This window comes from Diprion similis, chromosome 5 (assembly GCF_021155765.1).
Source record: "Diprion similis isolate iyDipSimi1 chromosome 5, iyDipSimi1.1, whole genome shotgun sequence".
Lineage (NCBI taxonomy): Eukaryota > Metazoa > Arthropoda > Insecta > Hymenoptera > Diprionidae > Diprion > Diprion similis.
In genome coordinates, this window is record NC_060109.1 from 2492972 (window position 1) to 2564621 (window position 71650).

At 35.1% G+C, this 71650-nt stretch overlaps 3 protein-coding genes across 3 annotated transcripts; 2 read left to right on the forward strand and 1 right to left on the reverse strand.

The window, feature by feature from the left end:
- Positions 1-10448: 10448 nt before the first annotated feature.
- Positions 10449-13790, forward strand: LOC124406301 (zinc finger protein 277). The gene is made up of 9 exons (XM_046881670.1): positions 10449-10607; positions 10751-10973; positions 11144-11321; positions 11838-12040; positions 12116-12278; positions 12494-12709; positions 12921-13066; positions 13480-13581; positions 13688-13790. Exons 1-9 carry the CDS (start codon positions 10583-10585, stop codon positions 13698-13700), a joined length of 1269 nt encoding a protein of 422 aa, XP_046737626.1. The 5' UTR covers positions 10449-10582; the 3' UTR covers positions 13701-13790.
- Positions 13791-14892: 1102 nt separating this feature from the next.
- On the reverse strand, positions 14893-37067 carry LOC124406288. Its single transcript, XM_046881651.1, has 6 exons — positions 36889-37067; positions 35440-35614; positions 16240-16424; positions 15931-16125; positions 15283-15525; positions 14893-15156 (listed from the first exon to the last, which is right to left on the reverse strand). Exons 1-6 carry the CDS (start codon positions 36892-36894, stop codon positions 14995-14997), a joined length of 966 nt encoding a protein of 321 aa, XP_046737607.1. The 5' UTR covers positions 36895-37067; the 3' UTR covers positions 14893-14994.
- A 1866-nt stretch (positions 37068-38933) lies between these two features.
- Positions 38934-44412, forward strand: LOC124406296 (eukaryotic translation initiation factor 4E type 3-like). The gene is made up of 6 exons (XM_046881666.1): positions 38934-39122; positions 41036-41156; positions 42064-42171; positions 43049-43171; positions 43758-43857; positions 43960-44412. Exons 1-6 carry the CDS (start codon positions 38974-38976, stop codon positions 43992-43994), a joined length of 636 nt encoding a protein of 211 aa, XP_046737622.1. The 5' UTR covers positions 38934-38973; the 3' UTR covers positions 43995-44412.
- Positions 44413-71650: the final 27238 nt, after the last annotated feature.

Here is a 71650-nt window from a genome sequence, read left to right on the forward strand (position 1 = left end):
CTTATTCTGGCAAAAAGTGAAGCGTGTTATTACTTTTTCAAAATTTGGAAAAAAAATCTACAGATTGGTTACCATTTACAGAAATTAGCCAAATTTTCACAGGTGCACTGAATGGATCGAACTGTCCAGTATAATGCCACTCGACGGTGATGAAACACACATTTTTAGCCCAGTCCCATGAGATTTGATGGTGAAATGACGAAATGGCAGCTGATCTGGTTTTCGATTACGAAGTACACCGAAATCTCATTTTGGCGACATTTGTTACCGACATTACGCGCATGCCGGTAATGTATGCGTGTAATGTCGGTAAAAAATTACCGGCAGGCATGAAAGGTCGGTAACAAATGTCGCCAAAATGAGATTCCGGTGTACTTCGTAATCGAAAACCAGATCAGCTGCCATTTCACCATCAAATCTCATGGGACTGGGCTCAAAATGAGTGTTTCATCACCGCCAAGTGGCATCATAACGGATAGTTCGATTCATTCAGTGTAACTGTGAAAATTTGGCCAATTTCTGTGGGTGGTAACCAATCTGTAAAATTTTTTTACAAATTTTGAAAAAGTAAAAAGACGCTCCACTTTCTGCCAAAATAAGGCATTAACTGCCCGAGTTTCACTCTGATCGCTTGAGCGGTATAGGAGTTTTGCATCCCCGCGTTTTCGAGGTGTACAACGCATCTTCAGAACCACTTTAAGTAAAAACAAAAAATACAAAATAGTTAGGTATTTCAGGTGAATTAAATAGGGAAAAGTCCATATCAAAAAAGAATATTGTATGGTACTTTTTGCGGTAAAATTATCTGAAAGAAATTTCTCACCCTTGAATGAGAAAAGTTTAAAGTATTTAACTCTACATTAACAGCGAAAGCTCCTCGAAGCGAATAAAATTCATATTAAAATGGTGTAATCCAATGAGAAGAAGGAATACCGGGATTTTCTTTGAATCGAAACTCGAGTAACGATGCCGCGGATTGTACTTAGCAACGGTGTTCCAAATCTAAATGCGGATATCATCATCTATCAGTTACCGCGGAACGAAGGGTAAAATCTCGAGGGAGACCGAGATCGAGGCATTTCTAAAAACGCAGATTGCAATATCGCAGGGACGGTGGAATCCCCGTAATGGATTCAGGAAACATCTATCATCTACCCCCATCAGCGTCAAAATCCCGCAGACCAGCAAGTACCAACAGCGGGCAGCGATCTTTTCTACACATGTACGTACTCGTACGTGCATCGATGTAAGAGGGATGCCAAAGGCGAAGAGTAAAGACACGTGCGTGTGAATAGCTGATCATAGTGACTGGCATCTCCGTCGGCAGGTTTTCGCGGCCCCATCCCGACTTCCCGAAGATCAAACTCGCTGGTTATTTACGATGAGATTTCAAGGAAGTGTTTTTTAAGCCCCCCGACGAGATACCCTTGATTTGAACCCCACGATCCGGGGCGAGGGAGAAGAAAAGAAGCCGAAAATTTTCATGAACTTTAGAAATTTCCAAGATTATTACCGAAGAATCACCCTCACCGGAAGTTCCCCAATCGTCTCATCGGGTATATGTTGATACAGAATTAAGTTATCTACTTTTTGTGCTAATTTCTGTTACCTTATGTACATACGTCTTTCAGTTTATATACAAACACATTGTATACTTTCTCGAGGTAATAATTTTGCCGCACGTAGTTCTCTTGAATTTAAAACACCTTAACATCTCGGAAATTGAAATATTTCCACTCTTGGGAATAATATTTTTGTTACCCTGTTATGAGGTGGAATTGGAAGTTCTTATATTGGAAATAAGAATTTAATCACAAAACAAACCTTTAAATTGTGGTTTTTATGATTATGATTTTCTGGTATGCACTTAATCTTTAGCAAAAGAGAATGTTTATATTCAGGTTAAAGAAATAAGCAATACCTCTTTACTTGTCGGCTCTTTACACGAGGACACGCCAAAGAAGTTTTTATTTTCTTTTTTTCTTTGAGAGAAATATCACTACAGTAGTACCAACTCATGAACATAAAACCACCAGAATACAATTAGGTTGATGTTACATTGCTACCAACTTATCAACAGTCGCCAGGTCGCCAGTTATCACCGGGAAATACACAACATTCATATCTGCTTACAGCAAAACTTTCGATTTGGTTCTCTTAGTGGCAAAATCGTTTGAAAAAACGATGGAAAAGTGTGCAATGGAATCGGCGCTGCAAACTCGTGAGAATAATTGGTATACTGTAGTATTCTTCAGAGTTTGATATGAATATTCGACGGAAGTTTTCGAGATTAAGAAAAATTGTTTTTTTTTTTTGAAAGACTTTGACCATGCCAAACGCTCTCATAAAAAAGAAAAGATTTTCTAACATCCGAAAATCATTTTTGGTATACTCATAGTACTCCTAATTGTTTATGCGGAAAGAATATTTTTGTCAACATATCGAAATACGATTTGTAGATAACTGTGTCAATCGAACAAATCAGAATTCCAAACAAATATGTAACTGACTGCGTTTAATCGCTTTCTCTGGCGGAATTACGTCGTAATAGTGCCTTGAGGATTTATACGCAACAACGAACCTTTCTGGAATAATTGGACACCCAGGAACTCAGAAAACACAGCAAAAATAGCGTAGGACCAACGGCAAAGAAATTACGACGCAAAGACCAGCAGCAAAAAAATTGAGAAAATACGTCTTTCGTTTTTTGACTGTAACTTTTGATCCGTTGCTCGCAGTGCATTTGGATTGGGTAACTTCACAAATATATTTATTTCAAGGAATGAATCATTGTTGTAATCTGTTTACCCAGGTTACTGTAATCTCTGTTATTTATAATTATTTGCATTCTCTTTTTGCAATATCTACGTAAGCTTTCCGTATTCCCTGCAATCTTTCGTGATCGTTTTAACATAACTCTTCGTATAATTCTGGCAAACTCTGTAATCTTTTGTAATCTTGCTGAAATCCTTATAATATTTGTGCAATGTTTTCAATCTTCCTATAATCCCTGTAATTATTGTAATCAGTTAGTGACCTTTTCAATTGCAATAAGTTATAAAACCTACATAACAAGAAAGATCCTGGAAAGTTTGTGTCAGCTTGGCCAATGAAAGAATTCCCTAGCATCTAACCGTTAAAACTTTGTCAAGAAGTTAAGGTGGTGTGAGCAGCTGGTCTTTGTAGCGCGATAGCTTTATCCGTCGAGAAAGTTAATTTTAGGTTGTACCACTGCCGAGCCCTCAAGTGTTTATAATCTAAGAAACCGTATCTTATAAAGCTGAACAGCTTAATTTGCAATCGCCGGCCCCGTTGAAGATAATAAGAATAATGCCTTGTGATTATGGGCTAGGTAGTCTTATCAAGGTATTGTTGTGCTCTCCCTATCTGCACCCTCAAACATGAAAACGCTTCAAGGTTTTTTAACCTCTCAGTTTTCGCCATATTCCAAAGCTTAAGCCAAAAGCGTTCAAATTCGAGAGAATCTCATTATACACACACCTTTATTGTTATACCATTGTTTACGGAATCCTGTCCCTCCAAACAACCCAAATCTCACTGAGAGAAGGTAATGAAACAAGAATAACGGTAATGATCGTGTTAATCTACAGATGTTGAATGGTCTTTTTGAAAAGAAATTTTCGTCTCGAGATCTCGCTGCTACTTTCATTTCAATGCTGGCCAGTTAAGGATGGGTGGGGTCTTATATACGACGTCAATTCAAAAGAGCATGCAATATCGATGACAATCCACGCTTATCAGCACACCGAGGGTAAGTGAAGTAACCCAAAGTCGATGGGATCCCGGTTCTCCCCGAAAGAAGCCAAGGAGACACTTTTGGGTTCCTTTTTCGCGGGGGAAAAGGCAATTCTTTTAATGGGTTGCGTGATGGCCCGATCAGTACGTATCCGGAACACGCAAGTCGAGAGAAAGCCCCACTCGCCATCCTGTGCTCGAAACTCCGGCGTCTGTATGGCGGCAGGTTTGGCTGACCCTTGGACGACGTCGACGTCGAGGGTATCGTCAGATAACGCGGACGGCGACGATGAGATAACCGAATCAGTCGAACGTGCTCATAACCCATTAAATTGGGAAATTATCTACGATTTGTTTGCGTGGTCTTCGCGACGACGAAGAATTCGTCTATCGAACCCAAGCGATAGTCTATAGTGATGAGATACGAGGCTAACTGCTTAAAAAAATTGGGTTAAGCGAAAGGAACTGTTTTAAAAAAACTTCTTGTTTTTCTTTTCCTAGCATTTGATGTAGAGAGTCAGACCCGTTCATTCATAAAACGGTGTAACATTTCCATGTACATACGTGGAAATAGTGTTTGTGTTCAGAAAACCATCATTCCATGAAAATATGGTGTTTACATGGACAACACTCGTATATTACTAATAGTACTAATAGCAGTTACTTGGATCCGACCGACCACAACCGTGGGAAACTACCGAACCGTCATTCGACTGAGCTAATTGCAAGACCATACTATACACCAATGATCAGAGGTTGAAGTTTAGATTAAAACCATCCGAAGAAAGTTGAGGGCTTTACGTCGAATCTGTGTTGACCTTTACGAAGTTTCACAAACTGACCACAGAATCGGAAACAGAGCTTCGCTGCCAGTTTCTCAATACTGTAACCCCCCTGTCCTGTCCTGAAACTAAGGGCTGCTTGATCACAAATTGCAATCAAATTCACCCATTAAAGCAATCACGAAACAAGAAAATCGTGAAAATTTTGTCAGTTCGTTCAAACCAGTTCCAAAAGATTTTCATAATTTTTATTTCCTTAAATTTCATGTTAAATCGAAATATTTCGTTAGTATAGGTATATACCTGTTTAAAATTAAGCCACTTGTTATATTTCTGAAAAGAGAACAGATGTAGATATAATACTTTTTAACATCAGTATCAAATAGGCGGCACTGCTTTGTCAGAGCCAATTGTAACGGATCAAAACTTTTCAAGTGTGGCATACAATGGAACATTGTAAAAATGCGAGCATTCTGCTACCTGTGAAACAGTTGGATCGAGGGTGAAGCGCCTGGTACAGAACACAATCATGTTGGTGATTTGCTCAAATGAACTAACGAATAAGCTGGTACAGCATTGTTAAAACTTTATCTTCAAGCTTTTCACTTTGGTACTACGAACTGCAAGATGCAGCGGCTCGAAAGTTATGATCAGTAGTTAGAATTCATACTCTCCGAGGAATATCTACAACAGAACCACATAAAATGGTTCACTATTCTCATTGAAGGCCCTTAAAAGTTTAATACAGAAATTACAGAACAGAACGAGGGGTTGTTACCGCTTCAGAATTATCTACAGACAATATCGAGGACGGGATAAAACTGCAGCAACATCGTAGATGCACGAAATAATTTAATCCTTAAATGGTAACGGTGGGTCACTAGTGTCTCGCCCAAACCGTCTCTCCTTGCTAGCTTCTTCACGTTTTCCTTCATGTATATGATTATGTTGTTCAAACAAGTGATCAAATCATCGATATTGTGATTGGTCCTTATTCTAGGATAGCTGATGAGATTTCACGAATTTTGCGGAATTTTTTTGAACACTTTTGGGTACTTTTTAAAGCGCCAGGCACTAGTGACCCACCGTTACCATTTAAGGGTGCCGAAAAACACGCTACCATTTAAAGGTTAAGTTTACAGTGTGCCGGGGGAACTGGGATCCCGATTAATATGGCAGCTGATCGAATCACATCAACTTCTGATAACGTCACCGTCACTATATTGCCATTGTTTTTCATTTTTAGTCCCATTATCATACGACGACATCAGTTTGTGAAACTGATCAGAACTGGTGACCCTCGACGAGTGGAATTATACTAAACCCACGACAATTGTAAAGTAGGTAATTTCCATTCAGGAGAATGAGATCAAATGAGTATTGTGACGTAACGTCCATGATCGGGGGACAACCTGCCTTGTTTCTGCCTCGCTGCCTACCGCCCATTTCTAATTGTGACCCCTATTTATCATGGGCTACAAGCTGCTTTCGTGTTGATCCTGCCCCGTTCGCCGTTATCGTCCAGTTTATACACTCCTATTCAAACATCATCTATGGCTCTACTACGATCAATATTTGATAATTATTACCTGTCAACCGAAAATAGTGATACATACTGGCAACAGCGTTGGGTTACACTTGTACCTTTCGTTACGAATACCAAATAGTCGGATAATACCATGTGTAGACGTTAAATTCTTGCTTTATTTAACAAATCTTGAAAACCATCTTGAATTAGAGTTTTACTGATCCTTTTGTTGGCAAAAAAAAAATTTGAAGTGATCATAAAATCTAATGTTATGCTTATGGCGAAACACAAAACCCTCGTGGAAAAGCATAAGAAATTGAAATAAAAATTTGGAACAAATCATGGAATTCTTTTTGAATTATTTGAACTCAATTTGGGGTGCGGTATGAAAAAAATTCGTTAACACCCCAAATAAAGACCACTTTTATGGTGTATGTTCGGAAGGTTATGTTGCCCGCTCCATTAGTTCATAGAGTGTGTTGAAAGCGTAGATGACGGCATTTCACAATCGCAGGATGATCGGTATTACACGTTGAGGACTAGGGACTTTTATAGAAACATAGTTGGTAAGCGTGAGCCGTCTCAATCAGTAGTGCAGTCTTGTTCAGAAGTGATGTGACTAATTAGACTGCCAAGTATACTTGTAACTACCTAATAAATACTCATTATAAATTTTGATTATGTGTCTTCGCTAACAATACAACATTATAGCTGTGTTCCAATTAAACATGGTCTTCAAGATAGACGAAAAAGTAAGAAATTATATTCATTGTGTACCAAGTATTTGGCGATGAAAGGAGAACGGATTCGGTCAAACTCGAATTCTGTATCATTTTTAAATTGTTTTCTTCTCGTAAGATGTGTCGTCTGGTCGTTATATCTGACATCATCTAGACTCCAAGCGCAGATCATTCCGTAGTAAGTAGCAGACCTAAGTAGGAATCAAGACGGTTTTTCATATCTCAAAAACGCACAAAGTTTAGGCAGCAGGTTTTGGAGGGACGAAAAGGTCGGTGTGTGCAAGGTATAAAAAATAATAGTAACCCCTGCAGATGCCATAAATTTCTTTGGCCGACGGGAGACGAAACCGACTGTAAGCTCAGCAGGATACGAAAGAGCGGATATAAGGAAAGAAGAAAATGACAAATTTTTGGTGAAGGATGGTAAATTGATGTTTGCAAAAGACAAGCGAGAGGAAGTCTACGGACGACGTTGTTGGGGGGAAAAGTTGAGGAATCCCGGGGTTTCGATGCCGCCGTGTCACTCGGGCATTTTTGAAGGATTCGATTAAGGCTCGACCTCCGACTGCGATGGACCAGGAGTTGCGGGCGGGACTGCGAAATAACCAGCGAATACCGTTCGGCGGCATATCGCTTCTGGGGAATTGAATACCGCACGCTTTTCCTAACCTCTATTTTTAGCCTTTATCTTTCGGTCCCGCTTCGCCCCTCCGCGAAAATTACATTCCGTCAGTGCGAAACGAAGATTTCGATCGCTGATATTTGTTTACGCTTCACGCCTCGCCCCTCATCTCATAACCTAAAACGCGTCGGTGTCGCTTCCGCATAGGAAATCATATTTTCCACGTAATGAACGATGATATCACATAAAAGTTTTCGATACATTAATATTAATACTGAACTGTTCAAGCGTTCAACACCGATGTATATTTCGGAAGAATTTTCCATCGGATGTAGGTCAAAATTCAGCTTTACATAACCTATAATCATGCCCGCAAGCTATCATTTCAGTGACTCAAAACTTCAAATTGTTCGAATAAATTGGACACCTTCTGACCAATCTCAATTTTAATCGGCTTGGATTTTTACCCCTGTTACCTCTTTGCGTACAAGAAATAATGATTAGTCGTCATGACGAGTTCTGGTGATTAATAACAGGCTTAAGACATCACAGTTGAAAAACGATGGTAATATTATCGGAAATATTACCTCATTCGATTAATCAGTAAACATAATATCCCGTTCTAAATCGCTCATATAAAAGCGTGGAAGAAAGTTAGCTGTTATCAGATCAACACGAAATGTGATAAATATCTCAATTTAATGGGAACAAAGTCACCCGTTTTTTGATCATCGGATTTCAAGATCCAAGAATGACCATGGTTCAAAAGATTTTGTATTGTTTAAGACAACAAACTTTCCAATCGCCTCCCTTAGTACTTTAAAATGAAAAATAATTATCTGTCTAAACAAATCGTTTATAAATCAAAAACACTTAAATATTAAGAAGGTACTTGCGTTAGCTAATACTTGAATAGTCCGTGATTAAAACTTGCCTAGTAAATAACTCGATGAAAATCGAACAATTTTAAAAACTGTTTCGCGGAAAGAATCCAGTATTTCGAAACCTGTGAATGCATATAAGATTTAAATAAACGCGTCGAAGCCACGTTCGAAGACACTAGTCCATATTTCTACATGGGATAACCCATGTAAATATTTGCGTCAACGTTAAAGGGGAAGAAGTTATATACTTTTACATATATACTAGTGTATGTACCTCTATGTGTACCATTGTAGAGCGGGAAGAAGATGAGGAGAATACACCGCAATGCAACATCCTTGGCAATTTGGTTTTACTGCACCGCCGAGGCTTATCTTCCGGTGCTCCTCGAGTGCTCTTTTCCTCACACTCCAGCCCGCATCGGCATCCGCATTCACAATCCAGTATGAATTCAGATATGCGGGTGGCAATGGGGTAGCGAAGTGACGAGTGCCAGCTTGCGATTTCCCGTCTGTATATACGAAGCAACGTTATTACACCTGTACGCCATGGCTCATCTGTAGTTCGAACGTAAGATATGCGGAAATTGAAGGTAGCAGAATATCCGTTGGCGTGTAAATCAGATATCAAAAAAGGTTGGCATTGGTTGACGTCGGCTCGTCGTGATATAAAGGAATAAAGATAAGAAAGAACGAGGAAAGACCGAAAGCGGCAATCGATGGAGAGCAACGAAAAAAAATTTAGTTTCCGCACTTGAGCCGGTAGCCTTTGATTACAAAGTTAAATTCAGTTTATGGTAATCCGACGACTAGATATATCTGCAGTCGCCGACTGAGAGTAGTGTCGTCGCTTTGTGACGAGCCTTTGTGTTATATACCGGCCGGATCTTTCAGTAAATAAAGAAAATAGGTACTTCAAACGTTGTCGTTTCAAACGAATTATTCCCAGTAGAGTCGAAATTGAAGGTGGAAAAGTATTTGAAAAAGGGATTATTTAACCTTCACCGGATTTTGCTTGGTGACTGAATTGGTATTTATAAAACATTCACGATCGATTCCAAGCAACGAAATTCCAGTCTTGTAAAACTTACTTGAGCTTACAATCAGAGGCGTCTCAACATCAAATTCACTTTATCGTCAACGGTTTATTTCTATACGGATGACCAATACCGATTGTCTTGGAGAAGAAATGAAAACAGAATATTATGAAACAACGGCCAGAGGTTTAACTAAAATTGATTGTGTTGCATTCAATTAAACAGCATGTCCTCTAATTACAAAAGTAAAAAATCGTTAAGCCGTATACTCCGACTAATATAGCAACGGAATGAAACTAATTGTGAACCAGGATTAATTCTGACAATTTGGAAGACTTGCCGCTTTCATCCTCAATCTACCAGAATGCCTCCAGATGCCAACGGAAATCGCCTTCTTGACTCTGCTGCAAGCCTTCCAAGCGTCCAAATTGGTCTCTCAGAAATAGCGATCTAACGGATTTCCTTCACAGATTCGACTCGCGAAAAAACTTACAGGAAACAGCTGAAAAAGCACCAATTATTAAATTTCCAAGAACACTACCATAAGCATTACTGAAAATTAATAAAATACGTCAGTTACCTGAACGCTATGAATCCGTGTACTCATATATCGAAATTTGTCAGTCATCATAGGATTGGGCAGATTTCAATGAAAATGTACAGGTCAGAGTTATTTAGAATTTAGACGAAATCGAATTTTGAAAAGCTTACATATTTGCACGGGTACACTTTTGGAAATTTGCTTTCCATACAATTACCGGAGTTTGGAAAAAAACTGCAATTGCCCTGATCATTTTGGAATTCTCTGTGAAATAACGGTTTAGCAAGTTCTAGATATGTTTAATTCTGACTACTATTACTACGTATTCCGCTCGGTAGCCTCAACATCTCTTTATTTAGGTGATCGTGAAATAAAAGAAAGATCAATCATCGCTGTCGGTATGTCACTTGACTCCGTCGGTACTGCAGATTTCATACTAATTAGAAATCTTACCAAGTGTCGGTAAGTTACCATCAAATTTTTTTCAACACATCAAGTCGAACATCATTCAATCAGCCGTTACAACTGGTAGTTATCAGCTGTAGAAAGTAGCAACAATATTGGTAGGTTCTTGTAGCCTGCACATGAGTAGTTACTAACCAATTAGAAAAAAAGAGTTGGAGTAAAAAAAAACTGTTCAAACGTCAGAATTTGATCCATCATTCAATCCACGTGCGAATGAATAAAAATATATTATGGCTGAACGAGCCATGAACAGCGGTAAACGTTTAATTCGCCTATTTATTTCAACTATCCACTGTCTTAACCTCAATGAGTTTATCTTATGCAGAGATCGTTGTAACAAACTTAAGACCAGGCTACTCTAAGTGCAATAATAATTAGTATCATAATACTGTTTCCAGGAAATTTCTCTCTCATGTTTGGGCCGCTCAATTTTCCTACCTGCTATTCTTCAAAATGTAAATCGCAGTTTCTCGAACTGGATGACACGCCTCAAGAAACTAGATGCCTTTTGTGCGAGGCGATGTATTCGCTTCCTAACAATCAACAAGAAATGTTGACGCATATTTTTACACAGCATCGACTTGTCATCGGTGATGTTGAGAAAATTGCGTCCCTCAAAAGGTTGTTAGAAAGATAGAAAATTCTCTAATTATTATCTGTTACTTTCCTCTTCTATCTACTTCACGAACGTATATTTTCATTGGATTATGTTGAACGATTCTAAAAATTTATGTAGAATTAACAAACTGTTATCGTTCCTAATTGCAATTTCACTCTTTTAAAATGGATAGCTACATACATTACTGGAGGGTGAAACTCAGCGAAGCTCCATTGACTCAATTTTGTACTTCGTTACTAATGGATTGCACTCCTGATGGAAAGCCAAGTAAAAACGAAGCTTACTTCTTGCTATCTGACTGCGTAGCGGAGGACAAAACTGTACGATTCGAGATACAGCAGGCTAAACTGGTAAAAACAAACATATAAAAGAATCTTGTGATCATAACGATAGAATAATACAATGTGCACAATTTGCAGTGTACCAGGGTGTCCAGTATTCATGGAAATTATGGAATCAGGGAATTTGATGATTTCCCTGGAAAAAACCTGGAAATTTCAGGGAATTTCATGTCGTATCTGGAATATACTAATTTTCATCCTGGGTTCATAAGAATTTACCCATTTGGTGAGAAAAAAAATATTTTCTCAATGGTCATGAACCAAGCTCTGACTTCTTAAAAACTGTACAAACTGGATAAATAATGATTCTTATCTGGAGAACCTCGAATTCTCAAAGAATTACGTTTTCACCAGTAACTGGACACCCTGTGTTGGTTTTTACAGCAATAACTGAGTTCCAAAAATGAACAATTTTGGTCCTTACCTTGCTCCATTTTCTTCTCACATTTTAGAGAATTGGATATATTTTCAGTCATATCCATCACCATCTTGCAAACATTTGAAGAATTCTATTTTTATGAATAGGAATGGGTTCTGGCGCAGCAAGCTAAGGAGAGAGCCGACACAAGCTTCAAACGTGGCTGTATGTTCTGTCGAACCGAGTTTTCAGGCTCACGTACTGCTTACTTGCAGCATCTCTCCCGAAAGCATAATCTACAACTCGGAAGACCAGAGAATTTAGTTTTTGTCGACGAGTTATTGGACAAACTCCAAAATAACGTCGAGAAGTATGCTAGTATGATGGAAAACTTATAATTCAAAAACTATTTGCTATGATGCAATGTATTGTTTCCACCTTTCAGGCTCATATGTTTTTACTGCGAAGGTGTGTTCAAGGATCGCAATACACTGAAAGAACACATGCGGAAGAAACTTCACAAAACACTTAATCCAGCGGATAAAAAATATGACAAATTCTATGTCATCAATTATCTGGAACCTGGAAGAAATTTGCAACAAAAGCAGGTTTGTATTCCATAAGTCTACAAAAATCTATGAAATCTAAATTCATTCTCAATTAAACTGTTCTAAAAAATGGCAGTAAAGACTGCAGGGTTTAAAAAAATTTCTAGAATACCTTTGAAATATTGTTAAAATCTGTAAAATTTGGTATTCTTATGTAATTATTGTTATACAGCACAAAATCGTACGTACGTAATGTCTTTTTATTTTCGTTTCAGAATAGTGTCGATGATTCTGAGGATCCGTCTGGTTTCACCAGCGGAAGTGACGATGGTGAAAATGCATGGTCTGATTGGGATGGAGAAAGCATTGATGTGGTCTGTCTGTTTTGCCCTTATAACAACCGCGATTTCACTAACATCCTCAGTCACATGATCAACAAGCATCAGTTCAATTTTGAGGAAGTAACGAAAGACTGTGATTTTTATCAGAGGGTACGAAAAATAGTATAAAAATTAGAATTTACTTAGTAAACATAAGCAATTAATTTAAATTGCTTTCCTAAAGTGTCCAGTAATAACTTTTTTTTATTGATTTTATTCAATATTTTCTCACGAAATATTAGTACGTATAAAAAAAAATTCAAGTCTCTTTCCGCAAGTCACGCTACTTCCTTCATCATTCTCATCAATTTCATTGAAACAGGTAAAAATAGTAAATTTTGTAAGAAGACAAATCCATATACAAAAAAAGTGCGTATTTTGTGATGAGGCCGCAAATGATCTTGGTGAACACATGAGTCTATTTTGCCATTGTAAACTACCTGCTCGTCGTGTTTGGGATCAGCCAGAGTAAGTATTTTAACGCATCATCACCCAATCTGGGTCAACATAAATCTGGAAATTCCATTTTTATTTATTCGTGGTAGCAAAACTTGCCGTACCGTTTTCTCATGATTTGAAATAAATTTCACTCACAATCAAAGAATCAATTTTGATTCCACTATTTCAATAAATCAAATTTTTCAAAAACACTGATAGTCAGTCAATTTTTCAACATTCAACAATCATTTTTTATCTCATAAATCATAGCTGATTAGGTATGTAATTTATTGGAACACCAGTAGAAAATTTTCTGTCTTATTTTGTATTGAAAAATCTCGATGATGAGATCTGGCAATAACTGATGTGTGAAATTGATTTGCTAATACATTGTGATTCACCAAATTTATAACTTTTTTTTTTTTTTTTGTTTCGTATTCTAGATACTATTTTCCAACGTATGAAAACGATTCTTTTCTTTATAATCTCGAAGTAAATGGCGACGACGACCAAGATTCCGATATGGATAACATTTCTGCAGAAATGTAAGGGTAGAAAACTGATAATTATAATTATTGACAATGAATCTTTCGACCAATTACCACGCAATTAGCTTCAACTAATTCAATAAAAAAAAATCTTTTTTCCCAGGAGCAATCTGTGAGGAAAAATGTGACTCGATCGACTATAAATTGAACTGTGTATAGTGTTAATATAGATACATATAATTAAGTGTAAAATTATTGGTGAAAAAGAAAAATGAATATTTGTACAAATAATATACCTACGTTTACAAAACGGTATATAAGTCACACATTCATTCTGTGTGTTTAGTTAACACATGATATTATGATTGCCCGTATTTAACTATCAACATGTTGAAAGTTTGTGTAAAAAAAAATTTAATTATTCTTCTCGTTACTATAATTATGTTGTTGGTAAATATATAAGGTATTTCATTGTAATTCAGCAATTCGAGCATTTCAAAGGGTAAACAAAAAAAATAAACAATAATATAATAACACAGCTGAAAAATATCTCCATGTACTGTTATTGATGCGTATAAATTTTATAAAAATGTAATATTTTATTCTTTTTTCTTTTGTGATAAGTTCATGATATTTTTTCTACGAAAATAGAGCGTATTTACATATGACTATGATTGATTATTTGATAATGTAAGTGAAATACAAAATCCCGTTTCAGAGCATTAAATAACAAGCCTTCGTTTTTATTCATTAGTATACAGTTATTCTCAAAATATAAAGATATATTAAAATAAGCTATTCGTACAACAAACCTGTTGCTGGACTCATTATATCACTGAATAACCGTGACGTATCTCATATTAATAATCATCACTATTGCAAGGCCACTGCAATTTACAAATATTGTTTCTCTTACAACGATTTTTTTTTTCATTTATAGCTAAAATCGAAAAAACGAGGTATTATTTTTGTAATTTGATTACCCAACGGTGAAGCAGGCACATTTAAGTGGAAAAATTATTCTTGGTCTTTTCCACATTAATTTCGTGAAAATTTTACACTTCAGTCATGTCTCAAAAACGTTTAATTATTTCTATTCGCCAATCACAATTACGGTAACCCTATAATAGCGAAAGTCTATCCTAAGTATGGGAAATGGTAAAAGCGTCGATTTTAGACATACGTAAATTCTTTGTGCGAGATTCAATAGTAAAGTAAATCAAGTCGAGTCATATGTACATCTGCTTATACGACTAAGAATACTAGTCATGTAGGAATGAGATGAGACAATCAGAAAGGTTCTGTAATGACAATTAGAATCTTCTGAACACTCGAGTCAAACTGGACTCATTGGATGTCTACATTTTGTTGAGTGATATAACGCTGTAGTAAATTTTCGACGTGTTCGAGAGTAGTTAAAAACTATGAACTTGTCTGCGAAAGCGTAATAAACTCAACCTTTGGCCACACTCAGGGCAACGACTTTAAAAACCCCTTTTTTGCAAATATTAAATCGTTCGCAAGGTTGTTCTCGTGCGTTACCAAGCCAATAACATCATACCCTTGCTTTTCCATCATTGACGACATATGCTCAAGGCTATTATCGCCGTGAATATACTCGACGGAAAGAGTCTGAAAAGAGAAATGAACTTTTATTGACTGCGGTTTTTGTATAAGCTTTAAAGTCACTAATAATTGCAGCTGAGAGCTCGGAATTGAAAATCAATTTGTCTCATTCTGCAGTGGTCCAATTCCCACCTTTATATCCATCTTGTGAAAAGGAATCGTTTTCAGAACTTCTAACTCTTGTCCCTCGATATCCAAACTGAAGTAATCTACTCGTTTCAAATCAAGTGCTGCGATATAAGTTGCCAATGGTAAGCATTGTATTTTGATATGCGTGCCGTGATGAGCCACATCTGCAGTGTTTTCCAAGCCATCTTCTTCAGGACCGTGTGCCGTATGTAACCGACCAATGTTATCAGCCATCAGAAAAGATCCCTGAAAGAAAATTTGTTCTTGGGAATAAATCATTGCAAGATGTAATGATAAGGTAAGTGAAATGGTGACGCCGCCTCCTATGTTATTGATGTTCTCTTAAAAGGATGCTGTATTCCATCCTTACCGATGACGTTAATATGATGACATACTGCAGTCAGCGTAATTCTACATGCAACGCGGTTTACCAATACCCATAAAAAGTTTTGTAATACGCAACAATAATGCCAAGAAATGTACTTCTGTGATTAAGTTACCACTTGCTGCGGCATTTTCACATCAATCCTCCAAAGGGTTCAATAATAGTCAAAATAAAGAACATTTGACTCGATCGGTAAAGACTGACCAAAGCATCTTTGTGTAAGTTGAAATGTTGTTGAGAACTTTATGTGAACAAAAGCAACTTACCAGCATAGGATATTTTTTAGTACTCAGACAAGTATTGGATAAAAATGCCTTCCTATTTTTCTGCTGCAGCTTGTGGTAGTTCATGGGATCGGCCTCGATGAGAATACCGGTCCAGTTCAAGTTTTTTTCAAAGAACAAAGTGTTGCTTCTGGTCTCACCGTCGTAAGCACCGCACTCTATAAAAAACCCATTCGTCTGAAAATAGATAAGAAACAAGACTTGGATTACCAGCTAAAGGATAGTCCGGGAGTAAAAAAAATCAGAAGGTATGTTACATTGATATCGTGTAAATCGTAAAAATGGACTTGCCATGTTTTTGAAAATTTCATTGATTTTCGCTGCTTGTCCCATCGATGGGTCGATCACTTCTGGGTTATCGAGATTGTAAGGCAACGACGCGTTGTACCGATTTACTATCCATTTTTTCCGTGTCTCCTCCAAAAGTCCAGGGTCAAACATGGAAGTGCTCTCGTTGTTGTAGTTGCTTTTTTCGACTGAACAGAAAATTAATATAAATATAACATTTGTGCTGATTTTGTTTCAATCTATAATAAAATCTCTTTGTGATAAAAATTATTTCAGAGGTTTTCATAAACTTCAAGAATATCCCACACCATTTGCTAAAAAAAAATGTTTTAATAACTTTCTCAGAATTTGAGTTAGTAAGTTCTTACCGACTGAGTAAAATTTTGCTCATGGAATCCGAAAAACTTGCAACCAAACACGAATATAAAAAAAAATGTTTACATTACGCAACAATAATACCAGCAGAAGTACTTCGTCTAGTTTAAAATCAATACTAAATTTCAGACACATATATTCGAAATTTTTAGCATTAGTCTCGCATGATGTTGAAAAATATTTGAACAAATTTGTTCGACATTGCCGGTAGAATTACGCTATTTGATGATTGTTAAACCATGTTTTATTTCACTCAGTCGGTAAAACCTAACTACAGCATCCTCTTAAGAGTTTCATAACAGTAGGTGCTGCTTATCTCCATAAACATTATTTTAAAGGTTTTCAGAAACTTTCCGAATTGCCCAAACTATTCACGTAATTAGTTGAATAGTTTGCTAAAAATTTTCATTAAATTAGGAAGTTTTTAAGAACTTCGAGTCTAAAGTAAGGTTAGTTTTCATGGTCAACTTAACCATATCAATTTAATGAGTAAAATACGATGATACGTCATCATCGATGCAGGTATTCTTCAACCTCTCACGTTTCTACGTTATGTTAAACTAAATGTGTGACCGCATCATGCTGAAGAAAAAAAAAAAAAAAAAAAATTACAACGGCATCCTGTAGAGAAAGAGAAATTTTACTCATGTTGCACATGAACATAAGAAGTGAAGGCCAGTAAATAGCTATGCTTTTCAGTTTTTACGTATAAGTATGAAGGTTCAATAAATCTTGGCTGTTTATTAACAATTTTTATTTCGTCAAACAGAACTAATTTGTATTTTTAACAAGTTATTCAGCGTTGTTGTTGTTATTGAAAAATAACTAATTCTCGTATCAAGTTTCTGCGCTAACGATGAAATACTTCAATGATTCTTCGACACAAAATAATAACAACGATTGTTTCCTGAAATTCTTTGACGTTCTCCATAGGCGTATTTTTGTGAATTCATAAAAAGAACAAAAGAGTTTCCGTTCCACAAGATTGACTTAAAATGCATATCGTAGGTTCGAATTGCTATACGCAACAGAGCATATAATGCTTCGCCATAATCTAAATTCATCGCACGTTAATACCGGCTTATTAACTGCACAATACACCAACTATTCTATTGTATAGAATTCTGCAATATATTGGTTATATTCGCTGGTAAAATGTCTCTGCACTTAAAATGTGCAGAATGGTCGTCGCTATTTTGCTGTATTAAATTTCCACTTTAGACTGTATCTCATAAACGAACGTAGCGCCTAATGCAGATGATATTATGTCAGTAAATTTACTGCAAGCATTATATATATGTTACGGAGCTAGATATAACATGATTAGCAAAAAATCATATTACATTTTAATAATTTTAATTACGAAGGTAATTAGAATATTCTTTCATGAGTTACGTCAGCATAATCATTAATCATTCGGTCAACACGTTGAGTAATTAAATTACGTACACAAAATCTGGTACAATTTTCTGTGGATTTTGAGTGTCAACGAAGCTACAAGACTTGACGAATCGACTTGAAATATCAAAGATAACACAGATAAAATTTAACATCGGACTTTATACAGTTTAGTACTATATAACAAATAAGCATATAAAGGATACCGAAGATTCGAGAAAAAGAAATTAAACTGTCAAGATTGTTACTATACTTATGCTTATCGATCGCTGAAAGTAATCATGAGATAAACTCGGTTGTTAATTATGGTATGTATTCGGTAGCAGCGGGACACACGAATTGAACAATAGTTATAAATAATAAATATATCTTTCGAAAGAAAAATACAATTTTAATCTTCAATTATAACTATGTCTTAAGTTAGTGTTTTAATGAATTATAAATAAATTCTGTCATTTATTCCTGGATAAATGTTATTAATAATTACATTATTATTAATAAATTAAATAAATCAAGCTTCTCAACGATATAAGAAACCCGACACGACAAAATACTGCATCTACTGATAGTAACGATCGTTAAAACAACTAACATAAAAAAATGTACCAACAAGCACGTAGCGTCTTTTGCATTTGCATTGTACGTTCAAGACTAGAAAACAAGTGAATAAGAAACGTGAATATGTATTTTTATTATTGTACAGTGTACGATGATGTGGTACAACAAAATTAGTCAACGATCAGAGTTAAACGGTCCATATGCAGAGCATCGACTTAAAAACATGTCCGCCGGATAGAAAGAGACAAGATATTATTCAGGATGTCGATGGAATATTCAGCCAATAGAGGTCTTAAAAAGAGACAACAATTGGCAATAACAATGCTCTACCTCGCTTGCACAGCGATTTAGAGTGATTTGAAAGCTCAAAGAATTACGATTTTCCTCCATTAAAATTAAAAACTTGGGTTATGTGATGATAAAATGGCGCCGACAACCAGGCTCTGACGTCATGAAGACATTTTCCATGAACAGTCTGACATGGAGAGCGGCCAGGATGACCAACCACCACGATATACGTAACCTTGAAAATTTTAACAGTTGAATTCACAATTGTCAATATTTTTAAGGTTATATACATCGCGGCGAACTGTAGTTTAAATTTGTGACGGTTTATCGCCCTGGCAACCAGCCGCCCTCGGATTTTGGTGCGTGCGCATTAAATTTTAGAAGACGACGAACCATGGGGTCGTTAGGAAGTCACTCTGTGTGTACATATACATATATGCCTCGTATTTACATCAACTATTACTTCTTTTATCTTGAAACTTTTTTATTGATCTCCGTGAGAAGAGTTCCAAAATTTTTTCTTGTATCTCTTTTAGTTTATGAGATATTCGCCTGGGGCGATTAAAAAAAACCACCCTGTATACACATACATTTCAGCTCGAAAACTTGGAATTTGTATGCTGGTGTTTGTTGCTCAATCTTGATTTATATCAGAAAAAAATTATTCATTTTCACAACGGAGTAATTTATTTTAAATACCGACGTTTGGAAAGTGTATGCATGCCAATAAATTACTGCATTATTTGCTATCCAACAGACCAGCTTTACGAAGAATATGGAACACTATAGACCTACGCAAACAATACTTGAAAGACATAGCCATCAGACTACATAGAAAACCAAACAAAATTGAAGAAATGAAGAGAAGACACGGCCAACCAACAAGAGCCATGACAACAAGAACCCTACAAATCGGCCGAGCACATACAACACACGGCAATCATCAAGAAAAAACAATTGCAAATCAATTATACCGCAATTATCTATCGCATGAATTTAACAGAATACCAACGACACCATTTAAAAAACACTTAACACATTGGCTGATCAACAAAGTTAGAAGATATTGAGAAATGGAATTGAACCATTTATCTCAAATGGTGATTGCCATTTTAGATTCTACCGGTAAAGAAAATTAATACTTTGAAAACAGCGTTTATCACAATTCAAAATCAGAATTTAAAAAGTACGATCTTTCCTGGTCAAATTGTGGATTGTTGTTAAATTGAAATATTTGAAATTTATAGATTCAAAACGTAAACATTCGTTGAAAAAAATTCGAAATATCATTGTATGTGTAATCATTGAAAAAATCAGGCTGATGTTTGTAACGTTAACGTAGTGATGCATCTTTGGAAAAAGAAGTAGATATTTTGTAACTTTAGAATTACTTGAAATTTAGTAAACTGTTTTAATACAGTATCAAGAAACTCAGATTCTATGAATTCAACACTTTTTCAGATCTTCTTAAAGGTGCAATGTAGTAATTTTTGTTTCATCGTTTCGATACGTTAACGTTACTAACTTCAGCCTAGTTTGAAAAAAACAAATCACTTCGGTTTTCCTTCTTCCCTGCAAAAATGTTCCTCCAAGTGTTACATTACATTTGTTACAATTAGTAGTTTTTTTACCCGTAAAATCGAATTGTGAAAACCTTCACCAAAATTAAAATCTTATATTTGTTTTTTACTTGGTCTTTGTTTATCACCAAAATTGTTGTTTCTCTCGAATTCTGGTATTATCAACCAACAGTCTAACTTTCTCCAGTTTCAATATTTTAAAACAAATTTTGAATTGCATCTTGATTAAAAAATATATCATTATCTGCAACTTCGCGTTCTTGATCGACAGAATCACGCTGAAAATTGTTAAAGCTAAAATGTAACATTAAAATTAGTATAATTTCTTTTGTTTATTGAAAAACATCAAATTTGCCATTGCGAAATTAGATCAGTTTCTTTATTCGCTTACTTTTCATCATCTTAAACTGCAACAACCAAGTTTCAGTCGTGAGTAACCAAGTCTTACTCGTATTATTAAAATTCGATTAAGTGCTTGAAAATCTTGGCTGTTTAGACCGGTAATACATTAATCATTCAACGCTCTAACAGCAGGAATAGCATTAATGTGGTTGTACGTGTAAACTAAAATTAAATTGCTAACCACTTCCGACATGAGTAAAAAAACTACTCACGATGTATTTTTTTTATTTTTCCTTAGTCCAATTACTTGCTGAATTTAATTCCGCTTTACGAGAATAATCAACCAAGCAGCAAGCTCAATGATTTCATGTTACACGAGATTAATTTTGAAATAGACTCAATTCGTTTCGATATTTTACTGAGTTATCAAAGTTACGAAAATTGCATATTATAATCCAAACACATAAGTATCGAGGTAATTTTTCTTGTTACATGGTGGTTTTGGCACATATTATATGATCTTTGAATTAAAGTACTAATTTTTCTGCAATATTTTCCGGCTCGCATATAGTTCACGAAGGCCAACTCATCCTTTATAAATCAATATGAAACGGTCCGAGAGCGAAACAGATTCTATTTCCTTCTCAAGCTATAACCTTACAAGATGTGTAATATCAGAAGCCTCTGGTGAAGAAAATTCTTCTCTTAAATTTTTTTGCCAAAGCTGTAATGTCAAGTATTTCAGAAAAGGTTCTATAAAATTTCTCCTAATTAGTCTTAGTCTCATTCGAACAGATCCTTTCCGAAAAACGCTGTTTTTCGAAGTATATTTCATCTGCTAATCAATTTCAAATATAGATTTCCAGAAGGATATTAGTTTTCACCTTAACGCTGATTTTTATACCTTTCATGCGTATTCATTCGACGATTTATTCCCCTTCGATTATGACGTAATATAAGAACATCCGTATACAGTCGGACCTCAGTTTTACGGACAACTGGAAACTAAGAGTCTGCAGAATCGAGGTTCCCAGAAAACCAATCCCGACTCAGACGTCTCAGGTTACCTCTGACCCCTTCAATATATTCGTCTAATTGCGATAGGGGGGGGGGGGGGGGGGGGGGGGAGTCTGCAGAAACGAGCTCCGTAGAATTGAGGTCCGACTGTATAAGATTCTGACACGTTCGCTAACTCGAGAAATTTTAGGACCTATAGTGTTGGATGAGCACCGCTTGCACTGCCCGCCGCGCGCCACACTCTCATTTGTTTGCTGCTCGGTTTAAGGCCCCGCTGACCCGGCATGTCATATATATATTTCGTGACGTCAGAAGCGGGGAAATTGAGTGAAACGCCATTACGAATCCTGCGAGAACGGAAGCACGAATCTTACTCGGGAAATTTTTAAATTAAAGCCTGAATAAAAGTGTACGTGGCTAACTCAGTCACTGGTCATGCAAATCGCTGATAATGTTTATAATAAAGAATAATGAAGTGAATAAAATCACGCCAAAACAAACATGGCCGATCGGAGCTACCGCATGTTGAATATTCACTGATTGCACTGTTTCACAATTTCTTTCACTCTCGCCAGACAGTTAGCCACGTACAAAAGCACTCACTTTATTCGGGAAAACTTATACTATCAGTTATTTTTTTGTAAATATGGCACGATTCGTAACGGCGTTTTTCATGTGACAGCAGCCTGTTTATGGTCCACAAGAAGTATGGTCCGATCTGTAACTGACATCATTGGTTGGATCTAACAGAACAAGCCAATGAAATCAGCGGCCTTAGTTCACCGTTCAACGTTCAGACGCGCTGCACGTATTTATGACTTCACGATTTGATATTTTCAAGTCAGGTCAGCGGCGCCTTAATGATACGGCGCGCGGCCCGTAGTGTGAGTATACATGGTGTGCCTAGAACTCCTACGACACGCCCCTTTCTTCGAGGTTAAAGCCTTTAAGTGAGACATGTACCAACTGTCTAAAGAAATCCCTATATTGTTGGGGAATTATTTTTCTGGCGAACGCTACCCTGCTCGGTGATACCATGATGTATAGTCGTGGTGTGAGTTGTTTAAAGTCCCGCTCATTTTTTTCCTACGCAGATTCAACGTCACAACAATTAATCACCACCGATCTAGGGTATTTTGGCGCCGTTGGTGCACATCTTACTTAAGTCCAGTCCAGCGTGAGAGAAAAACTTTATTGGAGAAAGAAACTGCGCTCCTAGGCGTACCATGTATACCAACACTATGGCATAGCCCGCAGTGCAAGCGGTGCTCATCCAACACCGTAGCTCGTAAAATGTCTATTAAACATTGTTCATAAAAATCAATGCTGAAAACGAAATGGGGACTTTAAAGTGATGTGACGCTCCTCTTTTGGCAACAGAAACTGTTTATATTATTTATATTTAAGTCTGTAAGTTGTGTACAAAAAAAATAAATAAAAAATATTTCAATAATCGGTAGCGATCTCTAAATATTTTTGTAAGTACCCATCTTTCATGGAAATCTTTTTTGAAGTATTTTGTAGCACTTACCCTGATGGGCGAAAAAAATAAAATTCAATTTCTATGTAAAAAGAAGAAGTGCGAAAATTAGTTTATCCATATTCATATTTAACTACTGGTAGCGATCTTCAAATAAGCTGTGGTCTTTCGTTAGCGACCTATAAATATTGTTTTATGCTCCACGCTTCAACGAGATTTTTTTTCTGAATTTAGCACAGAGTTTTCAAGCGAGAGGCGAAAAAAAATATTTACGACAGAAACTCCTGGTGGAAAAAATGCTTTGCAAATTTATCTGTGAAAGCGATAAAATATTGTTATATCTTATATTCAAATTTTACTTGAATAAATGTCAATCATAAAATAGACAGTAAAAGTTTTACACTGAAAAGTACTTGGACAAGTACTCTTATTCAGAAAAATTTTGCTCAAACAACAATTTTCCTAATTATTCCTAAAAAAATAACAGATGCAGATGTACAATCTGATGGCAGAAAAGCTCTGAATTATATTTCTTTTTTATGTTTATTCAGGTTATTCAGTAAAGTGTAGCCGAAAATGGAGTTTTTCACAAAACTTTTAGAGCATGTCATCTCAAAATTTTGGAATTCAATATGGCGGATCCAATGCGGTGGTCGAATATGCAAGAAATTACTTGATATTGGATAAAGTGGTTGATACCCGATGGTTTTTGAGAAGAATTATTACGTGTACTAATTCAAAATTAAAATATGCACGGAGTCAACCATTTTTTATAATTTTGGGTTTCTTACTTCAGAACCGTTATCAGCGTTCTTAAAAACGCTCAGAACGGAAATCAAATAACTGATTGCTTTTTAGTGAACCATATTGGAACCGGTATTTTGAATTTCCAATTTTTTGAGTTCATATTCATAATCAGTGACCTCAAAACCTCCAGTTTTCTAATTTCGTAGCAGCCGGAGGTATGCTTCAAATGGTGAAACAGTCACCTTTGTTACATCATATACCTTCGTCAATATATGCGATAGAGAAATTTTACGTCCACTTTAGCACTTTCAATATTTATGCACAACACCGGTACAGATATTATTCCTATAGACCTATCATAAATAGATTGCAAACATCAGGGCCGGCTTATCCACTAGACGGATTGGAGGCCCTCCAATGGGCCCCAAAGCAAGAGGGCCGAACCCGCTTCTTTAGTTGAATATTTTAAAAAAGATTTCAAACCGATTCTTTTATATAATTTGTTTACATACCGTTGGGTATATAATTTCCTGAATAAACAATTCCCGTAAAATTCAAAAGAAAGTAACGAAACGCAAATATCTATAAATTGACTTAGAATAAAGAATATACAGGGTGTACCGTTTTAAATAATCCAGCTGAATATCTTGAGAAGCAATCGTCATAGAGAAAAAAGTTTCTTATAAAAGTTGTTGGGTACCGAGGGGGACAGATATTGGTGATATTGGTTATCCTGTGAGTGAAAGCGCAAAGGTGATATGAAGGCCAACTTCCGTTTTATCAATAGAATCATATGTTTTTTATTTCTTTATCCGACTGAGTGTTCAATTTTTCATTAAAAAAAAAACAAAAAAAAAAAAAAACACTAGAACAAGAATGTGCTAAGATGAATGGTTCCGAAGATATTCCATTATTCTGAAAAATCTTTTGAACGTTCATGTTTGAGCCAGTGTGTGTGTTTTTCAACGAAACATTTTTCTCTGTCACCATTGGTTCTCAATATATTCAGCTGTGTTATTTAAAATGGTACACCCTGTATAATGAGGCATTCCAAACTAACAATAAGACAAAGACGTGTACACACGCATAACAGGCAAAACACGGGACAGATATATGCAAAAATGATGTAACAATAAATTATTAATCTAAATCTAAATCTAGTCAAAACGAATGTGAACATAGTTTAATCCCGATAACCATCAATTGATGAGTTACTGACTTTTTCGCTGATCCTGCTGTACAAAATGGATATTTAGAAATCTTTTTAGATCTTTAAGGGGACCAGCAAGTGAAATTTTAGTCCTATGATACATATATGATAAATAATGGTGGCTGATTTTTTTTTTCGTGCATGGTTTTGGATAAGAAATGATGTTCCACGTCGAAAAATAATTTTGGTAAAATCTTTTGCGTGTTCGAAATTGTTATTTTTTAATGAAAAATAATTTCGCAATATCCATGCTTGAAGTTATTCGAAATAGTCAACAGAACATGTGAAACAATCGGCGAATCTTGGATATCGAGTATTGAAGGTGGAGATACGTTTTAAAGTAAATAAAAACCACTAAAAGGCTGTTTTTTGTAATAGCAAATTCTTCAATTTCATGTTTTATGACTTCTACTGTCATGGGATATATATATATGCACAGTTTTTAACAATTTTTATTCTTTAACACAACTAAAAAATATAATTCTCGATGTAAAATGAAAATTGTATGCTAAAGGTATTCGGGATGTTCTTTTTCACGTAACCAAAAAACTAAAAACTATTTTTTATCGCGAAGTTATGAATACAACCAAATTTTATTTACTTTAGAAATGTCGAAGAAAAATTTACATTTTCTTAAGACACGTAAGTCGTTTCGTTCAACATATTTCGTCTGATAATCTGTTTGTTTTTTTTTTTCCTTTGAAAACTCAGTTTCCTTATCTAAGAAATTTTTCCGTTTATTTTTATTTACCTATAAAATGGAGACTTTTTTCTGGGTCACAAGGTAGCTGTGAACGTTCTTTAAGAGTCACGCTTATCTTTTCTACGATAAGGTTGCCGGTATAGAATTTTTTTTTTTTGAAACCCAAAACGTATAATAAATCTCTAAAAGGAATAAGCGTGCACTTTCAACTAAGTTGAACGAATTTAGATCGATATTTTGATAAAACAAGAATTTGGCAATAAAAAAATCTTTCTATTTCGACAGAAGCTCCCGATGACAGCCACTTCGAGCCTTGTTAAAAAAAAATTCCACTTTAATCAAAAAAAAAAAAAGCATAAATAATTTGAGTTCAAGAAAAAAAAAAAAAAAAGAAATTAAGCTTACGAGAAAAATTCAATTTCGTAAATTTATCGGCGTAAACAACTTTAAACAAATCTTTAAATTTTATCAAAATTGATTTTTGAGCAATTCAGTACAAATTTCACATTCTTTCCACATTCACAAACTAATTGCAATAAAAATGTAAAGTTTTCATTTTACAAAAACGATTAGTGCAAAAAATCCTGAGAAAATAGGTAATATCTATTCGATATAGGAGAAGTATAAGGAAAGAAATTGGGTCAAGGGTCAAACCTACTATTTTTTTTACCACACCTAACGTCATCAAGGATTATTACACCCGTGCATAGACCTGAAGGGTGCGCCCTGGTCGATCTCTACTTTGACGTACATATCTCCAATTATCAAAGTTCATGTACCTCAAATGCGAAGAAGGGTTCAACAGCCCCATTCTACAGGCAATTCTGAACAAAAACAGCACAAAATACATTTTCAATTTAACATAGAAAAATATAGGGAATGGGCATAGATTCTACGAAATTGCAATAGTAAATTCGTAGAATTCATGACATTTCTTTGTTTCTGCATCGAATAAAATTTTTTTGCAGTGTTTTTGTTTCGAATTGTATATATAATGATGCTATTAAGAGGTCTACCTAACTGATTAGAAAAAAAGGCTTTATTTAAAGAATATTTTTAATAAGTTTTAACTGTAAATATTAATATTGGCTTTGTTAGACGTAATAAATACACTCTCCAATTATTGGAAAAAAAATTTTTTTATTGATTTTAATCACTTTTCATACACGAAAATCGTAGTTGAAAATCAGTCTGAAAAAAATGTAGGTCTACGGTGTTGATGATTTCTCGGAGATGGTCAACCTAAAACCAAAACATCTAACGCTTTTAGATTCAGCATGTGAATGGCCTTGGAATGAACGATACGTTTTTTGAAACTTTGATTTTAACTATTTTTTTTTTATTTTTTCGTAAAATTGCCGTCATTTTATTACTTTTGCAAATATCAAAAATCGTATATTTCATTCCAAGGCCATTGACATGCTGAATCTAAAACCGTTCGATTTTTTGGTTTCAGGTTAACCATCTCCGAGAAATCATGAACACCGCAGACTATATATATACCTTTTTTCAGACTGATTTTCAACAACGATTTTCGTGTACCAAATGTGATTAGAATCAATAAAAATTCTTTTTTATGTAATTCGAGAATTTATTTATAAATTAAGCCTAACAAAGCCTATATCAATATTTACAATTCAAAATAATTTAAAAAATTCTTGAAAAACCCTTTTTTTTACTCGTCAGTTGGGTAGACCACTTAAGTCCGTTTTTGCGTTTGAGATAGGTGGACTTGGATACTTGGAGATACATACGTCATCGTCGTAATCGACCAGGATACTCCCTTAACAATAAGTAAGGTCAATAGAGTTTAAGAGAATGCAATAATCAGTTTTTACCGACCGCATTAAGTGTCACCTATATTGACTATTATTAAAGACCACGCATCACTGACGAGAAAATACCCGCGCAGTCTGCGCAATTCTACATACCTATAATACGAAATACAAAAATAAAAAAAAATAAAACTTGTTTTTTACACAAAAATAATTCCGAGAAGGATATTCCTATAATCGAATTCTCACTTACTGCAGGACTCCATTTCCTGACGTTATTTTCGCACGAAGCAAACAAGTTTTTGTATAGTTTCATTCAGCATTGCATGTAGAATTGCGTCAACTGTACAATTTTTGCAACAGTACTCCGTAGGGTTTCACAATAGTAAAAATGTACGATATTTTACTCGGTCGGTAAGGGCTGACTGCGGCATCATCGTGAAGGTACTCGGAAACAAGCTGGTAATCTACTGCAGCTTAAAAATAACAGCCACCGTCCACCTTTCTTTTCTTTATTATTATTATATTATGTGTCATACACGTGACGTTATTGAAGCCCGTTCGTGCATGTCCATCAGTAAATCATACTAGCTTTCAAACTTCTTTTCTGACAAAACATTGACGAAAAGAGATTGTTTTTGCAGTCATCGATAATTTGCAGTATTTATTCCCGTAGATAATAAGTTTCAAATACGCAAATTATTTTTTTTTAAATAATTACGCTGGTAGTTTTGCGTCATTATTAGTCTTACCGCGAAATGTCACCTCGAAATTTAATACCAACACGTCATCAACACATTCGTGCTCGATAACACATTTTCTTTTAAAATATATTGCTTATTATGTCGTAAGTTATTTTCCTCATGTTATTTCACAGGAATTTACTTTGACCGATTTTTATTTTATAACAATTGAAAAGGATTATTCAACACATCAAGAACTGTGTCAAACATTATCACCTCGCAGATAACGTATAATTAAGATTGCATATTGATGCAATCTCACCAAATGTTAAATCAACGATAACAGAATAGGATTAAATAATAAGTGAAAAAATGGCGCGTATTAATGAAGTTCTGGTAGATTTGGTGCGTATAACATCTAGATCAGTTGACCGTGGCAGATATTGATTTAATTATTTTATCGTTCAAAATATTATATGTAATTCACCTAGTACTTTGCCGAGAATTCAATCTACATCTTTAATCCATAAGTCCTATTTCAATTAATGTCGCGGTCATTTGTGTGGCACATATTGTGCAGCAGCGGACTCATTAATTGTTAAGATACCTAATTACTTTAAGTGTCGCACATAAGTACCAAGCTTAAGTTGAATGAAAAATGAAAACGCGGCTTGAGGGCGCTAGCTGCTCCTGCTGCGTCTTCCGGTAAAAAGAAACAGAAATCAGTCAGCTAGCAAGTATGGTGAAATTTTCAAAGAAAGTGTATCCAATATAATCCTGCATGTACTTGCTAAATCCGTCAGTAAAATTATTCCTAAATGTATGTTAAATTGTTAAGCTTCGATACAAGTATAAATACTCCTAAGAAAGGCCCCTTTTGTACTTTTGTTATCCTCTTCAGTTCTTATTAACAATAACTCAAATAAATAAGAGATTTAAACCAGACTGAAATTCAATATATGTATACCCACTTCCAACCAAAAAAAAAAGAAATATTACAACAGGTTATGGGCCCAGACATAACCAAGGGTATACATATGAACTGAAATAAAAGAGGATAACAAACGTCTGGAAAACAATCGAGTCATGGATACAGTCAGATCTCAACTGGAAAATCTCGCAGAGGACAGTCAGGGAGAAGTCAACTACGAGTCATGGAGGTTCAAGCTGAACCTAACCTTAAAGACTAAGGATCTTTTTCAAGTCGCAACGGGTGCTGAGGTTAAACCGCAGGGACCAGATACTGAAGCAAGCGTCAAGGCCTGGATGAAGAAAGACATTGAAGCTCAAACACTTATAGGTTTAAATGTAAGTAGCGATATAGCAAAGAAAATCTGTAACTGTACGACTGCGAGGCTGATGCTCGAAAAGTTAGAAACTCTATATGAGAAAAAGTCAGATATTACTATTGAAAACTTACAAAGGCTATTCTTTAGTTATAAATATAATGAGAGCAAATCCGTAATTGAAAATTGCATGAAAATTCAGCAATATGCAGACAGATTAAAAGCCGGAGGCGAAGAAATTAAGGAAGGGTGGATTATATCGCGAATTCTGAATATGTTGCCACCTAGATTATATCATTTCAGAACCTCTTGGGATTGCATGAGTAGTACAGACAAAAATCTAAACAAACTTTTTGAATTTTTGCGTCTAGAAGAAGACAGACTAAATGAAAGTAAAGGCGAAAGCCATAATTCTCGAAACGCTCTTATATCAAAACAGTCAGGAAAAGATTATAAACCGCCGAGTCAGAAAATTGAATGTTTCAAGTGTGGAAAGGCAGGTCATTTAAAGAAAGATTGTCGAGGTAGGCCATGTGAAAAGTATTTAGACTATTGTAAGAAAAACTATGGCTGTAATATTTGTAAGAAAAAGGGTCATTTTGCAAAGGATTGTTGGAACAACAAAGAAAAGAATGAAAAGTCTGATAAAGAAGAGTCCACAAAAGGTAAAAGTGATAGACGAGCATTTATAACAATAAGCCTATCAGCTGCAAATGTAAATCACATAAATTCTTTACCAAATTGTAGTGATTTATGGTACCAAGACTGTGCTGCGACACAGCACATGACGTCTCATATGGAATGGATGAGTGATTATGTAAAACTCGAAAAGCCTGTAATGGTCGTGATCGGTGACGCAACCCAAATTGAAGGGATAGGCATAGGGAATGTTAAGTTAGAAGCATTCGACGGTGAGCGTTGGTGTAAAATTGAGCTAAAGGATGTACTACACACACCAAAGATGCCTTTCAATTTATTGTCTGTTACTAAAATATTAGATAAGGGTTACATTCAAACTGCAGATGCAAAAAACTCCTATTTCATGACTAAAAATGAAAATGAGATTGTCGCCATAGCAAATAGGGAAGGAAATTTATTCAAAATGATGTTTCGTATGGATAGGTCAGAAAGTACAAAGAGTGAGTCAGTTCGTTCAGACAGTTGTCTAGTCAGTATCTCTATAAAGCAGTGGCACGAACGAATGGCGCACCAAAACATTAAGTATATTAAAAACGTATTAGATAAAAAGGGTATTAAATATATCAACGACTGGGAAGAGTATGTTTGCGAAGGATGTGCTTACGGGAAGCAACACAGGGTGTCTCATCCGAAAAATAGTAAAGTAGCCTCACGACCGCTGGATCTGATACACGTAGACTTAGGTGAGATAGAAACTAGATCTTTAGGAGGAGCGAAATATTTTCTTCTTCTAAAAGATGACTTTACACATTACCGAACAGTTTATTTTCTCAAAACCAAAGACGAGGCAGTTACAAAATTAGACATATTCCTAAAAATGGTGCAAAACCAATTTGACAGAAAAGTTAAGACTCTCAGGTCAGACAATGGCACGGAGATTAAAAATTGTGATACTAAGAAACTATTAGACAATCTAGGAGTTCTTCATAGCAAGACTAATACATATACGCCAGAACAAAATGGTCGAATCGAACGTGAAATGCGTACAATCGTAGAGGCAGCTAGAACTGCGATACAATCGAAAGGTTTAGATGAAAATTTGTGGGCCGAAGCAATAAATTACGCAGTATTTACAATTAATCAGACTGGTACAAGCTCACAAAAGAATAAAACACCAGCCGAACTGTGGTTTGGACGCACAATAGACATAAGTAAGCTAAGAATCTTTGGATGTGACTGTTACGTTTTGTTACCAAAGCATAAACAAACAAAAATCGGTAAAAAGTCGATAAAAGGTATATTTGTAGGTTACGATTTAGATTCACCGAGTTACAGAATCTATGTCAAAGATAAAAATGATGTGATAAGCTCTGAAAATGTAATTTTTGATGAAAAATTTAAGTCAAATCAAAGTCTAACCGAAATGCAGATGCCTCTAAATGAAAACGAAAATGAAAATATTGAAATTGAGTCAGTAGATTCGGAATATGATACACCTGACAATGACACTTCAGATGAAAGCCAAAACTCCGAAATAGTTGAAGCTGAAAATCAAAATGAGGGTGTAAAGTTAAGAAATCGTAACGAGTTAAGAATGCCCAGAAAATTTGCCGAGTATGAGACAGGCTGGATAAATAGCGCAAACAATTGTGCAATGATAGGTGAAGTAGAAGATATATCCGTATCTAAAGCACTGAAAGATAAAAATTGGTACAAAGCAATGCAAAATGAATTCGAGTCTCTAGTCAAAATGAATACTTGGAAATTAGTAGAACTACCGAAAGATGCTAAACCATTATCCTGCCGTTGGGTTTTACGTCAAAAATCCGATGGTACAGAGAAAGCTAGATTAGTAGCGCGAGGATTTGAACAGGAAAAGGGTATAGATTATTTTGAAACGTTTAGTCCTGTTGCTCGTCATGCATCTATTCGATTGTTGCTAAGTCTTGCCGCGTCAAACAAAATGAAGCTAATGACATTCGATGTTAGAACAGCCTTCTTACACGGTGAATTAGAAGAAAATATATATATGTATCAACCTGAAGGATTTGATGATGATTCAGGACGCGTTTGTAAGCTCATTAAGAGTCTGTATGGTCTGAAGCAATCACCTAAAAATTGGAATGAGAAAATCTCATCGTACTTAAAAACATTTGGATTAGAAAATACTGAAGATGATCCGTGTGTATATTATAATAAAGACAGAACCGTCATTATGATCTTATTTGTTGATGACGGAATAATTGCTGGAAAAGATGAATCTAAACTAGTACAAATATTGAGAAAAGTGAATCAAAAGTTTGAGATCACATTTAATACTGCTACAAGCAATCGTCTGTCATATTTAGGGATGAATATTGAAGTAAATTCAAATGGCATTTTCGTAAACCAAGTCCAGTACACTGAGAAAATTATCAAAAGATTCAACCTTGAAAACTCTAGTCCTGTATCCACACCGATGGAACGTGGTATGATAACTGACGAAGGAAAATTTGTAAACGATCAACCACTTGATAAACTAAATCCATATCGTGAAGCCATAGGTAGCTTACTTTATTTAGCTACAATTAGCCGTCCAGATATTAGCTTTGCAGTGAACTATCTTAGTAGACAGATGAGTAAACCGATGACGAGTCATTGGAGAATGGTAAAACGTGTGTTTCAATATTTAAATGGCACAACGAATTTTGGAATCTTCTTTAACGGAGATGATAACGTAATAGCCTATACTGACTCAGATTATGGAGGAGATCCAGTGACTGGAAAGTCAACAAGTGGTGTGCTTATTTTGAGAGGAGGCCCTATTGTATGGCACACACAGAAGCAACGCCATGTAGCAAATTCTACAGCCGAGGCTGAATATCGAGCAGCAGTATCATCTATTGATGACATTTGCTGGATACGACGTTTAGGTAGCGAGCTAGGCATTACAAATCTAAATGAACCCACAACTTTATACGTTGATAACAGATCAGCTATCTGTATGTTGCAAAACACCCATGAAGGGAGAATTACAAAAGGAAAGAAACACATAGACATCTCACGTAAGTTCATTCAAGAACATTTAGAATCTACTATTACCTTAAAACATGTAAAGAGTAACGAACAAATAGCCGATATTTTAACAAAACCTTTACCCTATGTAAGTTTCAAACTATTACGAAGTAAAGTAATTAAGGAGGAGTGTTAAGATACCTAATTACTTTAAGTGTCGCACATAAGTACCAAGCTTAAGTTGAATGAAAAATGAAAACGCGGCTTGAGGGCGCTAGCTGCTCCTGCTGCGTCTTCCGGTAAAAAGAAACAGAAATCAGTCAGCTAGCAAGTATGGTGAAATTTTCAAAGAAAGTGTATCCAATATAATCCTGCATGTACTTGCTAAATCCGTCAGTAAAATTATTCCTAAATGTATGTTAAATTGTTAAGCTTCGATACAAGTATAAATACTCCTAAGAAAGGCCCCTTTTGTACTTTTGTTATCCTCTTCAGTTCTTATTAACAATAACTCAAATAAATAAGAGATTTAAACCAGACTGAAATTCAATATATGTATACCCACTTCCAACCAAAAAAAAAAGAAATATTACAACATTAATACATCACATAAAAGTTGCCACGGATTTGCAATGATATCGTTACGCCTGACTCTTGGGTTTCTCAGTATCTCCGGAGTTTTCAATATTTAAAAATTTCCATTTGTTCAACAACTAAAAATGTTGTAATGTAAACTATTGGATCATCAAGTAGAAATGTTAAGCTGATTCCCCGAATTTTTTTATAATTTTTGGACGCTCCTAAGAGGGTTAAAATGGCCAAAAACGATATTGCCATAAATGGCCCGCGCAGGGTTAATGAGTCAAGTTAACTTTTATTCAGACCTTTACTTATAACTCAAGAATTGTGATGTTTGCGAATCAGATCGAATGAATGTTCGCTGGAATTTCTTAAAGGGGGGGGGGGGGGGGGGGGGGGTCTGAGATACCAAAAAAAACATATTTTTGTGATTTTTTTAACAGAGTACCTTACTTATTAATATTTTTAAATTTATTGTACATTATTAAGCATTATTCTAAGAATATTCTGCTACATTTTCATAAATAAATATTATTTAAAATTCAAACAGTGGAAGTAGTGAGAACCGAGTCACCTCAAAAAAAAGTTTCGATGCGGTAGTCAAAATTTCTTGAAAACCTTCGGACCGATTTCGCCTAAACTATGCACACTTTATTTACATAGTAAATACTAGTTTCTGAACGAAGGATTTTTTTTTCTCAATTAAAACTTATTTTTTAATTAAACAATAAGAGCAAATCAAAGTTTAAATCAGAGCTTTTTGATTGCACCGTCACCAAAAATTCAAAAATGAACATTTTGTTAATTTCTTCGTTCAAATTCAAGATAAACTTATGTATTAATGAAATCCCTTTGGTTTTTTAATTTCAGATCAAGCAATCATGAGTTATCCTGACTACCGCATGGAAACTTTTTTTTGAGGTGACACGGTTCTTACGACTACCACTGGCTAAATTTTCAATATTTTTTTATGAAAATGTAAGAGAATATTGATTGGATGATGCTTATTAATTCACAATAAGTTTAAAAATATTAATAAATAAGGTACTTTGTAGTATTACTATTTTGCATTTCATATTTAGGTTCCAAAAAGTTGGATTTTTCTTCTTCGTTAACAGTGAAGAATTGCCCAAAAATACTCACATTAAAAAATACATATAAAATCTGTTTCCGCATTGTTTTCGAGAAAATGATGAACATCAAATTTCAATCTGCTGGAACAAGTTTCAATTTTTTACAAAATCTCGATATTACGAAATTCTAAAAAATTCATCTTAGCACGTAATTCGATACATTTTTGTATACTTTAAAACAAAAATTTTACTTTTTGTAAAACCTGCCTATCTATTCAGAATAAAAAGTTACCTGATTTTGATTCATCGTTGTCACAACGTGACCAAACTTTGACTCGTAACCGACACGTATTTGTTCTTCTGATGGATAAGACGTTTTTCTCGATCTGACTGACTGGCGTAATTTTATTCAACCTTGCATCTACTTATCCAACCATTCACTCATTCATCCATTCATTCATTATGGTGAAACGTACCTTGCTGGCCAATGGTTGCGATGAAAAAGTCATCCGCATAATTTGGTAACGGTTCAGCGACCGAAGTCTTCGACACAATGATGCAGAGACCGATGAGAAACAGAATAATTGCAATAATGACGTATTTTTGGCGCCAAGCTAGATGTACAAGGCCAGTTCCAATTTGCTTTAAGCGCTGAAAATGTTTTTATTCACCATATTAAAAAAAACATTTGTTCAATGATTATGTGTAGGTACTGTTTAACCCCCGGTTTAACCGATTACTTATGTAAGCTGAGTTTATCCAATAGGTAACAAGATAAAGTTTAATCATCACAATGGAATATACTAAAATCAAAGATCGAAAACAAAACAAGAGTCACGTGATTTGAAGGTTAAGAATGATTTTCGTGCTGTTCCAACATCGCCACAATAAGTGACTTTCGAGCCCGTCAAAATAAAGACGCAATAATAAATTGAAAGAAAAAAAAGAGGCACGTACAGCGAGCTGAAAGAGAGAATTAAACATTGGAGTGTAAAAAATCGTGACATGACGTCATAAAATAATTCAATATTTTTGGTGACTCAGGTGAATATGTATGTACTTTTGAAAGCATGGGTTTTGAGTATTTTTAAAGTCAATTAATTCGAGTATGACCATAAAAACTTATTTTTTCTCCGCATTCATACAGTTTTCAGCCTTCGAAGTTGACGAATTGTTTATAAGTTTCTCAAATGACGTCACAGAACAAAATATCGTTTTCTTTTTTCGGGATGAATTTTTCTGTACAAAGAAAAAAGATAACATATAGTTTGTTTTATGACGCCATTTGAGAAAATAGTAAAAAATTCGTTAACTTTGAGGTTTCAAAACTGCATGAGTACGCGGAAAAAGTAACTTTTTATGGTCGTAATCGGTTTCCTGGATCTCATATAAATACTTCAAAGCCATAAAAACATTGAATTATTTTATGACGCAATTTCACGATTTTTGTTACTTATGTCACGGGCATGCTCGACGTCGTTGCGCTATGACGCCTTAGTACTCGAGTGATTAAATGACATAAATCTAATTCACGAGCAGTTTTTCCATGGAGTTGCATATCGCCACTCGCACATAACGAGTTGCGAAAACAGTCACGTGGCGATGTTGAAACCATAAGCTTCACCTCACGTCAACGACTGGACGTATACATACAAAGATCGCGGAACGTAAGCCACAAAAAATAAGAGGTAACAGCTGCGGTCAAACATCAGCCTGCAATACCATCGTAGCAAAGTACACGTGAATACCCGTTGTTCCGAGAATAGAAGTTAACAAATTGAAGTCATTATTATATTCAGGCACGTCTAAACTGGCCTATTAATAACAGATTCCATAACTACACCCTATGACCCAGCTGTTATCAACCGTGTTTAAAGTTCAAATGTTTTAAACATTTCGCATTCGTACTATGGCTAGTCTCGTACCTCCATTCTAATTCAAAAATCGAATACTCGGTACGGGACTCCGAACCGCCTTGTTTCCGTATCCGACTTCAGGGCGCCGATGGTTCACGCTACACTAACACTGGATTCGTTTCGGAGTAATTCGGAGCCGGTGTCGACATTCGGTGATGCTCGGTATTCCTCTCAAAGCAATGGCGCCGTTGGTCGCCGGTGTAATGGTGGGGCACAAGGGCTGGGGGGGGGGGGGGCAGAGGAGCCACGATGTCTAAGGCATTCGTGGTCCGAGTTCTGGATATAAGTGTGGGCGCATTTTAGTCGGCGTCTGGTGCAACGTGAACTTGCATAAGGCTACCAAACTAACTAGAGTATACTACAGTATGGTTCAGGTTTAGCATGCTGATGCTTCGGTATACTTTAAGAGTTTCTAGGCGAGCTAACTAACTGGAAAGCTCTCGAAGCACCGTGATCTCCGTGGAAAAGATTTTTCTCTGAGATTTGAGGCTCGTTATATGTTCACCAGAAATATAAACACGCGTTTCATGTGTGTTATTACATCATTGTATGTATGTACTATGGATTTTGGCTCCGCATGTAATTACACGAGTCACGTTTGATTTAGCCACGGATTAGTTTCATTTTTTATTATCGTTTACGGCGTCGAGAGAGTTCACTGATCTCTATATGTATACCTATTGCTGCGACACCGCGTTGAATGAAGGTTTATAGAGATAGCCAGCCTTCGGTATCGTTGTAAAGCAGGTGAAAGGGTGCGGAGGTAACGACAGTTATCTACACTTACCGACTCGCCTGTTGGGATTATCAATGGGGATATGTTGTTGATTCGGTTGGTAAAGATGAAAGTTTTGAGTTTCACCGCTTGTTCTTTGTCCATTTGGCTGGCGTCTTTAGCAATCTTTGGTCAATGGTCCAGCGCACGTAAATACATTTACGTAAATCCACGTACGTGAATCCTGTCGAGTTCTTGGCCGAGAATCTTAGATATGATCTAAGGTTCTCAGGTTTCAGTTCCACAGTGAGCGATGCGCACGCGCAATGAGCAATTTTGTCATGCATCTATGAACACGGATTTAGAATTACAGAGATTCTGTAATTTCACTTTTCACAATTCCCACGATTTAAGCATTTTGATCAGTTTGCCAAGTTTAGTCATCCAGTCAGAATGCTTGGACGGTGGGAAATGGGCAAAGTGAAATCTGACAGTAAACAAGCTGCGTCAGTTCTTCGTGTTCAGAAAATGACGGCTGAACTGCTTTACCTGCCTAGTCAATTTACGAATATGTCTTTCACATCCGAAATCCCGATCTGACTTCTTCTTTGTCGACACAAGAGAAGTGCCAGCGATATTCCATACGACGGTACCATGGAAACCTTTGACCATCATTCAGCAATCATATGCTGCTAATCGGATCCGTTTAATTAGTCCACCAGTAACTGGATTGCGAAAAATTGCACTATTTAGAGTTAAAAATAACTCTTGAACTGTTGTTTTTCAACCTCAAGAATTATATGATTTCATAGCAATATATGTTCTGACGTGCGAGTACAAAAATAGCCGAAAAACAACAATCTTTTCAGACGACGTCATGCGATCCGAAAGTTATATTCGCATGCAATAGCTGCAACGGCTCATTCAACATAAACGAGGCTGAACATGAATTGGATGTTTGCGATTCGTCTTCATATTTTTATTGTATCATTTTTATCACAGGTTGCTCTGACAATAAAACAAAGATCTTCGATTTTTTGATCAAACTTGACAATTTCCAAAATTTGTATATACTCGGTGCGGACGTTGTTCAATAATTCATATTTTGATCTTACGATAAGTTCCGCAGATACCTGATACTGCGATGTAATTCCTGATCAAAACGACAAGCTCTTACCTGTAAATGGTAGTTGAATTTTCTGGTAAAACTGATGGTACAACATTCTCTCGGTCAAATATTGACCGTTTTACTGCCGTTGTGTTGGTCAACATGTCGACAAACTTACCATCACAGCTGCTAATATACGTAGAGAAATCAGCTGGTACCGTCCGTGTCAGTTGATCATGTGACGTGCTGATAATAGCTTGCTGTATTCAATATGGCGGCGCTGAAGTGCGAGTCGAAGGATGTCCTCAGTACGGATTTGTCAAAATCGCCGATATTCTCGGATCACACCGTTGAGACAATAAAAGAACATGAGACTTCCGGAATACCGCTTCAAACCGCCTGGACATTCTGGCTGGACAAGTGAGTTGATCATAAGAAAACGGAAAGTACCCAAATCCCACGGATATGTGTAGTATATAGTATACAAAATATATATCTATAGTTTATCCCCACGAATGACATTGTCAATTTCAATCAAACTCCAGTACCTGTAACTTGATAAATAAAAATTCACTTTCACCACGTTTTTGTTTCTTAAGTTTTTAGCAATTATTAACATCATTTCCTCACATTTTCTGCATTGCGATTACTCACGATTTTTGTACTATTAACACAAGTAATCGAACGTTAAAACGTTTCTTAATTATGAATAAATGCCCTTTTAACATTCAAAATTGTGTAAACAATTGTTACACAATTCATTGTTGCAAGAGATAAGAATATAATCTCCCCATTGCCAAATGATCTAGGCTATCCAATACTATGTTTACACGCTGTAATACTTTTTTACTTCTTTGTTGCTTACAACGTGTGTGCTCTATCATTAGACATACATAACAACTACTTGCTTCGATTATAAATACGCGCAGTTCATTTACAAGCAGATAGTTACACGTAAGGCGGATCGTTCAGATCTTAGATAACATTCGAATCTTACAACATTTTTATAATAATTTTCCATATTGATCAGATTTTATTGCGTTATTTGATGTCTGTACACTTTTTTCAATAAATCGTAACTGTGTCGATATTGATTATTTTCTTTATTTTCTTTTTTTTTTTGCGATAAACGTCAATGTTTTAGAGAAAAAATGCCAATTTTTCCAACTTCCAGAATAACAATACTCTAAATATTGCCATACTCACAACAACTATAATTTGTATAATATTAACGTTCAAAGTTTAATCAAATTCGTTAATTAACACCTGAACTTTTTCATTGAAGAATTTTATGCAACGGAGCGTTTTTGTAGAGCGTTCAATTCACTAGAAAAAGATATATTTTCCATTATTTTCGGTAGATTCGTCAACTACTTATCAAATTTCAAAGAGCAAGAAACGTTTTTTTTTTTTAATCGTTAAATCGTGAAATCGTTAAATCGCTTCAGGGAAATCGATTCACTCAAAAACCGCTTGTGAAGAATCTAATTCCTGTCCATCAATCTTTACTTCAAATAATTATATTGGGGTGTTTTGAGCGTAGTGTCATGTGATCGATTTAAGAATTTTTACGAGACTCGATCCCATTCTTTCACGATCCTTCGAATCGATTTAGAAATTTTTGATAAATGATCGTGTTTATTGTCGGAAAATGCGCTCTGGTCAACGGGGCTGAATAAATTAATAGAGTTTTCTTGAGAATCAGGCTCCGATTCTCATACATTTTGATTCGATCTTAGCAAAGATCGGTTAGTGGAGTTTCGATACAAAAGATCGATCTTCAGAACTCAAAAGATCGATTCCTGAAGAGATCGATCTTGAATCGCCCTACTGAAAATCCTAATTTCATATGATTTCAAAAAAGCAAATTTTTCAACAAAATTCAATATTTTCCGTGAAAATTAGCACATCAATCATTGTATTTACATAATTTTTTAGTAAATACGGAACCAAAACACCTGATTAGATTTCAATGTAAGCTTACTTTATAAACTTCAAAATGAGAAAAAAAGAAACTTCATTTATATAGGAATAGAAAACAGGAAACTTTAATCTAATTTGCCGATTGCCAATCGATCGCGATCTTATTCTTTACTAAAATAAAAATTTGTATTTCATTTTGAAAAAAACGTTTGTAACACTAACATCTCAGGCTGCTTTAAAACTTGAAGCATTTCAATTTTCCATTACCATAAATTATTATTTATATGCCTTCCATAAGATAATTGCGAGACGGGCAAATATTCGATTTGAAAATTCGATTTCGATTCGATGAAAAATTTGTCAAAATTATTCAAAAATAAAAACGCAGACTGTATTTTTCTTTTCGACAGAGCTATTTCAGGAACCACGGCAGAAGAATACAAGGCAAATTTGAAAAAAATTTATACTATCAACACTGTGCAAAGTTTTTGGGCGGTCTTCAACCACATACCAAATGCTGGGGATATTCAGGTTAGTTTTGATCTTTTTTTTTTGTGAAAATGTAAGTTTTTGAACAAATGGTTGATGGTTATAATCTATATCATGAGTATATGTGTCATAACTGTCACTGTATGAAGAATTCAAATTTATCATTGCAAGATTTCAAAACTAGATACATTTTTGTCCGGTGAATATATCGTTCAAAAAATTTCAGAGATACAGATCCAAACTTGCAACGTCTTTAGTAAATCCAATACGACGTGAAATTCGAATTCTGCGGTGGAAAAAATGTTGCTTTCCAAAATATTCCGCAATTATCTAAAAAAAGATTATCAAATGTCTGTTCAAATTCCTCACATCCCTAAAAATATTCTTTAGATAAATCCATGCGTAATTCTGATTGTCAGGGTCTTTTGTAGTAACAAAAAGTAACTTAACCTCAAAATCAGGCATCTATAGAAGACTCTTGGCTTTTCGTGGAAACGAAAAGTGGGTTTTCATGTTTGACTGTAATATTACCTTGCAAACTATGAATAATCGTGAATAATTTGCATACTGCAAAATAATTCGTTTTTTATGCCACAATAACCGCTACTTAAGCAAATTTCATTTAGGTAACTTGAAAACTTCTGAATCTATGGTTAATCCTGATTGTCAGGGTCTCTTGTAGTACCAAAAATTACCTTAACCTCAAAATCCGGCATCTATAGAAGGCTCTTGGCTTTTCGTGGAAACGAAAAGTGTATTTTCACGTAAACTTTATTTACGTGAGAAGTAAAAACTTCTGAAAATAATTACGAACAACATCTAAATTATTGAAGATCACAGAGTGATTACGAAGGATAAAAAAAAATGTCTAATAACGTTAAGCCACGTAATTCTAGTTACAGATTTTGATATTTTTTCAACTCACGGATTATCATTTCTTGTTCAACAGGTAAGGTACAGCTATCATTTGATGAGGGATGAGAGATACCCGCTATGGGAAGAACCCGTGAACCAGCACGGTGGAACATGGAGACTCAAATGTCACAAGTACGATACGGTAAGTGGATATCGGGTTCCGAATTCAGTTACAATCATACTCACACAATTCATCCGAATTTCCATCAGCTGCAGAATTTTTCTTGCGAAATAACTAACGAATTAAGTATTATAGCGAATTATATTCGTAAGCTACAAAGGTGTATTAGAAGTATCGAAAATAGTAAAGACACTAGCACAAAAGCTTATCGTTAGTTATTGATGCCTTATTTCAAATCACCCTAAACGATTGAAAATCGATCGGTTTCGTTTGACCAAATTTTACTTAATTCTTTTTTGGGGACTTCGGTAGAATTTTGGAGATATCGAATTTTTTGTTTTTCGAATGACTAAAAAAGCTGTGATCAAAAATTCCTTCCAATAAAATTTAGAAAGCCAAAAGTTCCTTGTGTATAGACTTTCGTCGCAGGAGATTGAAGTTTTTTTTCAGGACACATGCTATCATAATCTAAATTTTGTTGGGAGAAATTTTTGATCACAGCTTTTTTAGTCGTTTAGTCAAAGATCAAAAACTCGATATTATCAAAATATCGCTGTAGTCCCTCCTTAACGATTGTTCATATTTTCAGAATATTATTTTCCACACATTCACTGAAAAACTTCTTTTCTTGATCATTTCGACATCGTTAAAAAATCGAATTTCATTAGAAAAAATTCCCTTTAATAAAATCATTGTACAAATATACTTGAATATTTTTTATCATTTAGAATCGATTCGAAATGAAGCATCGAACTCTAAGCTTTTCTTTGAGATTCCACAATTTTTCGTTTTCTTACTTACTTAACGAAAAGAATAAATTTATAACTTGCTAAAATCAATGAAAAGTATCGATCTTCAGCTAACGATCCTCCTTAAATTTCATAATTCCTTTACACAGGCTGAAGTATGGAAGGAAATCGTTTTGGCAGCAATTGGAGAACAGTTTTCTGACAGTGTGGCTGAGGGTGACGAAATCTGCGGTGTCACAGTCTCAATCAGGGACAGAGATGATCTTATACAGGTTATATGCTGACATTTTAATATAATCATTAAGAAGTTACGATTTCGCAAGTTCCTTATAGGGCAATACGTAATTTCTCAACGCGACTAAAGAATTATGGAATTCAATCTGCATCACTGCTTGGTAAAAAAAAATTATTTTTTTCTAAGTAATAATGCTGTGAGGCTAAAGCGGGTTGATGACTTATGTTCATACAATCGTTACATAATAGCTTGTATATATTTTTATGTTTCAACCGCGTTCTTGTAATTCGCGTTTCGTTATTTATTCATTTATTCAAAGACAGTAGTTGTCGTTTCGTCGTCCTTGAAAAAGTGTTTTAATTAACACGGTAATAAATTACAATGCGTATAAATCGACGAAAAATTCTTGACCCAGAAAATTGATGAAGAGTGGAATGAGGTTGACATTTTTCTTGTATAATTCGCCCGATGCATATATACCGGGTGAAAACATAAATCAATCACGACTGAATTTTAAAAAGTAGAATCGTTTTTAAATTTGTTTACACGATACGTGGTTTTGGGAAAATATTAACTGTACAAATTTAATATACATGTATTATTTTTTTTTTTTTTTTTCTCAGATATGGAACGCGAACGCCACTCTGGCGCCTGCTGCCACTGTGTTGAAAAAAGTTCATCAACTATTGCCGGAAGTCAAGTTCCCTACCGAATTCTACAAACGTAAGTTTATTCCGTTAATCAGTAACAAATTGTTACATGTATTATACACGAATACCTTATTGTATAATCGATGACGTGAAATAATGAGAATAATATTTTTAGCCCATCAATCCAATCACGCTTACGGCCGTCGTTGAAAAGCAATTTACAAATACGTCAAAGTCGAAGTGGCGATGCATGAAAAATTGATAATCAGTACGTAAAATTTGCAGTTAGTGCTGCAATATTAGTAATATTAAACAATTTTTTGAATTTTTTTTCTACACGACGACGAATGTGGCCAAAGAATTTGACAGGCAACAACTGATCTGAAAATATAAAGATAAGCTGTGATTATCGTGGAATAATGAAGAGGAGGAAAGGAAAAAAAAAAACTGTCGTTTTTATTTTGATGAAGCAAATTTTAAAGCTTTTTATATAATCCGTTGGAATTAATGAATGATATTTTAATATTTTATTGCAACTTTGTGATATCGAATTTGATTGTTTCTTTACATATTATACAATTATTGGTGTATTTTGAAATGTTGAATATATATATTTTTTTATACTCAATTTTGATCAACTTAATTTTCACATTTTTTATAATTATTTAAGATCGAAATAAGTTGACTAAAAATTAAGATTCTGTTATACGATGTATATGACTTCTATAATTTTATTTCAGTCAATATTTCTTCTAAATTCGTACAATTTTCACTTCGTAATATCCCTGGAATATCTCCAGAGATTTGTATGAAGATTTAGGCAATGCTCTCAAAATCAAAACAATGCGATTTAGATTCGTTCACAGAACAAAAAGGAATAAACAGAGCCTGGAACAGTTTTTTTTTTTTATTATTTCACATGTTTCAAATTCTGGTATCGAAAATTTATAAATCCTACGATGGTCTTAATTAGCATATCCAGACAATTTTTCATTCAAATATTTTCTCTCTTTACTGATCCAGTTTACTCGATGTACCTACTTTTCAGCTAATAATTGACAATCAGCCATTTTGCAAGAGAATTTTCACCTGTAATCCTGCCTGTCATTGATTATATTTCTTATATAAAAGTAAGTATATATCTAAGCTTCACAATTAGCGGAATTGAAACTGAAATTCGTGTTTTTCTTCTTAAGATCAATATGGAATTGGATTGTCTTGCAAAAATAATCATTTTACTGATTTCAATGACTATAATAAAAAACATTGTCAAAAGTTGACCTCGAAATTAAAAGTTTTCAAATTCTATCAACACGGTAGAATGTCTTTTAATTTTTTCAAAATTGTTGCCACTCTATCGCATTCAATGATTTAGACTTGATCCTAAAAACGTTTAAAAAAGCAATAGAATCCGTACAAAAAACTCGTATCGAACCTTGATTGCCTTTAGCGACTGGAATTACTGACTTTTCGATAAAAAGTCAAATAAAATTTTAATACAAAATTAAATTGTCTAAATATTGCATCGATGAAAAAAACATGACGTCTTCCCGACGTCATTTGAACAAAGAAAACTTGGAGTTCCGATAATAACGACCTTTTAGAATTTAATACAAAAGATATCCTTCGGCAAGGATTATTTTTTTTCACGCATAGCACAAGTGTTTCAAGTGTCCAAATCGTAAAAAAATTTTGCTTGTATAAATTTATAACAAGTGATCTGTAAATTTCGTTTTACGTCGTAATTTACTGTCGAGACGATTCTCGCGATATAGAAAAAAAATGATTTTTTTTTTTTTTTTTTTTTTTTTTTTTTTTCAAGTTTTTCGGTATGCTTATAAGGTGCAGATTTTCAATGAATTTATACAGGGAATGTACACTAAATTGACGTAAATTGAGATTAAATTGATATATTTTATTGCCCATTTCGCAGTACGCACCGTTTATTATAAGCTCATAAAAATTTCTATAAATTTTTTTTTTTTTTTTTTTTTTTTTTTTTTTTTTTTTTTTCATAATAAAAACGTTTTTGAGAATCTTACAGATTCCACGGTTATAGATTATTGTTCGCTTTCGTAAAAACTGATGTATGTTAATAAGTCAATCAGTCACACTCGACTGCAGCATACATGCGTAACCGGCTTTAATATGTGAAGATATCATCTGTTTGGGGGAAAAAACCAGTCTCTGGAGTTTAGAAGGCTGTTCAGAAAATATTATCATCATTATTAAATTATCTGTGATTAATCGAGTGAGTTTTTGTGAATACCTCAAATTCCTAGATGGCCGATCCCTCGCCGATGATCGTGTCTGCCGCCTTTTAAGATTATGTTTGTTGTCGCGCCGTCTCGGCGCCAGCTTTACACGGTTTAAACATCGCGATTCGACGCGGTATTCAAATTACATCAAGTGCTGCTTATATTCGCGCATCGATAACTCAATTTCCGTTTGCGATATGCCATATGACGCATTATTCGAATCAGGAATTCTAACGAGAAACGGTCCGATAATTTTCTGTATCACCGCGTGTTACACCTCATCGATATAAAACATTTAAAAATTTTTTTTAATTATCTCGCATTCAATTATAATACGTGGTGTATTATATTAGTGTTTGTATAAATTCATTATTTTACCTACGTTGGCTCGTTTTTAATCGCATAATTTATTGTGAATTCGAGTGTGTGTTTGAAACAAATGAAAAACAAACATGAAAACAAGTCATATTCGATGATGCAGTTGGCGGGGAAAATTATCGAGTGTCCGTAAATTACGTCATTAGTTTTACTGGGGGGGGGGGGGGGGGGGGGGGTACAGAAATTATGACGTCATGCCCAAAAAAAAAAAAAAAAAAAAAAAACGCGACTACTGTGGCTCCTATTACAGGTAATAGATAAAGTTTCTGTAATGCATTATATATATATATATATATATGTGTATATATGCTTACTTTGATTATGCTACTTTTAAAAAAAAATTTTAACCGAAAAATTCTATTAAACGCCTTAAACAGGAACAGGAGAGGGGGGGGGGGGGGGGGGTTAAAGGCTCTTGAAATTCGATGACGTAATTTATGGACGATCCCTTAATGTCAGAGACAAAAGCGCTATAGAATTTGAAATATATATGCGAAACCTATGTACTGTATAATATTGTTATAAACAACTTCTAACATTAGCGTTAGATCCTGGTGTTTTTTTTTTTTTTTTTTTTCTTTTTTTGTTTTGTTTCATGAAAACGAAAAAAATCGTCACGTCGATAAACGCGCGCCAACTGTACAGTCCACGAAAATTGTGAAAAAGATTTTATTCAGGAATCCGGTAACCAATAAATATAATAATATCTTTAAGTTATACCACATCGTAACTCAGGAGATACTGCAATCAAACATTTAACTGATCGAAGCGATAATATTAATTAAATGTTGCTATATTCACTTATAGTTATTCGCATCCGCCTCCGCAAATACATACATATTTGTACTTGCGAAATATTTAACATTCACGTGTGGTTTTGAACGAATATCTTACTTTTTTTTTTCCCAATTTTGAATTTAAAAATTTTTTACTTATATTTCGGTAAATGGAATATTTTTTAAGGGACTTCTTCTTATGTGAACCTGAACTCATATCAAACGCTCCTTTCTTAGAGGTCATAGCCTTTAAGTGAGACGTGTACCAACTGTCTAAAGAAATCCCTAAATTGCTAGGGAATTATTTTTCTGGCGAACGCCACCCTGCTCGGTAATACCATCATGTATAGTCATGGTGTGAGTTGTTTAAAGTCTCGCTCATTTTTTCCCCACGCAGATTCAACGTCACAACAATTAATCACCACCGATCTAGGGTATTTTGGCGCCGTTGGTACGCATCTTACTTAACGCCAGTCCATCGCGAGAGAGAAACTTTTTCGGAGAAAGAAGCTGCTAACGGAAAAGCATCACACAAAATCGTTTCACGTTTGCAACGTAATTAGCGCAACACGAAGCAGTGATTGAATGATTTTATTCTACGATTAACATCCATAAATGTATTTTAATTGATTAGATTTATATTGAATAATGATTTATACTATTATTGAATACAAATTGACGGCAACACCGGTTTTTTTCCTTTTGGTTATTGTGTCATTAACTAAAAACTAATTGGTTAAATTTTTCTTCGATGTGATTCCAAGTAAACAATTCTTGGATGTCAGCGCGCCATTAAGATTTCCATATTATCGGATCATCAAATTTCTTTGTATACTCCACTTATAAATATCCACAATGAATTCTCTTTTCTACTATTCTTCGAACTATGGTGAGAATTTAGGAATTTAAAATCATTTAAGAACTAAATATTTTCATCTTTTTTCTTTATTACCAATCGTTCCGCAGACTTGTTTTCAAGATAAATGTTATAAAAAACATAATATACGCCCTTTTGGTTTTGAATTTTCTTTTCAATCCTTAGCTTGAAAATAAGTCTACGGAACGATTGGCAATGAAAAAAAAAAAGGTTACGCGCCCTTTTATAGTTAGAAACACGATATGTCAGCTTCTTTCATATGAATCTCAATTTTCATATAGAAATCAGTTAAAAAAAATTTAATTTTTCTTGATTTTACACTTGTACGAATAAATAATACCTTAGTGCACAATATTTTCAATTTTATTGACATACACGAATTAATATTACGAGTATAAATACTCAGTTCTAACTGCGGGTTCCATACTTTTATAAGTATTGTGTGTTATTCGAGTTTGACCCAACGAGTCGAGAAATATTGAGAATTAGCAAAAAATTTTACAAGCTATACAGAAAAGAAACAATTAATGCAATTTCGTTGGACGTCAGTCGATTCCTTTATTTTCGATTCCACTGGCTGTTTTTTAAATAAAAGAAGAAGAAGAAGAAGAAGAAGAAGAAGAAGAAGAAGAAAAAAACAAAAAATAGGTCCAACCGAATGAATATTACATTTCACTCTGTATTATTCAATTATTTGGACAAACTGTGACAGCTTTAGGTATGATCGCAAATGTTTTAGCATTTGCAATTAGGTCTGTCAGTACACCCGAGAAAACACAGAGAATAAATTAAACGTATCCAATTTTACGGTATAATGTCAAGTGTATGCTAATGTGTGAATTTTTTGTTTTCATGCCATATTATAAGACAAAACCGGTGCGAATTAATATTACGTTATTTCACCCGTTCGTAGACGTCTAGAAATATGTGTGTGTGTATTCATTATGCATACATTTAGTATGCCGCAAACTATTTACGAATTAATGTATATGGGGTATTCCACATCAACTCGACCAGTGTTGAACCCCGACTATTTTCAAAATCATTTCGTGTTTTTTTCTAACATTCTACTCAGTGAAAAAGGTGACCAGAATTTTTTTCGAATTTTTTCTACAAAGCCGTTTGTTTTTTCTAAATATTTGAAGTCGATTGCGAATTCCCAGTTTTTTAAGTCTGAAAAAATTTTCAAAAATCCTGCGAGTCACACAAAACACTCCCCGTTACAGAAAACGTGGTCCTAATTTTTTTTCTATTTTTTTTTTATCACCTAATTCGCAATTTTGGAATTTTTAAACCCAAAAATATAAAAAATTCTGAATCAGGTCATAAAAAACAATGGAAAAAAAATTCGGTCAACGTTCTCCTTAACGGGAAGTGTTTTGTATCATTCACTGGATTTTTCAGAATACTTTCAAATTTAAAAAAATCGGCAAAAAAAATTTGAAAAAAAATTCAGGTCACGGTTTTTACCGAGTAGAATGTTAGAAAAAAACATGAAATGATTTTGAGATGGTCAGCGCTTAACACTGGTCGAGTTGGCGTGGAATGCCCCATATGTAGGTACCTATAATCTAACCCAATGTCCGGCAGGTGCTGGAGAAGGAGTAGGCGACCTTGCCAAGGAGACCAATAATTTAGCTACATTGCTCGTTAAATTCCTCACAACTTATGACACGGAAATTTTATCTCGTTTCTTTCGTTTCTTTTCTTCTCTTCACCTTGTTTAATTTTTTTTTTTTTTTTTTTTCTCTCTTTAGTGAATTTTTGTTTCCTTTTACTCGAGTGTTTTTCCCATAGAATTATCACTAAACGTACAAAATTTTTCCAACTCTTAACAAACAAGAAACAATCAAACTACACAAATCTCAACTTCAAAGAAAAATATTGTTTGGCAATTATAAAATTTGAGTATAATGGATATCGTCGTAATTATAATTATGAATAATAAATTTTTTCGGTTATAATTAGCAAATCTCTAGTTTACTTTACTTAATTTTTTTTTTTTTTTTTTATTCAAGTGAGACCTCAAAATCACTGTATTATTGCACCAACTCCACATTCTCCAAATAGTTACGATACATAATTAAAAGCCTGTAGTAAAACGTGGAACCACAATATTCATTTTAATTTAACACCGATAACTAAATAACCGATAATAAAATTTAAAATAGATTTCTGGTGCTCGGTGAAGAATACATGGAAATTGGACAAAAAGTCCTGATCTGGTGTTAAAAAACCGGAACGATTATACGTAGTCATATTCTTTCAAAACTATTAATAACCAAACATTTCTTTTCAATACGAACCTACGATAAAAAAAATTTTACTTCGTTGAAAAGAAGTTCTTCTAATAAAATTCGAACAAATCAATTTGATCAGTTTCACTTTTTGAAGCCTGCTGTGATTAATTTCCGTGTTTATCAATTTCTTTCTTCTTTCTCTAAGCACGACGAAAATTTCAAGTTAACAGAGACGCTGTATTTAACCGTTTATCGTGATCGTGAATCGTGGTGTGCTTAGAGTTCTTACGACACGCCCATTTCTTTGAGGTTAAGGTGCTTATAAAGACGCGTTGTACACCTCGAAAACGCGGGGATGCAAAACTGCCAAACCGCTCGAGCGATCAGAGTGAAACTTAGGTAGTTAATGCCTTACTTTGGCAAAAAGTGGAGCGTCTGTTTACTTTTTGAAAATTCGGAAAGAAATTTTACAGATTGATTACCACTCACAGAAATTGGCCAAATTTTCACAGTTGCACGGAATGGATCAAACTCTCCGGTATGATGCCACTCGGCGATGATGGAACACACATTTTGAGCCCAGTCCCATGAGATTTGATAGTGAAATGTCGAAATGGCAGCTGATCTGGTTTTCAAATTACGAAGAACACCGAAATCTCATTTTGCCGACATTTGTTACCTAAATTAAGCGCACTTCGGTAATGCATGCGTGTAATATCGGTATAAACCACCGGCATACGTGAAAGGTCGATAAAAAGTGTCGCCAAAATGAGATTTCGCTGTTTTTTCGCAATCAAAAACCAAATCAGCTACCATTTCGTCATTTCACCATCAAATCTAATGAGGCTGGGCTCAAAATGTGCGTTTCATCACCGCCGAGTAGCATCATACCGGAGAGTTCGATCCATTCAGTGCAACTGTAAAAATTTGACCAATATCTGTGAGCGGTAACCAATCTGTAAATTTTTTTCCAAATTGTGAAAAAGTAAAAAGACGCTCTACTTTTTGCCAAAATAAGGTATTAACTGCCCAAATTTTACTCTGATCGCTTGAGCGGTACAGGAATTTTGCATCCCCGCGTTTTCGAGGTGTACAACGCGTCTTTATAAACACCTTAAGGCCTTTAAGTGGACTGTGTACCAACTGTCTAAAGAAATCCCCATATTATTGGGGAATTATTTTTCTGCCGAACGCTACCCTGTTCGGTGATCCCATCATATATAGTCCTGCTGTAAGTTATTCAAAGTCCGGCTCATTTTTTCTCCACGCAGATTCAACCTCACAACAATAAATCACCACCGATCTAGGGTATTTTGGCGCCGTTGGTACGCGTCTTAATTAACTCCAGTGACCACGAGAGAGAAACTTTTTTGGAGAAAGAAGCTGCACTCCTAAGCACACCATGTATACTCACACCACGAGCTGAATACGTGAGTTGATAATTATCGGTCTCTCGTGATCGTGCAAGTTGACGGATGACATCACGAGACGATGCGAGTCGCACGTCAACAGTGATTACAATAGGGTCAATGCTATCGGCGATTTACATATAGGCATTAACGTCAGCCTGGTAAAAACGAGATTCTAATGTACACGTATGATGCGTGGCACAAATTAATATCGGTATGCTCAGGGGCCATATTTATACGTACATGCATACACTGTTAAAAATGTTTATGATTTTGTTACAGTTTTACTAAAAAAAAGTTAAGCAAAACTAGAATTTCCGCGTAGCAAAGTGGATTTACGATTATAAATTGTTTGGAAATGTAATAACAAACGCAGAGTTTTTAAAATCGTTGTTGAAAAAATACTCAACTACTTTTATAAAATTATTAAACTTATGGTATAAATACAAATTGTTTCGAACTTTCTGTACATTTTTTTAGACGTACTAAAGTAAAATAATTATAAAAAAAGGAATTCCTTTATGTTTTCTAGGTATTTCCTATCATTTTTCAAATCTCTTTAAACCAAATAAAAATATTCTTCCAAATTGTTCTTAACTTTACTCATTATTTCTACTGAAATCATTCATCTATTTACAATTTTATTGGAATAGAAAAAAAAGAAACGCATAAACTTCGGTGATCCTGAATTTTTCAAAATCACTTAGCTAATACAGCAATTTCAGTTTACCATATTCAATAAAATAAATACTTAAATTGATAAAACATTGATTTAATACGACTAAACAAATGTATCCCGGATTTACTACACCGAAACGAATAAAGATAATTCCTATACGTGTTTAGTAAATTTACAGCAAACATTTTCAACGATGTAGATATATACATATATATTATAATCCATAAAATATATTATCCACGCTCGTTTGTGCAGCGGTGGATAATAATCGACGATTGATTTTACCATTAGCTTCTCCGTTTGAAAGAGCCAGAAGCTGAATTGCGACTGATCGAGGGACAACGGCCTGCAACTGCGCGTTCCTATTTCAATAATTATTATCCGTTACAAATCGGTGATCTCATGCTCAGCGTATGCTCATGTGAAATCAATAAAAAAATTTCACAAAACGTTTGTAACGTAGATATTTCTTTAATGCCACTAACGCTTTGCACGCGATCAGAATTACCTCTTAGTATATATATATATAAGGTATATTTATATCTTTTCGTTGCTAATTTGCCTCTCAGATTCGTTCAAAATATTTAAGGACGAATCCGGGGATCCTCTGGATGTAAGGTTAGGAAACGAGAGAAAATCGTTTGAAAAAATCTCTAGCAGTGTTGTCAACAGCGGCAATGATAGAGAACACAAATGAAAATATATCTCATTATTTGATTACAGAAATGAATCTTAGCAAATTTGAGTAGGAAGAGCTGATCGAGATATCAAAAAGAATTTGAAAAAAGGTTTTTTAATTAGAACGATCGAAACTTGTTTTTTATCCTATATACAAATGTATTAAGGCTTATTTTATCTACGATTCAGATATCCAGTGATTGTCTTGTGAGTGTACTAATTTTTATATATGGGACATTCGACGCCAATTCGACTTGGGTTTTACCCATAACCTCTCAGATTTAGCGGGCGATTTTTTCTATGATTTTTCGCACTTTGAAAGGTACTCGGTTTTCTGCGACTGAATTTCAATTTTCTACAATTTTTAGAAACGATTTTATCGACCGACCAAAATTAACAATTTGAAAATATTTGAAAAAAAGTTTTAAACAATTAGAAGCGAATGTCATTTTAGTATGAATGGTTACTGAATCATTTTTACATTTCACATTGGATTTTTGAAATTTTTTTCCGATTTTTCGCAAGACATTTTTTTTTCCTCTTCAGTTTGCTGATAAAAAAAATTGAAAATTGTAAAATGGTTCCGAAAAATCTGAGAAAGCTTGGAAACAGTAAGAAGGGAAAATCAGTCCTTTCCGGATCCAAGCTTAAAAATTTTATATCTGACGCAGGATTTTTCAGAATTTTTTCAAATTTTTAATTTCAGTCGGTCGATAAAATCGTTTCTAAAAATTGCAGAAAATTCAAATTGAGTCGAAAGAAACTGAATTCTTTTAAAGTGAGAATAATCATAGAAAAAATCGCGTGACAAATCAGAGATGTAAAACCCAGGTGGAATTGGCGTGGAATGCCCCATATATAATAATTTTTCTATAAAGTAAAATTTCTTGAATGTTTTTCAGACAGGTTATGACTATCTAGTCACCGAGCAACATAAGCCCAAAGACATTGGAATTAGATCAAAAACACCAGAGTTTCATTTCGGACGTTGTAGTTATAAACCATTATTTGAAATTGTTAATATTCGAACTTCTGTTATTAGAATTTCTTCGGGTTCATTTCTACTTCACGCTAAAGATGGTATTCATTATCATTAGCGCAAATGACATAGCCGGCGATAGTTCAAACAGTTTTTTCGCTTTCCCTAACTTTCGATTCAGACAGTCTGGCCGATTCATCCTTATTATAAATTATGGCTACTGTAAAATTGTTAAAAGTCTGTTAGATATTTAAATATCCGATCGTATCATGTTTTTCCCTTGAGCATATTACGAGAAATTTTAGCAAGATTTCGAATCAATTTATAGACTACGTAAGAATTTCATCGAAATATGATTTTATATATTTATATTTATATATACATAATTCTTCGGAACAAAGATACTTTAAATTTCATCAGCTACATTTTACGGCCTATTTTTTTGTAGGCATAGATTCTTTTTATAGAAGGAAAAAGGTTTTGTAATTGCCAGATTTTTAGGTTTTGCAAGCTTCGTAATTGTCTCCGGAAACATATAAATCACTTCAGAATTCTTCAGAACTATAATTACTCTCTCTATTTTGGAAATTTTCAGAAAGACCTCCAAACCTCAGTTTCGAGGAAATTCAACATAAATTACAATCAGAGATGAACTTCTCAGCGAGGTCAGATAATGACTTTGATTTGAAAATGCAGTGCGCTTTAAAGTCTTCAACCATTTTGTCAAACAAAATTTGTATTTCTATATTCTTATCAGCATTTATACTTCAAAAACAATAGCTGACTCTGCATGAATTCGAATTACTTTGTGCACCATCATTGTATTAGGTGTTGAGAGCTGAAATATTTCTACAACGAAGCTTATAACGACGATTATAAAATTCTCTGAAAACCGGTAAGACATATGGATTATGAGAACCCTCGAGGCAAGTTTGAAGAAATAAGATTTTTGAAAAATGATCATGTTTTCAAACTTGGACAAATATTTCAGTAAATATAGCATCCGATGGAACGACAACGAACGATGTTATCACGTTTCGAGCTGTTTTCCGTATATTTCAAGTCACGATTCATCACGAGGGTTAAACGAAAGTCAGACCCGCCAAAGCAATCAACAGTCTCAACATGACACGTAAATTGTATAACAGGAAGTAAAGGGCATGGGATAATGCATATTTTTCCTTCTTCGGAGAAGATCGCAACAGCTCGCCCGAAACAGGATGCAGATATTGCCGTCCGGCAATTAGCGCGATCCTGTTGATTTCTGACCTGCAATGAAACTAATTGCTTTGGGAAGTCCCCGTAAAACGATGACGCATCAACTCAGTATTCGCGCAGATGAACCTAACCTAATCTAACCTAACCTAACATTCGTACCAATCGGTCGCGTTCCGCCTGCATTTAGGCAACGCGCGTACGGCGCGAGCGGCAAATTGCCTGCTGGCAGGCGCTGCCTGGGGAATCCCAGCGTGTTTTTCGTGTCTACCTATGTTGTTTTATAGAACTGCTCACGTGGCTCGGCAGCGTACATACATCGATGAACTCGTGTTTATATTCCACATGATAAACCGCGTTAAGATTATCGCCTGGCGATATATAACGGTAGTGATAAGTAGTTGTTTACCGCGAAATAAATCGTGGATTGCAATATATAGGTTATGATCGGACAAGGTTTGCTTTACGGTATCAGTAAGTGTCTATTTTGGTGTAATGATCTTATGCAAATCAGGTGACTCTTCCGACCGGATGCTCGACGATTGCCTCGCTAATATTGTTCAATCATCGTTCTTCGAATTTATCGCTAGCTTATGTAGTCGGAATAGATGACCGATTTGTAGTAAAAATAGACAGTGACATGACCGATCGGCGAGGCTGGTGTTCACACCGCGTGTTGCTGCGTGCGTATGATGTCTGGTATCTGTTCTCCACTGGATCCACTGGATCTTCGAGCCGGTCATCAACTGTCGTAAGCGCGAAATTCCGCATATACACGTGCAGGAGGTAGTCACTTAATTTTTTAATAACCTGACGGGTGTAATTGCTTCGCTTGGTAAATTAAATTAGGGCCTCGTTAGCCGGCGTGACGGTTAATCGCAGCTGGTGTCATTTCACTGTCAACTTCGACTTTGTGTGATATTGTCAAGTGTGTTACGGAGTTTTGCCCGCAGCATTTACTTTTCATCGTGAAAAAGTATGACCTCACGGTTGTCGCGTATCTATAAGACAAATTTTAGACGCTACGGGTGATGATCGTCATGATGCTCATGATGATTTGCATCGCTGTTTGTGGAAATACACCTGACGATGTTTACGGATAAAAAGATAACACCGTAAATGAGCTAAAGTTTAACTCATAAGGTACACATCATTATACCATTATACTTATACCAGAATTTTCCCTCATCTAGACAGCTGCAAAATATTACTAATTGCTATCCATTACCTGCAGAGTAAACTCAGGTGAATAACTCAAACATACATGTTTCGGTACCTAATCGTGACGGTAAATTTTGTGGACTAGATTATACGTTTTTTGGAATTCAGTCATTCGTGAATAGATAATAGACAAAATTATTTTTGATAACTTGATTTCGAAAATTTTCTTACAAATAGTGGATTTGAAAATACCAATACGTATACGGTTCTAGAGAAAAATGTTTGTCGTTTCTTCCACTCTTTCATAACCACATATATGTTAGAACGGTACACAGGAGTTCAGAGGACCGCACGGAATTACAAGAAGAAAAAATGAATAATCAAAAGAATTCCATTCTCGGGATTCATCAAGCTATTTGGAGAAAGGAGCGCTGCATTCCGGTTAGAACTGGGAATACCCTTATAATGGGAGAGCAAAAGCGTGGGCAAGTGCTTTGATCCGTCCTGCATTGAAGTGACGCCATTGATGTTTGTCACCAGAAATCGCCAAAGAATTCTTGAAATGACTTTACGACCGTATAAATTTGGAACCGTGAACATGGACGTGGGCAAACTATCTATAACAGACAAGTTTTTATTAAACTATTTCCATTTCAAGATTTCCGCTGGGTCACGGTCAACCAAATTCCATTTTCACGTTTAATATTGAAGCAAAAGATTATCCAACTCCTTCGGAGAGATTTTTTTTTCGCCAATTATTACTTGCTGTGTGCGTTTTTTAATTTACAGAATTCATAATGGTGCACGGACGGATTTCAAATTTAAAGAAAATCGACGAGGATGACTATCATAAACAAGACACATCATTTCGCGAACAGTATTGTTCTCAACTGGTGACCCCAACTTAGAAAATTTTTGTCCCTAATTCGAATCGGTGACCTTGGCAAATTCTATGACTGTTCTATAAACCAAGATTTTTTATTTTGGAAGTTTGCAAATTTTAAACCCGGTTGAAATGTCTTGGATCTTTTTTTCTCTGTTTCATGCGATTTTAATTGGAATTCAAGTATCGCATGGATGATTTCTGGCACCAATCGTAAATGAGTTGAGTATTTTGATTGGCTGAGATAAGAATATTCAGGAAGCTTGTTTCGTAGTTTTATGATTATTCAACCGTACCCGAATACTGTAATTTCTCGTAAAAATTCTTGAACGTGTTCAGAGTGTCATCGACATTGTTTTTATAGACGCCAGCTTAAAGACGCCATCGAAACGTCTATCTTGTAAAACGGTAGTGAATGTATTCGAGATTGTTTTTTTTTTTTTTTTTGTTCCTATCGATGTCTTTTTTTACACATCGATACATCGAAGTTTGCTAAAGCTAACGAGAAATCTGTGTAATACAACTTGAAGATTGTGAACTGATAGTGAGCTCGATAATAGCTTATACATAGGCAAGATTTTAGCCAATATCTGCAAAACAAATTTCTGCGCACTGACAGAGGCGCCACAATTCAGATGAATCTCGTCTGCGTATGAGATTAAAAAATGAGTAAATAGATGAACAGGAATCGTTGAAATTAATGTTGTGTTGTTAAATGAGAACCCCGTAAATTATTGACTGGCTATACGACTATATCACAGTATCGCTAGAAACTAGCAAATCAAATTTTAAATAACACACACGGGAAATTTTACAAGATCAAAATTATAATATTTTAATACTTTATCTTCTCCTGTTTTCTCTCACGTCTGTTGCTATTATTAAGCTTCTTCTTGCTATCGGTTATAGGCACATATATCGCAATGCCAGACAGCGGCAGCGATTGAATCTACAAATCACACCGAAGAACTCAGGATCGTTACTACCTGACAATATATATTATAGAAACAATAAATTAACCCGCGTACATAATCAACTAATCATTTCGCTTCGGAGAATAATACCATCATCCAATTCAATATGACAAGACAATTTTCAACTTCATATAACCGTGTCGCAATTTTTCATTATTCATGCTGATTCTCGGTGTTTCTTTTTTCAAATCAAATATGTAATTACCTTCACGTTTATCCATCCTATAAAATTCACATTATAGGTGGGTGTAATTTCAGGTGATTCGAATTGATGAATGCTCACCATTTATCAACGGGCCAGATTTCGTTTCTTCTTTAATGTACATAAATTTTCACGCATATCTCGCTATAATTCAATAATATATGGCTGAAAGTCTTGTCTTTTTAACCTTTCTGTTATTATATACCCGCGCGTATACACATGCCTATATAATATCATTCGATTCGTAAAATATTTTTATCCGCATTCTTTATCATAACAAAGATGAATATATTCATTCAAATGATTACCTTGCGGCACCATATTTCGTGTCCATTTAAATTATACGAATAGTGTCTGTACTATTATTTGCTAATGTATTATTATTCGCCTCGTCATTGCGTTCTGCAGGAAATAGTAGAACGCATTCATCTCATTGTTGTTCTTTTTTATGTTACATATACATTCTGTGGTATAATTTGACAAATAAATAGCAATTTGTTTTTCATTATTATTATCAGCATTACTTTTGTACTTGGTAAATTAAGGTTGACAAAATAAAAAAATAAAATAACCGCAAATTACAAAAACCGGACAAAATTTGATAACGTTCGAAATTCAAATTTACGCCGAACGAAGAAACTCGCGCGTCGGTTCTAATGGTTAAGAACGAAGCAGGCAGCCTGTATAACTGGAAACAGGTATAACAGTTGGACGACACGTGCTGAGATGTTTAGACACGACTTAAACCTTCCGCGTGAATTTATTACTCGTGAAATTCTTTCAGATTGTCAAACATGATTAAGCCGCGTTTAAATGAACCGCAAAAGTTGAATTTTTGAAAAAATTTCGGGAGCCTCGATGGCCTGAAAATTGCGATTGAATTACTCGATAATTATCATACGCCAAAAAGATTTACCGGCTCGTTTTTTAAGCCTGTGCTGGTAGCTGATTTCCGCGGTTCGCGTTGTTTACGTTCATTTCAACGTGAGTGCGGCTTAAGAGTTCGACGGAAGCCCGACGTCCTTGTCATGGCCGCGGGGCGTCGCTAAGCGGCAAATTATGACGCGTCACGAGGCCTCAAAGGCGAAACTTGTCCTCGACAATTGGTAGATTTCCGTTTTTAATCTTCATCTTGTATATAATATTACCGGTATAGATGCGTATTATATACACACACACGTATATAACAGCCGGTTATAGATGTATGTACATATATCTATGAACTTCGCAATTCGGAAGATTCTTCAAGAATTTTGGCAACACGCATTAATGTCACGACGTAAAGGTCATTACACGGATGGAAATGTTCCTTTCATCCATGCATGAATCTGTTGCCTAATGCCCAATTATTATACACCACCGTTATGCAACTAGCTTTGTATCAATTTTGTAATTTGATTGTATTTCGATTTGCAAGTTACAAGCGTATAACTCTAATGTGCATGGTCGTCGAATCGTAATTATGCGATTACACTCGGTGCATTGAGAGAAATTACATTCCTTATAGGGTGCGTTCCGATATTAGCTCCCAGTGCTGTCAACCATCTTTTATCTTTTTTGCGCTACCGAGTTAGTGACTAGATCTGTCTCTATCCTAGGGAGTTTTTAGCGCTGACAGCTAATTTCGGAACGCACCAAGTTACTAGTAATCAGCAGAGTGACAATCAATGCTTTAGCATATAGACCCTCATTCGACAACCTATCGCAAAAAATTACCATTTCAATCGAGCTGGGTGATGAAGTAACCAAAGATTACTAGAACTTTTTACTTTTCCCCCACGTTTGTTGGTAGCAGAATTTATTCGTAGCACACTCTCGAGATAGGAAAGCAAACAAATCTCCATTGTTTGTTATTATTGGAGTCAATGCTACCACTCTTACGAATCAATTTCCTTTTCAACAATTGTTTTTGTGATTGTGGTGATAGAACGTCATAAGTTTTCAAATGGAAAAGTAGAAAAGGAAACTTGTGTCACGCCGCTTTTGACCATGCAAATATTGTTTAAGCTACAAGAAAATGTTGCACAAGTAACCATCTAGTGTGATCATAGTTTTCAATACTAAAGTTTCTGGTTACTGCAGCATCAAGTCTGTTTTTTAAATTGACTGAATTTTCGCAGCTGAACGGAACTTTATTACCGATTTGTCGCTGCACCAACATAAAATTATGCCAATAGTTACGCGAATATCAGTACAAATTACCATAAACAATGAAAATAGTAAGACGCACTACAACTTTTTTTATTTTGGTTAGGGTAAAAAATGAAAATGCTTAAGCGAATGTAGTGAATACATATCACAAGTGTCGTTAATCTGGGATTAAAAAATTAACAAGTTCTAATTTAAGCTGCCGCCCGCAGTAATTCCAGAAAAGTAGACAGTCGTGAAGAGTATAATAATTATACGTGGTTATGCGATAGTCAATTTTTTAAACCCTTAAAAAACCGATGAATTTTTTAGGTCTGTGTAAATGGGAACTACTGCAATGATTCGTGACAGAAAAAAAGACGAGCGATTCATCCTCGTCACAACGAGAGAAAATCCTAATTGTGATTACAATACAGAATGAATTTCTAACGACTGCACGTTCCGGCGTCTGCTAAAATTCAATGCGCATGCGCTACGATCTGAGAGCGTTAATTTGCCAGGGTGACCAACCGTCATAAATTTAGACGACAGTTCACCGCGATGTACGTAACCTCAAAAGTTTTGACAGTTGTCAGTGGGACGCGTACTCGTTTCACAACTGTCAAAATGTTTAAGATTAGAGACAGGTTAGAGACCCTGGTAAACAGCTGTTTTCTCATTGTAGCACGTATGCATTAAATTTCAGCAGACGACGGGCCATGCAGTCGTAGGAACTGAAAATTTTTTTCGTTGTGACGAGGATCAATCGCTAGTCTTTTTTTCTGTCACGAATCATTGCAGTAGTTCCCATTTTCTCAGACGTAACAAATTAATCGTTTTTCTTCAAGGTTTCAAAGAATCGACCATCGTATAACCTCATATAATTATTATACTTTTCACGACCGTTTCCATGTTCGAAATTACCGCAGGCGGGAACTTAAATTACAATTTTCTGAATCCCAGATTAATGACACTTAATTGTAATATGGTCTGTTTTACGATAGTTTGACTTACTAATAGCGCGTTACTTTTTTTTACTCTCTACATTCGCTCGATTAGAAGACTTAGAATCAATTTATAGAGTACAGGAAACGTGAAAACATCTGAAACTCAAGCATATTTCTAATATGACTTCAACTTAATTACAAGCTTTCACTGTAATTTTCTTCATCTGATTACAATTTTATCATTTCAAATTTGAACCGATCGATCCATTAAGTACTTCCTCGTGAAGAATACTTTTTACTTGGAACTAACCTGACCGCATTTATAGTCCAGAAATTTTAAACAATAAACAAAGCTTCTACTGCTTAATTATAGGTGAAAAATAAAACAAATATTCGTACAGTTTTGAGTAAGCTGCAGTTTAACGACGATACAGTGTCACTGATCTTTATGTTTACACGCGATAACGTAATATACACAAATAAATACACGTATATACTTGTAGTATTACGAAGGAATTACATAAGTCGAACGCCAAACGTCGAACGCGATTAACTGATTTCTCGACCAAATCCTGTTGTGACGCTATATTCATGCGATTTGAAATTCCGCATTTTACGAACTTTTTTTCTCCGGCCAGATGATAAACATTTAGATTTTCACACCTGAGTATGTACCTATGCACATTAAGTATACGAATATCAAAGTAAAAGATAAAAAAATAAAAATAAAATAGGAAACATAAAAAGAGACTCGTTGCGAATTAATGATAATTAATATCAATTTAACATCATACTTTTGTTTACGCATTTTTTATCTCCTGTCCCACTTTTTTCGTAATATATTACAATCAAACACCTCAACTCCTCATTTTATTTTACGCATCAGTGACGGACACATGATTGTAAATTTTCATATATACGATCACATGGAAAATTACGTGTAGGCCACGATCATGACTGTTATTATTATAGCTTTTTTTTATGTGTTGTTGCTTTTTTTCTACTACTTTTTTTATTTCGTCACATATTTAGAAATCCTAAAATTCCACTGAGGTTAACGTGATTTCAATATGGCCAAGCGTGTGTGTGTACTATACACACATAGTTATATTATGTACATAATATATATACGTGTAATTGAGTTGCGGAATGACTTTCTGACCGGGGAATCCTCGGTCGTTTGAACGAGCTGATCGTGAGCCGAGTTCCTGTTCCACATGGCGTTAATCGAATGCATGAAATAAGGTCTGACTCACAATTACGTATAGAGTCGAATAATATTTGAATAATGATGAAAAATGTTTAATATGAAATTCAAGATCTATCCGGATTTCCCGACAGTTTAACCATCGTCAATCGATAAAAGAAATAAAAGAAGTACAGATCAGTTCGATCACAATAGCGATGGTGCAAGAATTGTATTATTGAAGTTGAAATAATATTATCCACGTTGCTGAATTTTTTTTTTATTTTTTTTTCTACACAATTTCGAATAATAATTATCTTGCTTTGATATTTCAAAAAATTGTTGAATTAATTGCTATGCGTTACTCCAAATATGGTAATGAATTAATGAATTAATGAATATTCTCTTGTTATGTGAATCTAGTGCCTTGTATAAAAGTATAAAAGCATGAAAAAAAAAAAAAAAAAAAACGCCATTAATTAATCAACCAAACGAGGTGATGTGACTGCATTGCACGAACGTTCATTTTTCATCGAGCCTATGAACGTCTTTTCAACTCCGCACAAATCTGCTGGTTGCCGTAGACACGCCGAAGGCCTTGTTTTCGATTTCGTCGTGATGAGTGAAGACTCAAACGACATACTGAAACACCGATCCATATTCCGAGTATAAATCATACGGTCGGAATTTAACATTCCGTGAAATGTAAGAAGGCAACGTCGCTGAAGGAATTTCAAAAACAAACAGCCATTCGAAAGTTGAACTACATAAATTACTGACTTTTGTCTGAATAGTTATATTTTTTTTCAAGCACGTGACACAATTTACATATTTATTTGTAAAAGTTTTCCCGATGATGTAGTACGTCTTTGGAAATTACTTTTATGCGAAAATTTGTCGGCAGGTATAACGACACCACAATTGAGTTTTTTGCGGGAGCAAGAGTAAAAAAAAAAATCCCTTGTTTCCCGATTCGCGTTCTTCTTTTTGATGAAAAAAAATAATAATAATAATAATGATAATTACCAATTTTATTTAAATGTACGTTAGCACGGGTGACGTTATATTATTGTCGTTTCAAAGCTATCGTACTTTCGTCAATTTTTGTTTAATCGAAAATAGAAGAAACATAACCTTATTTTATTTTTGCTCTGTATATCTTCCTCCTATGATATTATAGTTTATCACTTAAGGCCCCGCTGACCTGGCATGTCATATATATATTTCGTGACGTCAGAAGCGGGGAAATTGGGTGAAAAAGCCTATACGAATCCTGCGATAACGAGAGTATGAATCTTACTCGGAAATATTTTAAATCGTAGCTTGAATAATAGTGCACGTGTGAATCTCAGTCACTGCTCAGGCAAATCGCTGATAATGTTTATAATAAAGAATGATGAAGTGAATAAAATCACGCGACAACAAACATGGCCGATCGGAGCTACCGCATGTTGAATATTCACTGATTGCACTGTTCGACAATTTCTTTCACCCTCGCCAGGGAGATTCACACGTACAAAAGCACACACGTTATCCGGGAAAACTTATACTATCAATTATTTTTTTGTAAACATGGCTCGATTCGTATACGCGTTTTTCATGTGACAGCAGCCCGTTTATGGTCCACAAGAAGTATGTTTCGATCTGTAACTGACATCATTGGTTGGATCTAACAGAACAGGCCAATGAAATCAGCGGCTTTAGTTCACCGTTCAACGTTCAGAGGCGCTGCACGTATTTATGACGTCACGATTTGATATTTTCAAGTCAGGTCAGCGGCACCTTAACAGTCTGTGAAGTTTTCTTTCCTTCCGTTGACGAATAATCATAAAATAGTTCAATAATCTAATCTGTTTCAAGTTGTTGTTAATTTAAATGGTTTTTCATGTATACTGTATATTAGGGTGGCGCAAAAAAAACCGACTATTTTTTTTTTTTTCGAGTCTCGTGTGACAAAATGTTAGTTTTTGATGTTTTAAGAGCCCACTCCAAAGGACAGCTCAAAAAAAAATTTTTAAGAGTTTGCTCCAAATTTTTTAAAACGTCAAAAATCGTCAAAAAATTAAATTAAAGAAATTATATTTTCAGTATTTTGTTCGACTTTTAATTCATGTCGTGGTGTATTGTCATCGATTCTTTCTTACTAAATTAAAGAAAAAAAATTTATGAAATTGTCGCTCGAAAAGATCTAAATAAATGCACCAAAAAATTGAAAAAAAAATTATGAGCGACCTTTCAAAATTCAAATTTTTAACTGAAACTTTCGGAAACTTAATTTTTTTTGTCTATAAAATTATACCGTAATGAGAAAAAGAATTTAAAAAAAAAATTCATATTTAACGATTTCTGACGTTTTAAAAAATGTGGAGTGACCTCTTAAAAATTTTCTTTTGAACTGTCCTTCGGAGTGGGCTCTTAAAACATCAAAAACTAACATTTTGTCACACGAAATTCGAAGAAAAAAAAAAAAAAAAAAAAAAAAAAATAGTCGGTTTTTTTGCGCCACTCTACTCTATATAATTTGATTACGGTTGAATTGTTCAACAGTATTCAACACAATTAACTTCCACTGACCCCTGTAAACCAATGTTTAGTATATTTTTGTTACAATTCTTATTCTTCTTTTGTCAACCAATAGTGGCCGTAAATTTGTTAATATCAGGGTCAAGGCGAATGGTTGCTGGAGACTTTCTCGTAGGATATAAATATTGAAGATTTAGGTTAAACATAACGCTTAACCCATACGCATTAATCCATTATTACGTTTATGATTATATCGTGGTTGAATGCCCTCTTCAAAAGACTATATTCACTTTGGTTGTCGTTATAGTTTCTTAGAAATGATATTATTATTGTTCGATTATTTTCAAGAGTTAATAAGAAAAGTAATAATCACCTCCTTGTTCTTATTTTATGAAACAATTTACACAGTATCATTTGTAAATAGATGAACAAATTAACGCCTGTTGAGCTGATTCAATTCTAATATTTACGAATTGTTAAATGATCAGATTTTATATTCATTGGCCAAGGCTAATGCTTTCTGAGTAAATAAATTTTTATTTTGAAAAAATATTGCATCCTTTTTTAATCCTCCTCTTCGATTGATCCGAGGTAAAAAATAAAAAACCGTATCGCACGTGGCAAGCCGGTTACGTTAAGTTTATAGAAAAAGACGATGAACAGAGGCTTCATATCATTTGTTTACGTCTCGTGAATAAACATTATTCAAAATTCTGATCTGTTTTGACTTATTACGTACAAAATTAATACTAAATTCTGAATCCTAACTAATTGTTCCACATCCGGCGACGAGATATCTGCAAGACCTCAACCATTTCTTATATATGGCCTATCGCACAATAAATTTTATACAACAGAATCAATTTTGCCTTGTGGAAAAAAAAAATATTCTACAAAAGTTAAAAATAGAAAAAAAATTAATCATAATAATAAAACAATTCCAAGTTACTTTGCACGAGTGTTTTTTTTTTTTTTTTTTTTTTTTTTTCCAGATAAGAAAATTATACGCAGTCTTTGTAAATTAATCGAGAAACTTTAAACCAACCGACAGTAGAAAAAATATTTTATCGGAAAGAGTAAGAGTGTTAAATTTTTTCGAAAATAAAATTTATTAAACTTACCGTTTACTGAGTATTTTTTATTATACGTAAGTATGTAATGAGAGGCAGAAGCGATTGCTAGTGGAATTTTCCAATTAATATATCGTGTTACGAAGAGGATTAGGAATTTTTGGCAAATATGTATATAGATTTGGATAAGTAAAAGATAAGCATAGAGTCGTTGGAAAGAAAAAAAAAAAAAACTGTTAAAACAGAGATGAAGAGAAAAAAAGAAAAACAAAACTAAACGAAACGAAACAGCCGACATTCCTGCGTTAAAATTGATGTCTGTACGATAAATACATGATGATCTTTGGCGCCAGTGGCATTCGGCAAACCGCTAACACAGAAAATCATCTGCCAGACACTGTATCTTATATACGTACGCGCTTGATTTAAACACATTGTAAAAATGGACACCGTCTCCGATATTGTGCTCGATTAAAAATCACACCAATCTAAATGGCTGTTCGATGGCCCTTAAAAGGAGCTCGTGCGTCAACCGTCACAATGTGGGACGAGTCTAATAGTTTTCTGTGGGCTAGACGGATTTATTTCACACGCAACAGACAGCGATATAGAAAAAAAATAAATAAATAAATGAATAAATAAAAAACAAAACAAAGGATAAAAACAACGAGAAAAAAATAAAAAAATAAAAAAACTCATCAACGCCGAGTTTGCAAACGAGTTCAAACAACTGCAATTAATTATCTACTGCACTTGAATGTGCACTCAGGCATCAGCAGACACTCACGTAACCGGATCTTGGAAAAATATTTACACGTATGTTAAATGAAAATCTATGAATATAACTTAACGATCCCAAATATCAATATCTACTGCACGTTATTCTATTCGCTCTAATGTGATCGGCATTATGCAATTGCTCTGTCCTTTCTCTCTCTCTCTCTCTCTCTCTCTTTCAATTTTCAATTATACGAGCATTAAGCCCCACCTCTAAATTTATTAATACTACTCGAAACCAGTAACTGGTTAATGAGCTGCGGTCGGTAATTTTGCCCCCTTGCTTGCTCGACAAGTAGCCGCGAGGTATAATCATTAAATACGTGTGACGCGGAGGCTTGAATGCATGATCAAACAATGACGCATGGCGGCTTATAACTAGGTATATATATAATGTATTACAAATGTACAAGTACAAGTGTTTATCGCGTCGTCGTCAGAAATATGACGTTATTTCGTCTATATTCTTGACCCTGTCAATTATTATTATCATCGTCACGAAATTCTGTGGCTTACGATCTGTGCTATTCATTCTCGAAGGTATTGCCTATACAGGAGGATAAACGAATAATAACCCTAACAGATTACGTCACGACTAACTGGCCACTTGATAAACGGTTAAGCGTTCTTCGACAGGCAGGTTTCATAATGTGAGAATTAATGCACAATGATACATAGCATTTTACATTAACGGACAACTCCGGACAATGAAACGGATAAAGTTTATATTTTATACATTTGACGATATGTCATATCTTTTTTGTTACTCAATCATTCCATCAAACGATATTATTGTTCACACCACGTTTTGACAAAACGAGCCAACGAACTCGTAACACCAATAATAATACACTGGCTTCACGCCAAATGGCTACACATACTACACGAAGAAGGATCTTGACGAGACCAAACAAGATTCTCACAGTCCGGATGCCTCTCATCCTTATAATTATCACCCCGAGAATTTCTATATATATATATTCTTTATAACACAAGCGTGATTCGTCTGGGGCAAAACCCAGGAATGCTGCTTGTATCTGGTCGCCTTTTTTATCGATAGACTTCGACGCAGAAGATCCGGATCGGTTAGTCTTCATCCAGTCAAGCCAGTCTAGAATACTATACCAATCGTGGTATAATCTGATGATGGTTATTAAATCTTAACTACTCCCAACGGTTATATTCTTGAATCCGTTTTGAAGCGGTAATCGGAGAAGGTCAAGAACGTAAAAGTTCGTCGAACAATGTATTATAGATCAGCGAGAGCTGTAGCTTGTGTCTAAAACTTCGAGTTGAGAGCTGATCATCGAACTTTTAAATAACACCCTGAATTTGGATGAAAAAATCATAAAATTCTAAACACATGGAGAACGTGAGCCGGACTTATACAGATACACGAATGATCGTTTCAATTTGCGTCAATTGACCGTATATTGGAAGGATGTTCCTTCCTTATTGTTACTACCGTCTTATTTTGGTAATACCTAGGTAGTTATTGTCGCCCACGAAAAATTCGAGGATTCCGATCACCAATGCGGGTGAATGTCTGTTCATAAAAAGACAGGACAATCCACTGGCTTTTCCTCAAAAGCGATGTTACGATCAGGGTACAGGACGTTATCTCTACACCATGAAAATTTCGAGGACCTGTTCAGATGATTTCAAAACTACAAGCATACCGAATCTGACAAGACAGTTGGAATCGTGACGTGGCAAGATTTCGATAAAATGTCATATTAATCTCATTCAGCATTCATAGACTCGATATGAGCAAAGCACCGTAAGTGTATTCAAGAACACTTCAACGTTCGTCGGACGTCAATTATCGACATCGTAAGTCATGTCGAGGCTCTTGGGAGTTCAGGAAACTCCTCAATAACTCACGTTGTAGTGAGGTTGCATTTTCATCGCAGCAAATGGAAATGGAAAAATATGCCTACAGCGTTAGCACCAACAACTTCCTCTTTCTTCAAAGTGTACTAGTAGATTTAAATTCTTGACGCGTTAGTGCCAGTCATATTTCAAGAACAAACGACCCACTCTTCAAACTTGGTGTTTCGTTTTGTCGAACTTACATTACCCAAATTCGACTTTGTTCTCACACTAATCTATTAATGTAGCAATTTATGTGCCAGATGGTTTTTCAGACAAGGTATGCAGCGAAAATGACGCATGTAATGACAAGCACATGCGAATACATGATGAACCAACTCGATAAAGGTGTAACGATGATGGGCTGAATTTGAAAAATTTCCAACGCCATTTGGCGGTGTCAATGTGGTCTGTGACCGCATGATACAGCTTGTTTAGTAGCCAGTTGGCTCTGACGGGAATTGATTAGTGTGAGCATAAGAACTGGCGCCGAATTGACATTTAGTATGGCTCTATGCGGCGCCAAAACCACATTATAGACTTCAAATCTTCCTCCTCCTTTGGGTTCGAAGGGTACGATTTCCTCCCCACTCCCGCTTCTGGCTTCTCTTGTTTATCAGTTGTTTACCATTAGCATAAGCCTGGTATACACGTGCATAGAAATAAGATACATCGCCAAATCGACAGCTGAAAATTTATTGCTCAGCTTTCGGAATTCGAATCACAATTTAGTCAAATTACTACTAAACGATTAGTTTTACGTCTCTGTTTGTTCGTAGGTCCTTCAGTCGTTAATTTTAGCCATGAAATGTAATACTTTTGAAATGATACTTTGAACAATTATATTCATTGGCAATTACAGTTATATTATATATATATATATATATATATATATATATATATATATATATTATGTCTCGCGGAAATGCGGCCTGGCATTCGTTACTGAGGATTATTCGAATTCCTACGAACTACGTGGAATTAGAAATTCCATAAACAACATGGTCCATCGACCCATATTCTTCTCGGTCATCAGATTTTATCTTTCATCTGACGTAACGCTTCTGATGATTCTTCGCGAGGTGTATAATGGATTGCAAGATGAATATTCGAAATTCCACTTTTCAATTCGAATCAAACGAGTTTCTCTTGATATAATTAGCATAATGCAGTCCATTTTGTGGTCCCGTCATACTTCAGAGAAAGTTGGACAGACTTTCCGTCATTTAATCATCTTTTCAGAAACTTCAGCCAAGTCTTCAAGATACTCTGATGTAATTGTAATCTGCCTGACATGACGGCCATTCACTTCATTTCATTCAACTCTAAATAACCTGCATCACATTAGTGGAGACTTGATTGGACCACGAACTTTCGTTCATGCGGCTGTGAACTTCGTCAAAATAGGCTCTTAATTTTTGTATGGGAAAAATAGCAAGAAATCAAAGCATTGATCTTCTGTTAACAAAGCAAAGCACCGTGTAAAGTTAAAACTTGAAGATGAACTTAGAACCTTGTACCTCATTAACGATCCTTTGTTCTACAGAATTTCCACATCAGTCACAGACTTCAAGCCTTGATCTTAACAAGCTCTTGATAGAAAATTAACGCGAGAGCATATGATCCATGCAGATTGTCATCATTCGAATATTGAAAAAACAGAATTCTAAGATTTGGGAGCTCAACTAAAAGTAAAAAGCAATTTGACACATTCCTACTAGGAGAAAGCCAACCGGAAGAGAGATGAAGAAGTAGTAACTATTTTGCATCTGCATCAGTTTTCTCGATGGATTTAGTAATACTGAATTCCGAAGAACGTATCCTTTGATACTAATATCAGCAATCGTATTGCAACACAGCTGTGAACGTACCGATGCAATATAATTGTGCTTCTTATAGTGTTTTACGAAATAAAAACGATTGCACCGAATCGTGCTTCACTGTCATTTATGGATTCAGAATGCAGATCCTGAGCAGCTGCTGCCTTTCCTTTAGCATTATAACAATTCAAGCCGAGTAGCCAGACAAAGACGGATAGCATAAGGCCCTGAGGATGACAGAGAATAAGGAACCCTTAAGGACATAAATTTTGCCAGATCAACGTGTGGCCAATATTGTCCTTTTCGCTCTACTGGGTTGGTTATCAAGACGTTAATGCAATGTCCAGGAGTACGTGGTCTAAGGTTATCATAGCTTCTCCCTACTTGTCGTCATACCATCACGCGTGTAGGTAGAAAGGTGGGGAGGTTACGTTCGTAATGACAACAAATGGTATGAATTGTTCTTCACTTTGTTTACATTCACTGTCTGGAGAGTCGAAGCTTGTTACAACAGTATATAGGTACAGTATGATTTCAGCGACAATTTGCACTCGATCAAGGCTCATCGCCATCGAATTGCGAATTGAAGTCCAGAAGCATAATGTAATGCGTTTAGAAATGGTGCCGTGCAATCGATCGTTATAGGAGTTCTCACCTTGACTTTCTTTTCCTTTAACGTTACCCACTCAATTACAAACGACCGTCGATAACGGAGAGAAGCTGGTTCAACGTCCATCACTTTGACGTTACTTGCAAAAACTTGATATGGCGACGTGTCGAAAGTACTGGACCAAAAAGTCGATTTCCGGGATGATTCCATGACTGCATATGTACA

Bases quoted from the DNA above. Each gene is read 5' to 3' on its own strand.
- LOC124406296 (XM_046881666.1), top strand. From the start codon at position 38,974: ATGGCGGCGCTGAAGTGCGAGTCGAAGGATGTCCTCAGTACGGATTTG. The intron at 41,157-42,063 runs GTTAGTTTTGAT...CTTGTTCAACAG, and splicing joins CAAATGCTGGGGATATTCAG to GTAAGGTACAGCTATCATTT. The intron at 43,172-43,757 runs GTTATATGCTGA...TTTTTTTCTCAG, and splicing joins ACAGAGATGATCTTATACAG to ATATGGAACGCGAACGCCAC.
- LOC124406288 (XM_046881651.1), bottom strand. The intron at 16,126-16,239 runs GCAAGTCCATTT...ATCTATTTTCAG, and splicing joins ATGAAATTTTCAAAAACATG to ACGAATGGGTTTTTTATAGA. The intron at 15,157-15,282 runs GTGGGAATTGGA...TTCTCTTTTCAG, and splicing joins TTCACAAGATGGATATAAAG to ACTCTTTCCGTCGAGTATAT.
- LOC124406301 (XM_046881670.1), top strand. From the start codon at position 10,583: ATGGCTGAACGAGCCATGAACAGCG. The intron at 10,608-10,750 runs GTAAACGTTTAA...TACTGTTTCCAG, and splicing joins TGAACGAGCCATGAACAGCG to GAAATTTCTCTCTCATGTTT. The intron at 10,974-11,143 runs GTTGTTAGAAAG...TAAAATGGATAG, and splicing joins AAAATTGCGTCCCTCAAAAG to CTACATACATTACTGGAGGG.